The 62,876-nt window shown below is 40.4% G+C and overlaps 3 protein-coding genes across 5 annotated transcripts; all 3 read left to right on the forward strand.

The window, feature by feature from the left end:
* The first annotated feature begins 10,431 nt into the window (after positions 1 to 10,431).
* On the forward strand, positions 10,432 to 47,086 carry zmym4 (zinc finger, MYM-type 4). 3 transcript variants are annotated; one of them, XM_017693206.2, is made up of 28 exons: positions 10,432 to 10,717; positions 15,677 to 16,870; positions 17,596 to 17,703; positions 19,836 to 19,891; positions 20,026 to 20,193; positions 21,965 to 22,040; positions 28,570 to 28,822; positions 31,447 to 31,624; positions 31,750 to 31,962; positions 32,393 to 32,543; positions 32,807 to 32,922; positions 33,089 to 33,307; positions 33,891 to 34,041; positions 34,161 to 34,336; positions 36,680 to 36,890; positions 36,991 to 37,155; positions 37,265 to 37,299; positions 38,054 to 38,198; positions 38,283 to 38,395; positions 38,939 to 39,116; positions 41,402 to 41,653; positions 41,771 to 41,874; positions 42,264 to 42,411; positions 42,598 to 42,749; positions 42,843 to 42,957; positions 44,220 to 44,453; positions 45,447 to 45,591; positions 45,892 to 47,086. In XM_017693206.2, the coding sequence occupies exons 2-28, from the start codon at positions 15,688 to 15,690 to the stop codon at positions 46,103 to 46,105; spliced, it is 5,259 nt and encodes a 1,752-aa protein (XP_017548695.1). In that variant the 5' UTR covers positions 10,432 to 10,717; positions 15,677 to 15,687; the 3' UTR covers positions 46,106 to 47,086. The 3 variants fall into 3 exon arrangements, with proteins under 3 accessions (XP_017548695.1, XP_017548705.1, XP_037391304.1); XM_017693216.2 differs by having other exon boundaries at positions 41,441 to 41,653; XM_037535407.1 differs by lacking the exon at positions 10,432 to 10,717 and adding an exon at positions 12,704 to 12,843.
* A 1,286-nt stretch (positions 47,087 to 48,372) lies between these two features.
* otud6b (OTU deubiquitinase 6B) lies at positions 48,373 to 53,018 on the forward strand. Its single transcript, XM_017692555.2, has 7 exons — positions 48,373 to 48,618; positions 49,834 to 49,985; positions 50,105 to 50,203; positions 50,385 to 50,697; positions 50,923 to 50,984; positions 52,439 to 52,545; positions 52,635 to 53,018. The coding sequence occupies exons 1-7, from the start codon at positions 48,549 to 48,551 to the stop codon at positions 52,717 to 52,719; spliced, it is 888 nt and encodes a 295-aa protein (XP_017548044.1). The 5' UTR covers positions 48,373 to 48,548; the 3' UTR covers positions 52,720 to 53,018.
* A 122-nt stretch (positions 53,019 to 53,140) lies between these two features.
* lrrc69 (leucine rich repeat containing 69) lies at positions 53,141 to 60,149 on the forward strand. Its single transcript, XM_017692566.2, has 8 exons — positions 53,141 to 53,359; positions 56,180 to 56,306; positions 56,554 to 56,626; positions 56,753 to 56,948; positions 57,146 to 57,217; positions 58,053 to 58,154; positions 58,647 to 58,826; positions 60,029 to 60,149. The coding sequence occupies exons 1-8, from the start codon at positions 53,183 to 53,185 to the stop codon at positions 60,134 to 60,136; spliced, it is 1,035 nt and encodes a 344-aa protein (XP_017548055.1). The 5' UTR covers positions 53,141 to 53,182; the 3' UTR covers positions 60,137 to 60,149.
* Positions 60,150 to 62,876: the final 2,727 nt, after the last annotated feature.

Below are 62,876 nucleotides of genomic sequence, written 5' to 3' on the forward strand. Positions count from 1 at the left end.
GGAAGCGAGGCCAGGAACATTGGAGGTGGATTCAAAGAGAAATGGAGTATGGATAATCCTAAAGGAACAGCTTGTGAAAAGTGTTCTGGATGTAAAGAGAGTGTCAGACAGGATCATGAGCCTGAAGTTGGAGGTTGATGGTGTAATTTTGAATGTGGTCAGTTCATATGCACCACAGGTTGGTTGTCAGTTAGAGGAGAAAGAGGGATTTTGGAGTAAGATGGATGAAGTGGTAGATGGTGTCCCTAGAGAGGAGAGATTAGTGATTGGTGCAGACTTCAATGGACATGTTGGTGAAGGGAACAGAGGGGATGAAGAGGTGCTGGGTATGTATGGTGTGAAAGGTCAGATGGTTGTAGATTTTGCAAAGAGAATGGAAATGGCTGTGGTGAACACATATTTTCAGAAGAGGGAAGAACACAGGGTGACATACAAGAGTGGAGGGAGGTGCACACAGGTGGATTATATCCTTAGCAGGAGATGCCACCTAAAGGAAATTGGAGATTGTAAAGTGGTACCAGGGGAAAGTGTAGCAAGGCAGCATAGGGTGGTTGTCTGTAGAATGAGATTAGAAACAAAGAAGAGGAAGAGAGTGAAGACAGAGCCAAAGATTAGATGGTGGAAGCTGAAGGAGGAGGATGGTTGCAGGCAGTTCAGGGAAAAATTGCAACAGGCCCTTGGGGGCAGTGAGGAGCTACTTGAGGACTGGGAAAATACAGCTAAGGTGGTGAGAGAAACTGGCAAGAATGTGTTTTCACTGTGTATTCAGAAGAAGAAGGCAGCTAAGAAAAAGTGGGATAACCAGAGAGATGAAGGAAATAGGCAGGAGTTCTGTGAGGCTAGTCGCATAGCGAAAAGGATGGTGGCAAAGGCAAAGGCTCAGGCCTATGATGAGCTGTATGAGAGGCTGGACAGTAAAGAAGGAGTAAAGGACTTGTATCGTTTGGCTAACAGAGAGATAGAGCTGGAAAGGATGTACAGCAGGTTAGGCTGATAAAGGATAGAGAGGGAAATGTACTAGTGAGTGAACAGAGAGTGTTGAATAGATGGAAGGAGTACTTTGAAGAACTAATGAATGAGGAAAATGAGAGAGAGAGGAGGACAACGGGGGGAGAGATAGTGGATCAGGAAGTGCAGAGAATTAGTAAGCTGGAAGTGAGGGCAGCTTTAAAAAGGATGAAGAATGGAAAGGCAGTTGGTCCAGATGACATACCTGTGGAGGTATGGAGATGTATAGGAGAGAAGGCAGTGGACTTTTTAACCAGGTTGTTTATCAAAATCCTGGAGAGTAGAGGATGCCTGATGAGTGGAGAAGCAGTGTACTGGTCCCCATTTTTAAGAACAAGGGTCATGTACAGAGCTGTAGTAACTACAGAGGTAAGTTTATGAGCCACACCATGAAGGTGTGGGAAAGAGTTGTTGAAGCAAGGCTAAGGCGAGAGGTTCAGATCACTGAGCAGCAGTTTGGTTTCATGCCCAGAAAGAGTACCACAGATGCAATTTTTGCATTGAGAGTGTTGGTAGAGAAGTACAGAGAAGGTCAGAAGGAGCTACATTGTGTCTTTGTGGATCTAGAGAAGGCAGATGATAGGGTGCAAAGACAGGAACTGTGGTACTGTATGAGGAAGTCAGGTGTAGCTGAAAAGTATGTTAGGATGGTGCAGAACATGTATGAGGATAGTGAGACAGTGGTGAGGTGTGCAGTTGGAGTGACAAATGGTTTCAAGGTGAAGGTGGGGTTACATCAGGGATCAGCTTTGTGCCCCTTCTTGTTTGCAATGGTGATGGAAAGGTTGACAGATGAGGTCAGGCAGGAGGCTCCATGGACCATTATGTTTGCAGATGACATTGTAATCTGTGGTGAGAGTAGAGAGCAGGTGGAAGAGAATCTGGAGAGGTGGAGGTTTGCACTGGAGAGGAGAGGAATGAAGGTCAGTAGAGACAAGACGGAATACATGTGTGTGAATGAGAGGGAAGCAGGTGGAAAGGTGAAGATGCAAGGAGTAGAGGTCGTAAAGGTGGATGACTTCAAATATCTTGGGTCAACCATCCAGAGCAATGGACAGTGTAGAAAAGAGGTGAAGAAGAGGGTGCAGGCACGATGGAGTGGGTGGAGACGGGTGTCAGGGCTGATGTGTGACAGAAGGATAGCAGCAAGAGTGAAAGGGAAGGTCTACAAGACAGCAGTGCGTCCTGCTATGATGTTTGGTTTGGAGACTGTGGTTCTGTCTAAAAGACAGGATGCTGAAGTGGAGGTGGCGGAGATGAAGATGCTGAGATTTTCGTTGGGAGTGACAAGGATGGACAAGATTAGAAATGAGCAGATCAGAGGGACAGTGAAGGTGGAGCAGTTTGGAGATAAAGCCAGAGAGGCCAGGTTAAGATGGTTTGGACATGTGTTGAGGAGGAATAGTGGATATATTGGTCAAAGAATGTTGGAGATGGAGCTGCCGGGTAGAAGGAGAAGAGGTAGACCTCAGAGAAGGTTTAAGGATGTAGTGATGGTGGACATGGAGATGATTGGTGTAAAAGTAGAGGAGGCAGTGGATAGGGCAAGATGGAGGCAGATGATCCACTGTGGCGACCCCTAAAGGGAGCAGCCGAAAGAAGAAGAAGAAGAAGAAGAAGAAGAAGAAGAAGAAGAAGAAGAAGAAGAAGAAGAGGACTATTCTCAGTCTAGCAGTGATGCTGAGATGTTTAAAAACCCCAGCAGCACTGCTGTGTCTGATCCACTCAGACCAGCGCAACACACACTAACATGCCACCACCACATCAGTGTTACTGCAGTGCTGAGAATGATCCACCACCCAAATAGTACCAGCTCTGTGAGGGTCCATGGGGGTCCTGACAACTGAAGAAACAGCTAAAAAAGGGCTACCAAAATAAGTCTGTAATTGTAGAACTACAAAGTGCACCTATATGATAAGTGGAGCTGATCAAATCGATAATGGATGTAGATACAAGGAGGTGATTCTGTTATGGATGTTATGGCAGGTCGGTGTATTACTTTTTTTAACATTCCCAGTATTTCTCTAAACTATTTCATCTGCTCCAGGGCGAAAACGAGCAAGGGCACTGCCATTTTTATACATTTCTTTGTATTTCTGTATACATCATCTCTGAGATGGACACAGTCATTTAGAGTGGAGTGACTCGAAAGCGTTCATTGTACAGAAAGTTATCAGCTCAGATTTCTTTACAGTGGTGGTGATAGGAACCAGGAATAGCAATGTCTACAACACTAATGGACCATTTTATTTACTAGTTTTATCAAAAACCAACAGTGATCCTACATGTGTCATGAGTTTTTATATGTAAAGTTGATGACGGTAAAATAGTGGTAAATCTGAAAAAATAAGTTTTAAGTTTCATCTGACCCAAAATCTTTTCAAACAAGCATAGAGCAACATCTCAGGCAGCAGGCAGTATGACTGTAACCATTTAATATAATACAATGCTTTCTTTGAGGGAGTTTTCAGTGGCATTAATATCTTCAGACGTCTGGTTCCTATCTCCCCCACTGTAAACAAGTCTGACACTCTCCCATTTCTTATTTTTACCCCTACTCCTTTTTTTTGAGTGTCATCTTGCCCCTTGGAAATGAGTTACAAGTGGTAGTGGTTGAAATGTTCCCTTACAAAATGGGACCAACATCAAATAAAAAAAAATATATTTTACTTCATTAACAGGCTGCTAGCGGTGCTCTGTACGTGATCTGCAGTGACAGCAGAGGACAGTAAAGTTCAGTGACCTCGCTGCTGGGCTTTAGCTCAATTAGTGCATCATATGCTCTGATTCTCACCCTTAGGTGTGAATGCACAAAACAGAGGGCTAAGGGGTAGGGGCGAGGGGTGAAATGGGATTGGGCCTAAGTTGCTTGAGAATGCCGCACTTCACACCAAACCACATCTTAGCACTTTAATTATCAGTGGTGGACAGTAACTAAGTAAGTGTAATTAGTTTCTGTACTTAAGTAGTTTTTTCGTGTACTTTACTTAAGTTTTTCCATTTTGGGCGACTTTTTAATTTCACTCTGCTACATTTCAGAGTCTAATATCCGACTTTTTCCTCCTACATTTTGAGAAATCTGTCATTCCTTTTGGTTTCTGTGTGTATAAAAACGTAACATGTCAAAACAAAAGAAGCGCAAAGCCAGAACAACAATCAGGGCACAGCAGTCACTTTGTTCTGAGCTTGTTTTGACCTGTTGGACATACCGACCCAGTGCAGCAGCGTAAAAATACATACGTCTACCTAAATGATGAACTAACCTAACTCTGTGTAAATAGACCACAATATAGAAATATGTCCACTGGCATGTTTCTTTTTTTCTGAATTCATACAAACACTTTCATTTTATAGTAAATTAGTTTCAGTTAGTTTATGTTTATGAACAGACGCCTACAGATCAACATAGTAAAGGAGCTCATCTGTGATCCTGAGTTTAAAGCCAGTTTTTATTCAACTTAAACTTGGAACTAAGTTGTAAATAAATCTGAAACTGAAACTTTGCTTGTGTGTAAAAAGTGATTTCAGAGCCACTCGGTTCTCCCTGATGGAAACTGTTTACCTTCAGTGTTTTGTGCTTCTGATCATTTTAATAGACGTCAGCGTCACTAATTAACGACGTTCTATTAAAAGACTGGTTTACCAAGAGAGACACTGGAGGTCTTTCACCTGAAATGAGTTCATGAAGCCAGTCTGGTTATAAAAATGATAACAGGACATCAGAGCCAGAATTACTCTTTTAGTACTTTTACTTTTAATACTTAAGTACATTTGAAGGAAAATACTTTAGTACTTTTACTCAAGTTGAGGTCTAGAGTAAGGACTTCTACTTTTACTGTAATATTTTACCTTATGTATCTCTACTTTAACTCAAGCACATGATTTGTGTACTTTGTCCACCTCTGTGAATTATGCATACATTTTCAAAAATGGGTAGAATTCTCCCTTTAATGTCTGTGGTTTTATCTGAGTCTTCTGTTTTCCTCTTTTAATATCCTAATGTCCCCAGCATCAGTGAGCCCTCCCTGTTTGTCCCAGTCCAGCAAGTGGCATTTGAGGGGTTTCCTCGAAATTGCCGGCCCTCTCCTCGGAAACACACCCCATCTCTGTCCCTTTGCAAGTCTTGTGACAAAACAAGTGGACCACCACAGAACTGCCAACCTGCATACACTCACTTTTCTCACCCTATAAGACCTATTTCCAAACTGAATCAGCCCGTCACCCAGGCTCGGAGGCTCACTGCTGGCCAGTGTGGACTGCGACCTTTGGTGAAGCAGTACCGGCAGACTCCACACAACGAGACTTTATCCATCAGGGGGACGCCGTGTCTTCCCAGCCGGCCTTCACCCACTACAGCTGCTACCACATCCCGAACACAGCTCCACATTTTCCTCCCAGTTGAAGGAGCTGGAGAAGAAGCAGACAAAGACAGTGAATCTGTTGATGAGGGTTTCATGGATGAGGTGGAGAACAAAGTCTCCATTCTTCAGCACCAACAAGGAGACGCAAAAACACTTACACAACTGGATAACGCAGCATCACTGAAAGCTGATTTGGTCCAATTAACGACCTGAGTCTGTTATACCATGACTTAGTCACATAAGTACCATAGTATTTATCAAAGTCAGCAGCTTCATAACTGAATCCTAATCACAGAAAAATCAATCTGCACGCTTAACCAGGTGAAACACTTTGATTAGTTTCTTCTAGACTGAACTGCAGCTGTTAAACCATGTTGTAAGTTAAGCTAATGTGTGTGTATATCACTTATTTTGGTATATCAGAGAAACTACATACTAGAACAAGACAACGCTCCTGTGCTTCATTCTGATTTCTCCAAGACTCATCTTGGAGAAATGAGACTACTTAATTAAATAATAATAAGTTTTGTTTATTCTGACTCCTCTTTTCATCATCTAGTTGCTGCCTATGACCAAAAACAGCCATAATACATTTTTCATGATCATTTCACAACCACTCTTTATCCCTTAGAATGAATCAGGCTGTTTTTGTTACTCTGCCTTTAAGATTTATAAGATAAATAGCTCTGCCATGGTTGGCTGCTCTGCTTTGCACCTCATTCAAAGTGCAAACTGGGTCAAAACACTCCTTATAACTTCAACATGAATGGGTGGAGCTAATGTGCTGTTAGCTGGATGTATGCAAATGAATTCATATTTCTGACATCACAAAAACAGTGAATCCAAAATAGGCTGTGTTTGCATTTAAAATTTTATATAGATTTGAAGGATTGTGGGAGTGAATGGTACGTTTTAAAACTTTAACGAAGTTTATATTCTACAACCAACTTTTATTTGGAATGAAAAGCAAGTGAAATTCCGTTTTCTATCATATGAGCCTTTAAGACAATGATCAAAGATGTCGTTTCATGTTGTGTTGCATACCTTGTTATTAATTGGTGAGATATTTTCATATTTTCTGGAAACTTTATTAAAATTCATACTGGACATCAGATTGTTAAATATTCATTCAATATTCAGTATTAATTTAAATATTGATGACTTAATAAAGGCGAGTGTTGATTTAGTGTTATTTTATTATATGTGCTTTAAAAGTGCAAGGGCACTTGTGTGAATGTGCTGATAAGTTCAATGCCTAGTTGCTTTTTTTTTGAAAGACAGTAAATTTTGACTGGTTTCTGAATGGTTTCCATCCATATCAGATGTAAAGCCTTTGCTCCCAAAGTGCTGAAATTTTTGTTGCTTGCTTGAACAAAATATTAGAGCAGGGATTCCAAACAAATCCTGAAGGATCATTCGCACAGCAATGTTACTGGGATTGTTAAAGAGCTGGACTGAGAACAGTCCCCCAACCAAAGATATTCAGCCAAGGGTCTTGTGGCCAGCGTCCTGTGACCACTGACGAAGGACAAGAGGATGACCAACATAAAATCCGCAGCAAGAGGTGAGCTACTATCTCTGACTTTACATCCACAAAGTGGACCAACAATGTGGGTGTGTCAAATAGAGTGAACAGTGAGTGGACACAGTGTTTAAAAACTCCAGCAGCACCGCTGTGTCTGATCTAATACTAATACATTACTACCAAGTCAGCGTGTGACTGCAGTGCTGAGAATAATCCACCACCCAATTAATACCTGCTCAGTGGTGGTTCTGTGGGGGTCCTGACCCCTGATTAAAAAAAAAAAGGGAGGGGGGGTTCTTACTGAGCACTATAAGAATCTTGAGAAAAATTGTGTTACTGCAAATCTTAGAAACAAGATTCTTATACTTTATTATATTTTTACATATTAGGCTGTTTTTGTTTACATGCCTTTAAGACTGGAATATGTAAATTACCTCTGTTCATATTGGCCGCATTACATTATGCTTCATTCAATAAGCAGTCCATACTGAAAACTTCAGTGTGAGTGGGGCTAAACTGACATAGGCTGAATAAGTACATATATGTAAATGTATTGGTTTTTGTGACATCACAAAACCTGTGAAGAAAAGGCTGTTCTTACAGCTGGGTTTCTATATATGGACTCTAAGGACTATGGAGTAAACATGGTTGAAAACAGTGTTTACATGCTACATCCAACTCTTTGTAAAATAAAATCCATGAAAGATTTGGTTTTCCATGGATTGGGCCTTTTAAGGGGAAGGGTAAACTCTGCAAGGCAGTGTTCCTGCAGAACCACAGTCGAAAACCCTTTTTCAGGGAATGTTTTAGGGCCACACTTAGACCAATAAACCTTGGGCTTTCAGATTTATCACTATTTTACCATCAGCATTACACATAAAAACAGCAGATGAGAAGGTTCACTGGTGGCTTTGGAGGGTAAATAAAATGGCTATACTTTGCGTTATAGACATCATGACCTCTGGTTCTTATCACCACCACTATGAAGAAGTCTGAGTCAGTAGGTTTCTCTACAATCAAAGCGCTCTGGGTGACTTTCTTTATTTTTAATCGCTGAATTATGCAGACTTAAAAAAAAAGAAGAATTCCTTTTAGAAATGAATAGAAAAAGACGCAGCTGTTGCTTTTCAAAAAGAAATACATTTTGTGCTTCATATATTTTACCCAGCATACTCCTTACATAGTAAATATCAAGCAGAGGAAAGTGTTTGTAATTTATGTAGGAAAAACGAGGAAACTTTTTTTTTCTGTATTTTCTCCGGAACATTTTGGAAAAACTTTATCTTAAATCTACTGACTACTCAATTTTAGAAACTTTGCTTGATCTCACAAAAATAAAAATGTCATGAAAAAATAAAGAAAGAATTTTGAAAGAATAAGCTATTAGCTGTATTTTTTTCTTCAACAACAAAGACATCAGTCATCAAACTACTCTGATACAAGCTTGGATCAAAGCATGTCATAGAACTCCAAATAAAAGACAGCCAGGGCAGAGAAGGAGGAAAAACAAACAAATAAACAAACACACATACACATCGTCTAAGCCGCTTCTCCTTCTGGGTCGCGGGGGGTGCTGGAGCCCATCCCAGCTGTCATCGGGCAGAAGGCAGGATACACCCTGGACAGGTCACCAGTCCATCGCATGGCAGACAGACAGACATACACACTAATAAACAAAAACAGTAAACAGAAACCAACACAAAGGAATGGATGAAAAAAAGATGGATTTTTTCTGAGGTCGTTTAGTCTGATACCTTTTCTCTGAGGCCATTTGGTCACCAGATCCGAGACATGTCAGTGTTTTTTGTCGGATGACTGGAGATGTCCTATGATCACTTCAACAACTACCCACGGCAGGTGTGGAGGGGCATTCAGCACCTCACCAACCACAAGACCAGAAGCTGCACAACAGTTAAGGGTGACGCCTCACTGGCAGAGGAGCTTAACTGTTTCTTTGCTCGCTATGAGGTGAAAGCAGCGGAGACAAACACAAGATCTCCACCAGTCTCCCACAACCACATCCTCACTGTGCAGGAGATTGAGGTGAGACATGTGCTCAGGGCACTGAACCCCGAAAAGCTGCTGGTCCTGATGGTGTGACAGGAAGGGTGCTGAAGGTATGTGCAGACCAGCTCTCACCCTTAAACTCAGCACCAGAGCACCACAAGGGTGCGTGCTTAGCCCGCTTCTCTATGCTCTGTTTACCTATGACTGTGTCCCCACCCACTCCTCCAACACCATAGTAAGGTTTGCAGATGACATGACAGCGGTGGGACTTATCTCTGGAGGAGATGAGACCGCCTACAGGGATGAAGTCCAGGGACTGACTGAGTGGTGTTCAGGAAATAACCTCACCCTGAGCTCCTCAAAAATAAAAGAACCCATTATAGACTTCCGGTGGAAAGGAGCAGTCCCCACACCACTGTACATCAATGGGGGCTGTGTGGAAAGAGTCCTTTCCTTCAGATTTCTGGGCACGCACATCTCTGAAGAAAAACAACCTTCAGGAGAAGCTGCTGGTGTCCTACTACTGGCTCCACCACTGAGAGTGTGCTAACATACTGCATCTCAATGTGGTACAGCAGCTGCTCAGTGGCAGAGAGGAGAGCACTGCAGGGAGTCATAAATACGGCCCAGAAGATCATCGGCTGCCCACTGCCATGCCCGGAGGACCTGTTCAGCTCCTGCTGCCTCAGCAGGGCAGCCAGTATCCTGAAGGACACATTTCACCCAGGACATCATCTGTTCAACCTGCTGCCCTCTGGTCTGCTTTAGGTCTATCCCACCCTGGACAAACAGACTTAAAAACAGTTTTTACCCCAGAGCCGTACGGGAACTGGACACTTCCAAACACACACACTGACTTCCTAGGACACTGTACACTGTTCCAGTGTTCCACTCCACCTCTGTTCTATTTATTATTCATTTGTTCTCAAGTGTGCAATATATATTCTTTCTGTGCAATAATTCTTAAGATGTGAAATATTATATAACTCTATAAGCGATTCAAGGCACGTCCAATAACTGCTACCTTACTTGTCTTGTCTGTTTGGAATATATAGTTTTATAGTAATTTTTCTTTATATTTAAGATGTTTATACTATTTTCCTTAAATCTGCACTTTATATATTTTAGCCTTATGTTTAATTATTTTGTGTATAGAAAGTGCCGTTGGATTGCTGCTCAATTTCATTGTACACTGTGCAATGACAATAAAGACATCTTTTCATTTCACGAAGAAAAGCAAAAGCCAAAGTGAAGCTTGTGTTTTCTTTTCTCTATTAGCTTTATCATCTTAGATTTGGCCAAGAAACACCAGAATAAATAAATAAAATGAAATGACAAATAGCTGTTTTCAACTCATTTTTATTTTTATGCTCATGTGAAAAATGAAATTGCAAATGTAGGCATTTCATTTTCAACTTTGGCAGGATATTTGCGCAGATGTTTGGAAAAAGAAATGGCAAAAAGAGGCCTGCATTTACATTTTATTGTTTTAATTTTCATGTCTTTTTTGGCTGAATTTGCCTTTGCCAGTAAATAAACCTTGGGGTCCCGAAAGCTGCTTGGCGGAATGAGCGCGTTGGCCGCTGGAGGTCGCTGCTGCAGCAGCCCGCAGCGCTGTTTTGTGCAGGGGGAGTGGAGCTCCAGCAGCAGCGTGCGGAAGGGATTTAGCGGGAGTGAGAGTTAGCTGCGGTCTGGCCAGCCCTCGCTCTTTACTTCTTCATTTCTGCGCTCTGGTGGACGATAATCACCCGCAGGAGTCGTGCATGGAGCGTGCTGTGTGAGCGGCCGCCTCACTGCAGTGTCCGTTCGCTCCGAGGTCAGTAATGCGCGGCCGGACTGACTGTGTGGCCCGCGTGGTGTTTGCAGGCTGCAGCTCCGCTAACACGAACTCCAACTAACTGCTCTGTCGGAGCGGCTGAAATGAGTCGAGCAGAGATGCGGCGAGCAGAGCGGGTCACTTATCTCGGCTGCTCTGCTAGAGTGGCAGAGAGGGTCACTCGACTGTAGACGGTCAGTCAGACGCGCTGAAACGACATGAACTGCAGGAGCGTCTCGGTTCAGCTGCTGTAGAGAGCGACTCGGTCAGCTCCAGCTGTTTTACGGTCTCTTGCTCAGCTCATGTTAACGCTAACTAGTTGTTGTGGAAAAATGCAGCGCCTTAAAGGGCAATTCCACCAAATTTTCTAAATGTTTGTACAAATCCGTCGTTGTGATGTAAACAAAGTCGTTCGGAGTGGTTTGCGCTGCAGAGAAACTTGCAGACTCCCGATTTCTTTAGCTACAGTGGTGGTGAAAGGAAACGGGGGTCGCCATGTCTACAGCACACCCATTTTATTTCACCCAAAACCACCAGTGAACCCACGCGTGTCTTCGGGGTGTTGCTGTGTTTTGTTGATGATGGTAAATTAGTGGAAACTCAAGGAGGGGAAGCGGGGGCGGGGTGGGGGGTTTATGGGGGGCTATTTTGCCATACAACGAGCTACACGTGTCGTATCGTCCTGTGAAGGAGCTTTTAGAGGCATTCAACTCTTCAGACGTCTGGTTCCCATCACCACCACTGGGAACAGCGCCGACTCTTAAATTTCTCTAGAACTGGATATTTCACACCAACCCACTCTGAATGGCGATGTGTTTACATCTAAACCATAAATTGCGTAGACTCTGTGAAAATGTGTGGAGTTCCCCTTTAACTCCAACATGGAGCAACAAAGGGGATTTTTTTCGGGATTCCTGCATAATTCAGTGCTTGGGATATAAACAGTCGTGCAGGGTGGTTTGGTGTGAAATGTAGAGAAATGTAAGAGCTCAGATTTCCTAACAGTGTTGGTGAGAGGGACCAGCCAGAGAAGTCTGTCCTGTGAATATGGCCATTTTATTTACTACCAAAAACGACCCCTGGACCCACACACATCACCTGAGTATATGTAATGGTGAAATAGTGGTGAAAGATGTATAACAGATTTATAACGGTGTTTTTATTATTAACTGGCCTTATAACACCCTGCGCACACCTTTTCACCATAAATTGAACCTATAAAAAATATAAGCCAAAACCTTGTCTTAAAACCGTCATAAAATGTCTCGCCCATCAGTGTTTATGACTACTTCATGTAACGGATTTCTGTGAGGGAGCTTTTAGAGGCAATAATAATAATAACAATAATAATAATCATAATAATTTTATTTAAATAGCACTTTTCATGCCGGTGGCAGCTCAAAGTGCTTTACAGACAGGTGATAAAGCTTAACATTAATACAATAAATAAAAAACGAGACGCAGAGTTTAAATCAAACGCTAAAAGTTAAAGAGAGGCGTTTTTAGATGCTTCTTAAAAGTGAGCATTGAGCTCGACTGTCTAATAAAAGGTGGAAACGAGCTCCACAGTTTAGAAGCAGGGTGACTGAACGACGCCTGTCCGTGTTTTCTGTGTTTTCTGAAGGTTTTTTTGTTTATGTTTTTTTCAGAAGGCCCGCGTTTAGCGCTTTAGACATCTGGCTCCTTTCACCACCGCTGTAAACGCTTCGGACTACACCAGATTGTTGCTCATCAAACCACTATGAATGACCGTATTTACATCTTAACAGCTTGAATCGTGAAAGATCTGCGGAACCCCCGGCTGCTCCACCACACGCTGCACTATTTAAGGTGGAACGGGAGATTCTAACAAGCGGCTTCAGCTGTTTGGCTACAGGCAGCGCTGTTTTAGCGGTTTCGGCTAGCGGTAGTTCACTCTAACCGCTCTGTAAGATGGCTCAGCTTGCTAACTGTAGTTGTTTTGCTAAAATATGGCTCAGTGCCTGCATTTCAGCTGCTAACGGCGTAGTTCTGCTGAGTTTTTAGCGTCTCGCCGCTGGCCTGGTGATGCGACAGCTCCGTCTGTGATCATTCACTGCCGCGCCGACACGCGTGTCTGTCTGTAGCTACATGTGAGACACAGCCAGGTAAACGGCGTTACAGCGAGTTTGTGATGAGCGCTGCGAAACTCCGCCTAATCAAACCGAAGTGGCCTTATATTATGTGTGAAAATGCATTTTCGTGTTCGTGTTGTTTAGTAGCCGGTATGTATGTATTGTTTCTGCCCGGAAAGCCGCCTTTGCTGCCACCAAAACACCTTACGAGCGAAGTTTTCAGCAGGCTAACGGACTAGCCTAGCTAGCGAGCTCGCTGCTGTGTTTATTAGCAGCCTAGCCTGTTAGCTGCTGTTAACTTTTGCTGTGCAGGAGTGAAGGGCGGTTTAAAGGGTCCCTGTCATGAGAAACAAAACTGTCTTCACTTTTTCTGAAACAGGCGTTAGTCTCTACATGCGAGTTTCAAAACGGTTACACTCAAAAACGGGTTTCAAAGGTTCTTTACTAAAGAAAATGGTTCTGTTTAGAAGTCATGGTTCTTTGCATGGCGAAATGATTCAGACTGATGGAGAATTGTGTTGAATATGGGTCTATCTAGAAACACCAAAAGAACCATGGTTCTTCTGTGGGTACAAGTTTGACATTGTTTATAGACCCATTTTAAAAAGGTTCTGTATAGAACCGTGTACAACACGTACTCCATCAATTTGAAAAACCATTTCCGTGCTTAATGGTTCTTTGGAGGGTAAATGGTTCTTCTATATGTGGAAATGAAGCTGCAAAAAAAACCCTGTTTTCAGTTCTTTGTTTTTGTGATGTCATGAAAACAATACATTTGCATATACACTGCACTTTAGCCCCGCCCACTCACACTGGAGTTATTAGAAATAACTGAACTCAGTAAGAAAGCTGGCATAATTAATGGGTTAATTCTAAGTGTTAAGGAGAGGTTTGATAGTAGGTGTAAAATGAAGTACATATGCTCAGAAAATGCCTTTTCAGAACGTTTTAGGGATGCACAACAATATCAGAATCAGATCTGTATTGACAGATATTTGCTTGAAAACCTCTGGCTGTGGACAGATGTTTAGATTTCACAGATATTTGAAATACATTTTTGACCATTTATTTGTTTGTGTTTTGGAATAGTAGAAAATTTGGTGAAGCAGCCTTATGTATAGGGAATTATGTATTTAGTTTGTTTCTAGCAAGCAGGTACTGAGACATTTAGCCAGCCTGTTAAATAATGAATGGCCACAATTATATATGTTGGACTGATGCAGCATTAAAATACATTACACAGCAGTTCATTCCTTTAGTTTGTTTTCAGATACAAATAAATGTTTAATTCTCTGTAATGCTAATCCGGGTGGATCTAGTCCCAATTTCTGCATTTTCTGAATGTTTCTGTATCGACATCAGCACTGACAGATATGTACATGTAAAGCATTGAATATTGGCTGTGGCCCACAATTCCCATATTGTTGCATCCTTACTCTCAATTGAGCTCCTTTTCATTGTTGTCCATAAAGCACCACACACTGTGACTGAAAGCCCTCCCGTAGCCCTCGCATTGCGCTTTGCATTTTTAAACCATGAATTTTAAGTTAAAAACCATCCACTTTTATGCTGAGTGCCCATGAAAGAGTACCACATTCTATGCCCAGCGACCAGTCAATATCAAGGATGCCTTCTGTATAGTCCCTCATACAACACTGAAGAAAAGCTACTTTGGGCTGGTTTCAAACACCTGTAGCTGGGGGTGCATCAGATCACAAAACTCATGGTTCAGATTGCATCTTTTTGAGTCACAGATCTGAAAATTGATCAGTGGAAAAATGGGGAGACAGATATTACTTTGCTTTCCATTTATTACTTGAAACACTTAAAGAGCACTTAAAGCAGACACTTTTGCCCATGGCCTTAAATGAAAATGTTGTTTTGCCTTTTACCTCAGGGATGGGGGAAAATAAGGAGAAGATGTGCAGTGTTTAAATAAAATAGGCAACTTACTGGGATGCGCATGGTCACATCTGCCACAAAGTACCAGTAAACAGGCCGTGACATTCTCAGTATGAACGGCCAACAGCTCCTTCACGTATTGGTCAAATACAAAATACACTCCCACCATGTTTCTCCCTCCCAGTGTTCTGCTTCACCAGCGGTGTTGCTGCTACTATGTAAAAGTGACACACACTCCTGAACAAGGGTCAGATTTTGCTGCTTCTCTCGAGCAGTTTGTTGCGTGGAGTTATATACAGAATACACTCGATTATGGTGCACGTTTTTGCAAGTGTAAAATGTCTCACGAGAGTGGTTTATTTTTTTTTTGTGTACATATTTCTAGTAGCACACTGCTCGAGACAACATACAAAGCATGCTGCCGCTGCCCAAAAACAATGGTGAACATGTGTAGGACAGTAAAATACTGCAGGTCTGAATGACACATGATTTTTCCTTTTACTTCTCTGTGCTGATGAAGATCTGGATGATGTGATATACAACACTTGATTGCGATCTTTGTTGAAAGTCAACGTGTAGTACCGGCTGGGACGCTGCAGGATCTTGTTGTGCACACACTGTTTATAGTGTTCAGCAACATCTTGTGCAAATGGACAGTTCACATAGTTCACATGCATGCCGAACTGTTGGGGGATCCATACGGATCAACTATAGTCCAATACACCGCTACCTGAAACTGCACATCATTCAACTACCACAATCTTCATATGAAAAGTTTTCTACTTATCATTATACATTTACCAGTTTTTTTATTAATTTATTAAAGTAATATGGAGGGGGAAATAAAACAAGGTTAATATGACTAAGTACTGTAGTTTTTTTTCTTTCTTTGAGTCTCTGTCTCAGAGATATGTGCTGAATTGCTGTGTTAAATCTTAAATGCATGGTATATGTTGTCTTTCAGACTTCTGAGAGATGTCTGACTCCCCTAAATATCCCAAAGAAGAAGGTACGCTGATGGAGGGCACAGCGCAGGTTGGAGAGGACTCAACTGGACGTCACAGTGGAGATGATGTCAGTTGCACCGATGGCAAAATAAATGTACAAGTTTCTCCTGTTCTGGAGAAGTCAGACTGTCAGAGCCAGAGCTCCTCTCAGTTTGCAGTAGAAGAACCTGTTTCCCAAGAGAACCTGATGGAAGGGAGTCAGAAGGAGGAAGAGGGTAATGTCAAGTTTGCAAGAGAAAACATTCAGGAGGTGATGATCCAAGAAGACACAAACAACAAGCAGGAAGAGGACCAACAGATGGAGCATGAACAGGAGGCAGTAGAGGAAAACGGAAAATCTGAAAACATGGAACAGAAGAAACATCAAATTAGCCAAGAAGAGGAAGAGCCTGATGGTCTAGGCATCAGACAAGAGGTGGAGATACAGTCTTTGAATGAGGAGAGCAGGCAGGAACAGCCAGAGTCAAAAGACAGGAAACTTGGCGATGAGAACATGGCAGAGGAGAAGCGTAATATTGATCAGGAGGAGGAAGGGGAGAAGCAGCTGGAGGAAATAAGACCTAAAGATCAGGAGGCAGACAGAGATTTGGATGGAGGGAATGCTGGGCAGCATCAGGGGAAGCAACAAGAAGAAGACCGAAATCCAAAAGAGAAGAATATGGAAGAGGAAGAGAGACATGGTCAACAAGATGAAGAGCAGGAGAAAGCAGAGACAGACAGAGATGTGAAGGGAGATGACTCTGGGCAGTGTGAAGGAAAGACTGTAGAAGAAGAGGAGAAGATCATGGATGAGACAAAGGTGGAAAAGAATGCACAGGAGCATAAAGAGCCAACAGAGATGGCCACACAATCTGAGGAGAACACGATGGAAAGGAAGACTGAACTGGAACAGGTGGAGCAGGAGGGATCAAAAGAAAATGAGGTGATGCAGAAAAACAAAAAACACAGTGGAACTGAGGAAATGGCACAGGAGAGGTTAGAGGAAGATGAGGAGCCGAGAGCCGGATCTGTCGTACAAGAAGCAAATGAAGAAAATTGGACAGTTAGGACAATAGAGGGTGACTCTGCTGAAGCCCCAATGGATATTGATGACACGGGAGAGAAGATGCAAGTCAGTGTCCTGGAAGATTCGGAAACCTGTTTGAACACTGGTGAGGGTGAACAGCTTAATTTGGGAGTGTTTGTATCTGTAGCCTGGTACGTGGGAACAGTGTCGTTCTCTTTTCCAAAGGTGATCTGTCTTTACAATGAATTTGGAGATACTGTTTATTGGAGTATTAAAGAAGAGTACAGTCTTCCAGGTATCACAAGATACTCACATTATTTTTACCCAGGGTGAGGTTTTGTTAAAATATTTTCAGTGTTAAAACCAATACAGATACCTTAATTCTAACACTGATTCCTGAATGCTACTTTTTTTTCAATACCTTCTTTTCAAGTACAGACTTCAGGTTTGCTGTTTAACTGAAAGTAGGTATGATTTAAAGTAGGAATGAGTCTGAGGAAGCTGGGAGTAGGTGTATTTACTGACAGTAATGTATTGCAGAGTAATCAAGAGGTGCTTATATTAATAGTATGTTTACAATGCAAACAAGACAACAATCAGCAGTCTAGATTTTGGGTTGAAGATGCCTGTTGGCTCATGGATGCTAAAACTGACTTAAGTAGTGAATAGCACAGGATGTTTTAATACTCTAGTGTTAGAGTAATACTGTTGGTACCATAAAAGTATAGAGTTCAAGACCCAGTCCTGCTTTTACCACTAGATCCTTACTGAAGTGCTTTTAGAAAAATGGTTTGTGTCTTCAGGAGGGTAGTTTTCCCCTGTAACCTGAAATAGAGTGTGAATTTTCTTTTCTTTCTTTTAAAACCAAAGACCATGCTGAAAGCCCCTCTGAAGAAGTACAGCCTGAATTGCAGCCCTCTGACAGTCAGGCTCTGATTTCTGAAGTCTCATCCGAAGACATGTCGTCTAACAAATCAGGTAAAACAAGTAAGGACAGTATAATAACACCAAGGTCATTTTCATGCATTGGCCCCAAAAAGTATTTGAAAACTTTTACCTTTTGACCATGGGTCAATTCCTGAAGGTCTTTGTCACTTCATATGTTTTAGCACAACATAAAACAAGCCTTTATGTGGAGAAAGCCTGTAGACAAACTCCAACCAGGCTCCATAGAGAAGACAAAGTCCGACTCTGTTTTTCTACAGTGTGGTTTGAGAGATTGTGTTTATTAATGGGATCATGAAGTGTACAAAGCATTTGGAAGAATCCTGCAGACATCTGAAGAAACTGCTCAAAGGATAACAATCTGAGACTCGCCAGATGCCTTTTCAAAGACTACTTTGCTGGAAAGACAGTTACAGTCTTGGATAGGTCTCTTTAAAAGAAATCAGTACTTTTTGGGGCCAGTGTGGATAATTTTGTGTACTTTTAAAGCATGCACTTTCAAACGAACAAGAGAGTAAAAGTATATATATATAAAAAATTAGTATTAAAAAGTAAAGTAGTATTAAAAAAGTAGTAGGTGAAGTAGCATTGTTAAAGGAATTAAAGGAAAACTGATTTTCCTCACTTTTTTAAACAGTTGTGATGTAGTATGTAAACATTGCTCACTAACCCTTCAGCAAACAGTCCTTAATTTGAAAACTAAGCTGCAAAACAGCCTAATTTAAGTTCAGCTATTTAGCGTGCAACAGTTTAGACACACTGTTTTGCAGAAGACACAGTTTATACACACTCTTTTGTGTGTTTCAGCCTGTGCTGCGTTTTGAATGAGGCCCAATACAGGGTAGCAAGTCAGAACAGAGCTTCTGTACATGTATAGGGTGAAAATATAATTGCGATTTTTTTTGTGTGTCCAATATTTCGATTGCAATTTACATACAATAATTTTCTATAAATTATCTTTCAGCCCTGTGTTTTGGCTAAGAAGACCAGAATATACTTTTTAATTTTTAAAAATTTTACTTTTATACTTTTTAAACATACTTTTTTTTTGCTTCCTGGCAAGCTTGTGCAGTGACTGTCAGTTGTGATGGTTATGATGCCACATATACAGAAACATTGGTGTTGTGTAGCTTCTGATTGGTCGAATTCATCTACAGGCATTTCACAACCTCTGTTATGTTACATTTTCTCCATTTAAATCTTAAGGCAACATTGCTGAGAACTGAGCTAATTGAAATTGTGACTTACATATAAACACGATTAAACGCTCCACTAACATATCTGATATATCTGTCTGAAATGCACAGTAACAAGAACAGCCTGTTTAATTTGAAGGGATGGACAGAAATTGAAGTATGACTATGTAAAACTTAATGATGACCACATACACACACACACATACATACATACACACACACACATACATACATACATACATACATACATACATATATAAAGTGGGCTACAAGGGAAAGCAGTGACAATAAAAAATTAATATTATGGAGACTTTAAAGTAAATCACCAACCATAGACATCTATGTTTTGGAAGTGAACTCACTTTCAAAAGTGTTAGAACAAATCTGGTTCAGATCTTATGTCTGCTTATTTAGTTGGATTAGACTTTAGATTTGGAGCTGAATTCTGCAGAAAGGTAAATCTTCATGAACAGGATTGGTGAAGACTGTAAAACACCATGAAGAAGAGGATTTTGCAAGTAGAACTGAGACAAGGTTCTCGCGATAAAATTCGGATAACTGGAGAAAACCACTTTAGGATCTTTATGAAACAAAAGATTTTTGTTAGTTACCAAGAATATCTACATCGTAAGGAAGATCAAAAACTAGTGTTTAGAATGTTACTGACCATGTTAGACGATGCCAGAGAGCCACAGCCTCTGTTGTGCATAGCATTATATGTGTTGTGTATAGCATTAGAGCCAACCGTTTAATACATTATTGCAAATACAAAATTATAATTAACTTAAATAAGTAACAAACAAAGCAAAGATGATGTGGCATTTTTGCCAGTCTTGTCTGAAGATCTCAAGGGTAGCAAGAATTGTCCTCAAAGCCTTCAGGCTTGGTAAAAATAACGTGCGTGTTGTTGCTGTGTAATGTCAGATTTTCCTTGTACTTTATTTCAAAACATTTGACCTTCTCCACCAGAAAACCAGACAGTTCAGGAGTTGAAGGATGAGATGATGGAGTCTTCTATACAGACAGTGAGTATATTGTCAGCATTTACTTATAAGTGAATTAGATCCAACAGGAGTGTGTGTGTGTGCGTGCGTGTGTGTGTGTGTGTGCGCATGCAGGTATACACAGCTTATTCAAGACATTTCTTATTTCTCCCCAGCCAGTGCATTCTGTTTGGCCTGTGGAGGAAGAGGAGAGCATGGATCTTGACAGTTCCACTGTCCTGTCTGTGAAGGTTAAAGATGAGCCTATGGATGAGGAATATGATCAAGCTCTTGTACCTCAGGATCCAACAGGAAAGGTCAAGGATGAACCTGACATGAGTGAAGTGAGTTTGTATTTCACACTGTTTCAGCTGAGAACTGTGCATAAGGTTGAGTTCAGGCCTGATAGTTTTCAGGCGTACCGACGTGTCTGCGAGGGAAAAAAAAAAAGGTTCGCCTAGTGCAGGGGTCGGCAACCTTTTTGACTCAGAGAGCCATAAAAGCAAAATAATTGGAAATTTATTTCAGTGAGAGCCACATAATATATTAAAACGACGCCGACATGTCAGTCAAGCGAACCGAAACTAAATACCGGACGTTTGTGATTTTCCGCCCGAACATTTTTTTAAGTCTCAAAAATAATATACGTTAATTAAATTAATTATTTTCAAAAGCTGAGGCGCGTGCGGTTCCAGAGCCGCGGGTTGCCGACCCCTGGCCTCGTGATCTGACCATAGGATCTGACACTTCTCTTGATCTGACATGAGCAGGTTTCACTGTAACCAACACCAAGGCCTAGCCTACTAGCCAATAAGCCAGTCAGAAACAGGGGGGGCGGGACTTGCTTTGACCAAACAAATTGATAGATTCAGTAGGAAATCCCGGGAAATACACGTGCGAACTTTTTTCCACCGTCAACGCGAAACGTATAAAGTCAGCCATGGAACACAACTATATTAAGCCTGGGGAACTGGAACTGAATAGTAATTTTAGGGCTGTAGTATTATTTATGAGTTTGTTGCACTGTAACTGTTTCAAAATATTTAAAATAAATGGTGCATAGTTTGCTATTATATTTTTAAAAGAAATGAATGTGTCCTTGTTTATGTCACTTAGTCAATGGTTAGGCTACTAATCAATTCCTAGTTTACTTTGGAGTATTGGAGTATTGTTATTGCCACCTGCTGACCGTTCTTGGTATGGCTGTAGTATCTGTAGTCTCCTGTGCTATAGAAGCAATAAGGTATGTGACTAGTTAAAAACAGGTATGGATTCCTGAGCAGGCCTGCTAGTCCCAACAGTTCTGGTAATCTGCACACGCTTCTGAAATATAGGCTTATATTGGGTTTGTTTATCTCATGTCTGAATGTTGTTCATGTATTTCAACAAAATTCAACACAATCTATCATTGAAGGGACGAATTCAAAAGCAAAAACTCTTTGACAGTAATGAAGATCAGGGTTATACATAGACATATATCTGCGCCCAGGGGCCAACAAGTTATGTGTTAAGTGTGTCGCATACATAGCACCCCCACCCTGCTCACCTGCTGAGCAGAGAAAAAAAGTTCAGGCTCAGGGATTTTTCCCACTATCACCCCTGTGAGTTGTACCTGCATGGTGGCTTTGTTTGTTGTGTGCTATACAGCACAAGGAGAGGAGCACACTGCAAAATATGATATCTTGGCAAGTGAAATGATCTTAAATATAATAAATATATCTATTATCTCATTTTAAGATTTGTAAGTTGTAGACATTTTCTTTTTCTTTTGTTAATTAAGTGAAAATGTTTTACTGTGTTGATAATTTTGCTTATTTTAAGAAAATGCTTGAAACAAGCATTTGCTGTCAATATAGTGGATATTTTCGTTTGATAAACTACTGAATGTAAGTAATGTGTCAACAGAACATCTTCAAGATATTTACTTCAGTTCATTCAGATGCTCCACTACTGCTACTTCACTGATATGTAGTTGACGTGTTATTAGAACACTGTTAAGAGTTTATTAATCATCTACGAAGGACCCCTCCAAATTAAGTGTTAATTCAAAGCTTCACTGCATTTATTTCGATCATTCTTTTGACATTCTTTGTGATGTATTTGTCGTAACTACAGGAATGTGGCCAGAGATCAGAAGATGAATTCAAGATCAGCGCAGTGTTCAGTGTTGGGAGAAATTCTGCACCTATAGGTATGAAAATGAGAAGTTGTCGTCCAATGTTAAATACAGACTTCTGCAGTGAGCTATTTCTTAAGATTTTGAACTAATCTTGGAAATGTGTCATTGTAGCATCACTTTATAAAAGCATGCCAAGTTTTGTCCATTTTTAAAATGATGGATGATTATTATTATTATTATCTAAAGTTATGCTTGCGCAAATGTTTGTCTTTTATTATCAAAGTAGGGCTGACTGGAACGGCATTTTAGTCTAAAAAAAGTCACCCTTTAAAACAACAATAAAGCATTTAGTTGTCTATCTTACAGACTAGACATGCTTCCACTTTAGTCGGTGTTTCCACACAGTCTGCCTTACACTGTCAGGGGGTTCTATGCAGGTACATTTTTTGCTCATCAAGGTACAAACAATGTAAATGTACCCTCAATGGTACAACAATGATTTTAGGGTCCAGCTCTGTACCTAAAAAAAAAAAAAAAAAAAAAAAAAAAAATATATATATATATATATATATATATATATATATATATATATATATCTGTGTATATATACACACACACACATACAGGGGTTGCACAATGAAACTGAAACATCTGTCATTTTAGTGTGGGAGGCTAAATTGTGTGTCATGGCTAAATTGGACCAGCCTGGTGGCCAATCTTCATTAATTGCACATTGCACCAGTAAGCGTGTGAAGGTTCAATTAGCAGGGTAAGAGCACAGTTTTGCTCAAAATATTGCAATGCACACAACATTATGGGTGACATACCAGAGTTCAAAAGAGGACAAAGTGTTGGTGCACGTCTTGCTGTCGTATCTGTTACCAAGACAACAAGTCCTTGTGATGTATCAAGAGCCACGGTATCCAGGGTAATGTCAGCATACCACCAAGAAGGACGAACCACATCCATCAGGATTAACTGGAAGCTGGAAGAGGAATCTGTCTGAAAGGGATGTCCGGGTGCTAACCGGGATTATATCCAAAAAACATAAAACCACGGCTGCCCAAATCACGGCAGAATTAAATGTGCACCTCAGCTATCCTGTTTCCACCAAAACTGTCCGTCGGGAGCTCCACAGGGTCAATATACACGGACGGGCTGCTATAGCCAAACCTTTGGTCACTCGTGCCAATACTAAACGTTGGTTTCAATGGTGCAAGGAGCACAAATCTTGGGCTGTGGACAATGTGAAACATGTATTGTTCTCTGATGAGTCCAGCTTTACTGTTTTCCCCACATCTGGGAGAGTTACGGTGTGGAGAAGCCCCAAAGAAGCGTACCACCCAGACTGTTGCATGCCCAGAGTGAAGCATGGGGGTGGATCAGTGATGGTTTGGGCTGCCATATCATGGCATTCCCTTGGCCCAATACTTGTGCTAGATGGGCGCGTCACTGCCAAGGACTACCGAACCATTCTGGAGGACCATGTGCATCCAATGGTTCAAACGTTGTATCCTGAAGGCGGTGCCGTGTATCAGGATGACGATGCACCAATACACACAGCAAGACTGGTGAAAGATTGGTTTGATGAACATGAAAGTGAAGTTGAACATCTCCCATGGCCTGCACAGTCACCAGATCTAAATATTATTGAGCCACTTTGGGGTGTTTTGGAGGAGCGAGTCAGGAAACGTTTTCCTCCACCAGCATCACGTAGTGACCTGGCCACTATCCTGCAAGAAGAATGGCTTAAAATCCCTCTGACCACTGCAGGATATGTGTATATATGTGTGTATATGTCATTCCCAAGACGAATTGACGCTGTATTGGCCGCAAAAGGAGGCCCTATACCATACTAATAAATTATTGTGGTCTAAAACCAGGTGTTTCAGTTTCATTGTCCAACCCCTGTGTGTGTGTGTGTGTGTGTGTGTATATATATATATATATATATATATATATATATATATATATATATCCTCGTAGGACCTGCCATCCACATGCGTGGACATCACATTTTGGGTTGTCTAGACCGCAACACAAAATTTTGCTCTACAAGGGCCTGGTGTCCTCTTACGAGGACGTTATACTGCTACCTAGTGGTGGCTGAAGAGTTTAACACATTACAGTTTTGATTCAAGATGGCTGACAACACACCCAGAAGTTTGGATGGGAACTCCCAATACAAACGTCGACCAGGTAAAGAAATTGATCAGATTTTGTGTCTGATTCTTTTTCAGATATGTATAAAAGCGTTCAACGTTTGTTATGAATGTCAGATTTTACAAAACTTAGCAACTCTAACGATTTACCATTTCTCTAAACATGATGTACACATATGTGGACTTGCGGACTTAGTTTAGTTAGTTTAGTTGACAGGGTGTCATATATGCTAACAACATAATGTGAGAATGACATTGTATTTTGGGATGTTTTAGGTAGAAAAATAGTTTACTACAGTACAAGCAGATATAGCATGTTTTATAAATAAATCTACATATTTTTTTATTAGATTTTTTCTCATGATGTTTTATTTTTTCCAGAGCGTTATTCTCCATCACAAGCACTGGAGTTACTGGAGTTAATTAGTGGAGACAACTCAGAGGTGGAAGATTTGTCAGACACTGATGATCTCGTGGGGGATACTGAATATCAACCCCCACAACAAGAGCTAAGCAGCAGTGAGGAGGACAGTAGTGGGTGTGATGACCCCATTCCACAGCCCTCTCAGCTTATCAGGGGACGTAAACGTCACCGTGATGAATATGAAGGATATTGTTCAGATCGTGACATTGCCAGATCACGCACTCCTAGACGTCGAACACAGCAAGAGCAGGCTGATATCTCAAACAATGTCCCTGAAGAGACAACACCAGGACCAAGCCATCAAGAACAGTCCAAGGAAGGGCGTGGGATGCGATGGAGGGCCTCTCCACTAACACCAAATCAAGCCCAGTTTGAGCATGAGGAGGAAACTGTGCAGAACAGAGAGAACTGGACCCCACTGGACTACATAGAACAGTATATTGATAAAGATTTAATGAAAATGGTAGCAGATTGTTCTAATGCTACATCACTGGCTAGAAATGGGGCCCCACTCAACACATCAACTGATGAAATGTATCATTTTTTTGGTGCTTGTATTTTGATGTCTTGCGTACCTTATCCAGCAATCAGGATGTACTGGTCTAAAACCTTAAAATTCCCTGCTATCACTGAAAAGTTCACACGTGACAGATTCTTCAGACTGAGGCAATCACTCAAAGTGCTCATTGATGATGATGTTCCAGAGGATCTCAGAGAATGTGATAAATTCTGGAAGGTGAGGCCATTTCTGAACCGCATTCTGAAAGGCTGCAAATCTCAGGATCGACCACAATGCATTTCCATTGATGAGCAGATGATTGCATTCACAGGAGCTTGTCCATGGCGACAATATCTGCCAATGAAACCAAATCCAGTTGGCATGAAAAATTTTCTTTGTGCAACAGCAGACGGTATTGTGCTGGACTTTGAAATTTATCAAGGTGCAGATGCACTCCTTGAGCAGGTTGAACAACCAGGGGATCTGGGTTTGGGAGGCTTGGTGATAGAGCGTCTGTCTCAAACTCTGCATCCTAATACAAACATTTACTGTGATCGGTTCTTCACATCTGTCAAAGTTATGGAACACATGCTGAAGAAGCAGATGTATGTAACTGGTACAGTTATGAAGAATCGGGTCGCTGCAGCAGTACAGAAGCTACCAACTGACAAAAGAATGAAAAAGGATGGAAGAGGTACCTCAGCACAAGTTACCACTGAGGATGGAAAGATTTGTGTGGTGAAATGGTATGACAATAAACCAGTGTTGATGATGTCTTCTGTTCATGCTAGAGAGCCAGAAGACAACTGTCAGAGATGGGACAAAAAGCTGAAACAATATGTGACCATCTCGCGACCAAATATCATCCGTGAATACAACTCCAAGATGGGTGGAGTTGACCTTGCCGATAGAATGATTAGTTACTATCGCATGAGTGGCCGTACAAAGAAATGGACACTGCGGATGCTAATGCACTTTACAGATTTGGCTTTAGCCAACAGCTGGCTACTGTACCACAAAGACCTGACTGCATGTGGCACGCCAAAGAAGAACATCATGCAGTTCCTTGAATTTCGAATGGAAGTGGCCATGACCTTCTTGGCTCAGCATGCCAATGACAGCTCTGACGTTTCAGAACAGGATGACCCAGACGTGTTAGTCCAAGGGAAAAAACGTCCAGTGAAGGCGGTGCCCCATGTCTCATTCCGTAGGAGGGCCAATGCACATCTGCCAGAGATGGTAAACATGAAGAATGCAGCGCGCTGCAGAGCAAAAGGCTGTTCAGGGAAAACTCGAGTGCGGTGTGTTACATGCAAGGTGTTCCTGTGCTTACAGGGAGATCGCAACTGTTACACAGCATTTCACACATAGGGGGAAAAAAAACGTTTGAAGTAGCAGTTTTGGAATGTAAATGAAATGCAATGTTCATGCAATTGTTCAGAAATTTATAAGAACAGTAAATACAAAAATGTATGTTTTTTACTTTGTCTTCTTGTTGAAGCAGCACTACATATGAGCCTTATAGCTCAAATGGACACAATTGTTGTTTGTACTTTTGTTTTGCACTCAAAAAATGCTGCTGTGTTCAGGCACAAAATAAATGTTTTGCACATCATTACTAATTGCAACTTCATTTTGTTCTATCGAAATATAAAACTAAACTCATATGTGGACATCATTTTTCTCAGAAACTACATCATGTAAAAAGATAATTCTTTGTTTTTACTCTAATGAGGTGCCAGTTAGCCCAAATAACAAAGAGAAATAAAAAATGCAAGAGCAAGCCATGCAAGAGTTCGGGTCCTAGGAGGTTTTTTTATATATATATATGTATATGTGTATAATCTCTCAGGGGAAGGTACATATTTATACCTTTTCATAATCTAATGTTTTAAAACGGAGCAATAAAATAAAAAGCCTGCCAAGACTGTAACTGCAATGGAATGTGTTGTAATTATGCTCGCTAAGTAAAGGTACTGACTTCTGTATGATGCTGTGAGCTTCTACTCCAATGTCTAGCGACTGTATCACTCTGAAAAGATCAGAGATTGTTTGCAGAGAGGGCAATTTTTTTTATGACAGACTGATAAAACCCACTTCATGAAAGTGCAAACACAAAAACATACAAATGACTAATCAGAGTGAAACATGACAAAATCCCAACAGATGTGGAAACCTGTTGGTTTTTTTTTAAATACTTGAGCGCAAGTTAAACGTAAACTTTATAAAGATCCATTCAGATCTCACATTTTCTGTAGTGTTCTAAATTACACAGATGAGCCAAAACATTATGCCTAATATGCTGTTGGACCTCTGTGCCACTAAAACAGTTCACTGCCCTGTGGTTACTGGTTCCAAGGCATTAGCAACAGATCCTTTAAGTGAGGTGGAACTGTCACACATCGCACTGTTTGTTTCAACACGTCCCGCAAATCTTCGATTGATTTGTGATCTAGGAATTTGAGGGTCAGGGAAACACCCTGAAGCCTTCCTCCTGTTTCTCAAGTCATTCTTGAACAGTGTGTGTAGTGTGGCAGGGTGCATTATCCTGCTGAAAGAGGCCACTGCCATCAGTGAATACCATTGCCATGAAGTGGTGTACCTGGTCTGCGCAGTGTTTATGTGGTGTCAGATTGACATCAACCTGATTACCCAGATCCAGCGTTTCCCAGCAGAACATTGTTCAGAGCATCACACTCCCTCCACTGGCTTGTCGTCTTCCCATGGTGCAACCTGGTGCCATCGCTTTCCCAGGTAAACAAAATGCACTTACCTAGCTGTAAACGTGATATAAATGGAAGCAGGTCTGCCTTAATCTCCCATGGGATGGCTTCCATAATCATCATTAAATATTTCTGTGATTTGTGCCAGAATAGCCCTTCTGTTGGTTCAGACCAAATGGGATAGCTTCCAACACATCAAGAATTATTCGTTAACCGACATATGTATCCCTGACCTTGACATGCGCTGCTGTTTTAATAAAACTGCTGTAAAACTGTTTAAGTAGAAAATAAATGAGAAAATGGAGCTAACTGAGTTCGAGACGCTGTATATTGGACAGTACTCTGATAAGGATCATTACGCTTTTTTCATATTTGAGATGATTCATGAAACTACAAAGTCTTATTTCCAATTTTGCAGAGTGCATTTAAGTGCTCCCACATGTGGTTTCTTTCAGAAGCATTTCCTTTTTTAGCTTCATTGGCAAACTGCAAAGCATTTCAGTGTATTGCGCTCTGAGGCAAGTTGACATCTGGTATGAATTCATGATACATTCAACTAAACCAGCTCAAATATATTTATTTCTAAGTATTTTCCATGTATTAACAATCACTGTTCTATGTAAAGGCCCTTGCTGCAGTTTTTTGTGGTTTTAAAAAGTTTTTGAATACTAAATAGAGAAACAAATACCAGCATAACAAATGCATGCTTGAGTGTTCATATTATTCAGGCCAGTCCTATCAAAAAGTATTTGTCAATGTTGACAAGCTGTATTGTGCATTGTGTCTTCTACAGGGTCTAGCACAGGCTCTCAAGCTGTGAGCACCTCAGCAAAGGCGTCATCCAACTCATCTGCTTCTGGCCTGACTCCTGCCAGCTCCTTGTGCGTAGTGTGTTCGGGCTGTAAGAAAGTTCTCCTTAAGGGCCAAACAGCATTCCAGCGTAAGGGCTCTCCCCAGCTCTTCTGCTCGCCACAGTGTCTCTGCAGTACAGCAACCGACCTGGTAGTCAAGCCTGCCCTTAAAAAAAGTTGCCATTACTGCCTCAAGTGAGTCTCCTCTATTGCTCTATTTCTTGTATTCTGCTCTGTAGAACAAAGTGCTAAATAACACTTTCTTTGTGCAAAATCAGTTACATCACTGGGTTACTGTATATAACTGGAGTTCTAAAAATGATTAAAAGATACAGAGAAAATATGACTCCCCTGGTAGACCACCAAAACTGAAAAATCCCCAGGTGTTTCTGTCTGTTCTTCCACTGTGAGAAAACAACACAAAGCTGTGGGTCTGAAATGACCTCTGCCTGTTAAGAAGCCATTACGGAGAAAGGAAATAGACGAAAAAGAAGAAAAAATTGCAAATCATACAAAGAAGCAACTGATGTCCTCAGAACACTGGACACACAACCACAGAGTCCAGATCCTGATCACTGAATGTGGATTACTTGGATCAAAGCAGAAGCAGAAAATGTAACCAATTTCTAAGACTGAATTTTGAAAATGTCTCTGCAGATTTCTTTGAAAAAAAAACTGAAAGCAAGTCTCCTGAAAAGAAGGCAAAGGTTGGACACTAAAATAGGAAACGTTACAGCATTTCAGTTTTTAAATGGGTTTTAGAAACAAAACCACATGTTAAAATTAGCTGGTTTTGTCTGTTGCACTAGTCAAGCACACTGCCATTTTGGTTCATCATGACAGTGATCTTGAGGGATGTAAAGATGGCTCAGATGAAGACCCCGAAGATCCTGATTACACTCCCAGAGGCAAAGACTCAGACAGTAGTGAATCAAATGATGTAGATATACCGAAACCAAACATGAGCCTCCGTCTGCAAAAATAACTTTCCTGGTGAGAAACCTTTTGAAACCCCTGAGTGCACATTCAAAGGAAGACTGCACCCCTAGACAATCTTTATACTCCACTGGAGTATTTCAGAAAGTTCATAATAGCAGAAATGCTTGAGTTACTGATGGAATGAACAAATTTGTACAGTGTACAAAAATCTGAATGTCACAGAAATGTTAACACCCCTGCTAAAGAGCTGGAAATATTGATTGGCCTTTACCTGCGCACGGCTCTTTGCCAAATGCTGCTGGGAAATGGTATGTACTGGGAAAATGACGAGGTGTCCCATGGTGGCTGACGGCACGTCACGCAACCATTCAGACCCTGCTGTCATGTCTACATTTCACTGAAAACACTGATTTGTTTAACAGACAAGAAGAGGATAAGTGTTGGAAGTTCTGTCCATAGCTTGATATATTTCACAAATAATGCCTAGATATCACCCAAGAAGAGCACAAGTCTATTGATGAACAAATGGTGCCCTTTTTTAGGGACACTCAGTCCAGCAAGGCAATATGTGAAGATAAAGCCCCACCCTTTGGAGAAATTTGGGGCCGCTGCTCTTCTTTGGGAGTCCTCTGTCATTGTGTGGTCTGTCAAGGTGGCACTGGGAAGAAAACCTAACTTGGCGTTGGAGGTGATGTTGCGCTCCAGCTGTGTGAAACACTCAACAAAGCAAAACTATAAAGTATTTTCTGATAGTGTTTTTTTCTGCTCAAGCTTCTTCAGCAATAGATGTACTTTGTAGGATCACTCCATGGCAGTTGCTTGGCCGGTTGTCAGCTTGAAGAGAAGTCTTGCTAAAAGAAGCAGAGGATCCATCGTTGCCAGGGTGGAGAAAGAAGAAAGCATTGCCTTTGTCAAGTGGTCAAACAACAAACCTGTTAAACTGATCTCATCCTACTGTGCAATTGTGCCAAGACCAAGTGTGACGCTGGAGCAAATCAGACAAAGTAAGCGTGGAGGTCAACAGGCCATACATCATGAAGGAGTACAACACATTCATGGGGCACTACAAGTACTACGTGCAGTCACAGTACCTCTGCCTGTTCTGGCAAACCATCTCGTTAGGCCCTGTTAATGCACGCTTGATCTACTGCCGTGACCGCAGACTACTTGATGTTCAGAAGCTTCCGAAACAAAGGAGCTTCCAAGCAGAGGTTGCCAATAGCCTCTTTCTTGTGCATTTACTAAGGGGTCACCCATCACTTATTGCAACACCACCACCCAGCAAGTTTGTGTTGGAGTTCAGATAATGTTTGCTCATACCAAGTTGCACATTGACCTGTGAAATTGCCGTTGTAAAGTCTGCAAGTCAGTGCAACCACCACCCTCTGTGAGAAATGTGATGTGTGTCTTTGCTTCACTGAAGAAAAGAATTGTTGCCAAAAACTGAAATTGCCAAAAATGTTTACCAGACATAAGGACTGATCATGGATGGTTCAAACATAGAGCTGATAAAACAAATGTTTTGATTCCCTTCAGAGTTTCTCGCTAATTAATTGTGCATTTGCAGCACTACAAAAATAATTTCTCTGTAATACTATTGCTGGTTGATCCAGTCCCAGTTAAGAATTATTTTAGAAATGTTTATCTATTGATTTTGCCATTGTCTGCATCAGCCCACAATTCCATGTTAGTCCCTAATAAAATGGTACATATTTCCCATCTGAGAAATTGTGATAGGTGTGCAAGATACCTTCTGAAACGTTTTCTTGATGTATGTTGTGTAAAGGCCTTTAGCACTGAGGTTGGTTTAAGTCTGAACCAAAGTTATTGCATCATTTAGAGCAAAATAAAATGTCTTCACTGTGTTCTCCATTTTTCAGGGAGATTCCCAACCCAAAAGATGTCATCATTGCCCCAGTGGACTCAGCAGGGGCCATGAAGGACTTCTGCAGTCAGAAATGCCTCAGCGCCTTTAACTATAAGAGGGACAGTGCAAACTCTGCTCTCAGTGCTGACCATAACGGCACAAAATGCAGCATATGCCAAAAAGCATGCCCTGTAAGTAGGAAAGCACCTAATGCCCTTTTGTGATGCTCTGAATGATGGCTTGCTTTAAAAATCTCTGTGTTGAAGAAAGGAATGGCTGTCTTGTGTAACAGCTTTTATTTTTTCTCCTCTGGTAGACTCGACATGAGGTTAACTACTTGGGCAGTGTCCATAAACTGTGCAGTGATGCCTGCTTCAATCAGTTTCGAGCCTCCAATAAGCTGACCATGAACTGCTGTGTCCACTGTGGAGGCTACTGTTATGGCGGAGATGGCCAGTGTCCCACTCTGGTTATAGACGGCGCTGTTAAAAAGTTTTGCAGCCAGAACTGCGTCACTGCCTTCAAAAAGGTAATATTTATCGTTCTGTGATAAATGATTGTCACAATTTTTAATTGTGGGCGGGCAAATAAGACAAATGCAGTAAATCACAGTTAACTACATAATGCCTCATTCTACAGGTGGCAGGTTATATAAAAAAATTGATGTGCATTATGATGACATTGATTTGGTTATTATTATCATAACATACAATCAAATACGTGTTATTTTTGGTCAAACTAAAATCTTAGTTTTCATTATCTACTTTGAGAATAGTTCATCAAGACATTTGTGTTTTTTGTTCTTTTTTTGTTTGTTTTTATTTTTGTAATTTTCTAAAGAATCGTAATCAAATGATAATAATGTCAGAGGTTTACACACTCAGACTATTTATGTATTTGGAGGTTTATACTTTCTGTCTGTCTGTCTGTTTCTATGTATCTGTCTTTTTCATATGTAGAAGTATGGAAAGCCTGTCCCCTGCACAGTGTGTCGAGGTTATCATGCCATGGTAGACATGGTGGAGAGCCCAAACTCAGAGGGCAGCAGAGAGCTGTTCTGCTCCTCTGCATGTGTGACTGCATACAAAGTGCAGACGGTCAGCTCATCAGGTAATGTAGCTGTGTGGATTCTCTGGCTGTGTTGTTTCAGTCTTGTTCTTGTTGTTGAGCTGTCCTCATACTTTTATCATAACCTTAGGAAATTGAACAGTTGAATAGGATGATTCATGATGTGGCACATTTTTTTAAAGCATCTTGGACAAAGTTATTATCTGTAACACTGCATCTCAAACTGTATGTAGATTGTTTGCAGCCTCTTAGTCTTCATTGATTTTTTTATTGATTCTAATTTTTCCCTTTTCCTCTGCATTAAGGTGTTGCAGTGGAATGCAACAACTGTAAGCTCATTCAAGTGCCTCAGTACCACCTCGCCATGTCGGATGGTACTATCCGCAACTTCTGCTCCTTCAGTTGTGTGGTATCTTTTCAGGTACTGTTCACATTTGTCCAGAACGTTCTGAATTGACTTGACTTTGTTGTCTGATTTCCAGTCGTTTGTGCTAATTAAACTTCTCTTTCTGTTTTACAGTTGTTTTACAGTTTTTATAGATCATCTTCCTCATTTTATTCTTTGTTTTATTTTTCATTTCTGTTAGGACTCCTTTAATAAGACAAACTCTCAAAACCAGCTGAATGTTGCATCACCATCCCTGAGCACCACTCTCTCCCAGTCTGCCTCAAAGCCTGCCTCCACCAAACCTTTCTCCGCAGAGCCCAGCTCCTCTGGAGCTCTTCAGATTCCAGCAGTGACCAAAATTCCCTGTGCCCAGTGTCAGCGCGCTTTCTTCCGCAAGCCTGAACTGCTGGACTTTAAGGTACTACCCTGTTGGACAAAAGTAGACAAGGTGACACAATTTGTTAATGAGATGTAGAATTTAAAGGGGAAAGCCACCAATATTTGAAAGTGCCTCAGTTCTCAATTTAAAAAAAGGAATTCAGATTTGTGTAACATTAAAAAAAAAAAACCTGATGAACATAGCCTGAATTCATGAATTATAAACTATTCAAATATTTGGAATAATATTTGACAGAATATTCAATAATTAAAATATGTTTGGCTACATTTATCAAAAAAGTGAAATCATGTCCGCTCGCATACATCAGGCAAAACAGGCTGTTTTAAATGGCCTCTGGGCATTTGGCTATAAAGAAAAAAGCATCAGGCTATGATAAGCAGAATCAGACAGTAAAGACTGTGACATTCAGAATTATACATGTGAATAACAGTGCTTTAATTCTGCTGTTTTAATTCATGAAGATACACTTTTAACACGCTCACAATTAAAAAAATGATTACTGTTTTCCTATACATGTATTTGATGTATAAATGTTTACCTGAACAGAGGACAGTCTCCTGGTTCTAACTCTGCTGGGTTTGAATTGTGTTTGATTTTCCAGGGAAAGATGTATGCATTCTGTGATAAGGGTTGTATTGACGAGTTCAGGAGGACCAACTACATTATGGCACAGTGTGTTTACTGCAAAATCGACAAGGTGGTGAAGGAGATAAAGAGGATTAACAACATTGACTGCTCTTTCTGTAGTGAAGGTAAAGCCATGCACATGCTACTTTTGCTGTTCTACGGTTCCATATTTGAAGTTCACCAATGTAGATCTGAAATGTTGGAGTTTGTGTGGCAGGAAGTAAATGTACCTGTGCTTTCGCAGGGTGCAAGCTACTCTACAAGCATGACCTTGCCAAACGCTGGGGGAAGAAACACTGTCGAAACTGCCTCTACTGCAACAGCACCTCTCAGACGTTGGTGGTCGGTTTATTTTCTGGGAAACAGGAGGAGTTCTGTGGAAATGAGTGTTTGTCTCAGTACACTCTGCTGTTCTGTCAGGTAATATCTGCAAAGTGCTTTAAAGGAAAAACCTGCATAAGTAGTTGTTTCTCTTGCTCAGAGAACAGTACACAATACATATTAATGACTTAATTTTCATATGCATTTGTTCATTTTGGGAACCTTTTTTTTTTGTTAAGATTTGACACTGGAATAAACAGCAGGCAATGAGTATCTGAGTACCTCACATTAAGGGTACAGATGAGAACATGGATTAATCTGAAATGTGTATGCGTACATATGCAGCCAGTTGGCCTAATGCTGCACAAATGCCAACATGGGTTCAGCTTATTGCAGTTAAGACCCTGTGGGGCAGTTGAATAGGCCCTGTGGTCTACACCTTGTGTTGTCTTTCTTCTTCTTCTTCTTCTTCTTTTTCTTCTTTTTCTTCTTCTTCTTCTTCTTCTTCTTCTTCTTCTTCTTTGGTCCATCTCCCATACTGTTCACTCCCCAGTCCATATATAGCAATTTAGGCTTTATTTCAAGTCCTTGTTTTTGTGATGCCACAAAAACCAACACATGTACTTATCTGCCTATTTAGACCTGTATATTTACACTGAAATGTTTTAGCCTCATACTGCTTGTTGAATGTAGGTCATTTACATATAGCAGTCTTAAAGTAACAAAAACAGCCTAATTAATTGTAAGGGATAACGAGAGGTTCGATAATGATCACCTAAAAATGAATTATGACTGCATTAGGTACATCAGGGGTGTCCAGTCTTATCCACGAAGGGCTGGTGTGGCTGCAGGTTTTCACTCAAATCAAGCTGGAGCACACCTGATTCCGCTTGTTTAATTAGCTGGTTTTAGTCTTCAAACTGCTGATCAGGTGAAAAGCTGCGGCCACACTGGCCCTTTGTGGATAAGATTGGACACTCCAGAGGTACATAAAATCACATCTGTCATAATTGGACCTCAGTGAAAAAAATAAACTACAAGAAAAATGCAGCTCTCACTTCCTCAGCAAAGTATTGATTATTCTTCCTTAATTATGATGACATACCATTACATTTAATTTGGTCAGAGAGAGTATCATCTAACTGTGCTATTCAGACACTCTAAATGCGTATTTGAATGTCAGCATGGGGGGGGGGGGGTGCACTACAAGCCTGTGAACACTTTGCATTCAATTCTTACCAATTTGCTGCTCAGGAATAGTCAAGAGAGTCTTTGCTGGGCTGTTTTTCTTTGTAATGGGTTGTAATTAGGCAAATATTGCCTCTAGAACAGCTTTTAAGGTGAAAAATTTAAATAAGCAAATTTCAGCCTCATAGTTAGGTTCTCTATCTCTGTGAAGGTGGTTTACCAGGCTTTCTGAAGGAAATAGTGTTTACTTGATCCAGCATGTAAAGTAGGTAGCCCTTTTTTATACAGTCCCTTAAGTTCTAGGCATTTGACCATGTAAGTGTGAATTACAAACTAACTACTAGGTAGTTGTTTTGGGTAACAAGATTGTAAGTACAGTTTACATTAGGGAAGAGTAAAAAAGCTTTAAGAACAAAGTAAAATCATAATCTATACCATTTCCTTTTACAACACTTACCTGGTAAAATTTAATATTGTATTTGAAGTTCCAGGTAACTCCATTATAAGACATAGTGTATCTATGTAATAGTGACAATGTAGTTTGAAGCTGTAACAATTGTTGTTAAACCATTAAATCAGTAGTTTTCAGTTTTCTAATTTGAATAGAATGTTTTACATTGGTGTAACTGTAGCACCAGTGGAATTAACTCTGCTTTCAGAAGCTGTGCAACACAATATTGTACAATAATTTTTATTTGCAGGCTAAATCAGGGATAAGCACCATGTAATAGGAAAAAATGGTAATATCTTTGTATTTCGTCCTAACTATATATATATATATATATATATATATATATATATATAGTTATATACTGTATAATTACCGCATATTACTGTGCAGTACTTTGAGATTTTCTGCTTAAACGGATCATTTTATTGTGAAATGATGTGCATGTTTGTAATTACCACCTTTTTACTCTGAATTGTTATGCATTTCTCAGGTGTTTTACCATGTTCCATTTAAACTTAATACCAAGACCCTGATGGATACCCATCATGACACCAAAGTTTGTACCTCACACTTACCTGGTTAATACCTAGAACCTAGAGGACTGAAAAAGAAAAAGTTACTGTGTATATCAAAAATTTAGAAACACTTAGCCACCACGCCCCTCAGGTCTCTGCGAAGTATGGGGTCACATGCCATCCTAAAAGAATAGTTTACAGTACAGCACAGTACAGACTTTGTTTGATAAGAAATAATGGAAATAGCCTAGTGTGATTTACTTTCTTTCTCCTTAAAACTCTGCACAGGTGGCTAAGTGCAGCACGTGTAAGCGAGCCAAGAAGATGGTGGAGTCTGTAAAGTGGCTAGGAGAGATGAAGCACTTCTGTAGCCTGCAGTGTCTGATGTACTTCTGTAGTCTGCAGGGTAACCCGACAGCCACTGTTCAAGCTATCAAGCCTGCAGTTGCGCAGCCTGTGGTCGCACAGCCTGCAGTTGCCCAGCCTGCGGTCGCACAGGGTAAGACCCAGCAAAACATTAATCACAGCTTTTTCCTCTCTCAGCAGCCACTATGTGTCTGTGCACGGTTTCTCATTTTTCATTGTCCTCATCTGTGCAGGTCCAATCTCCATAGGACCCGTGTTCCAACCTGGAGGACCCAACACTATGACAACGCAGACATCACTGGTTACAAAAGAGGCCACACCTGTTATTGCCAATGTTATATCATTATCTAACACTACCAGCGGGCAGCCAAATGTCCTAGGAAGTACTGCCCTGCAAGGTAATTTTCCTCCCTTTATCTCTGTCTGCTTCCACCAGAAGCTGTATTAGTTGATGCTATTAAGTCTCTCTGTTTTTATCTCTCCTCACGTTTTACTTTTGTGTTTCAGGTACTGTTCCTACTTGTGTGAAGCTGATGGGACATGTAAGTGTGCATAGAGACAGCATCTGAATGTTTTTTTCTCTTGTTTGGATGTGTGATAGGGCTGTTATTATTAATCAGTAAAACTTGATTACTAGATTAGAAAAAAATAATAATTAAGGGATGCACAATGGAATGTGTCTGTATTGACCAATATTTGCTTAAGTAAATATTGGCATTGGACCAATATTTGGTGACCTGTTTATTAAACTCTGGAAGAGCAGAATGTTCGGCCATGCTGGGCTAAAATATCAGCTTTACTGTGTTACTGTGTTAGTAACTCTGCAGAAATTAATGTTATATTCGTCCATAATGCTAATCCAGGTGGACCTACTTGGAATTTCTACATGGTATAAATGTTTATATTTTATGAAAATATTGACTATTGTCATCACCCCACAATTTCATATGTGTCCCTTAAAAAAGAAATCACAAATAATTAAAATATACCTTCTCGATGATTACTTGACCATTTGCATGATAATGCATATGTAAGTCTCCTACTGCCCACTGTAACAGTAAGACACAAACGCTTTGTCCATTTTTTTTAAAGTCAGGATTTGTTATTCGGTGGTCCCCCCGAATATATATATATATATATATATAATATTTTAAATAATATGATTTTTAAAAAATAATAATATAAATTAAAGATTGAATAAAGGATCTTTCCTTTTGGACCATTAAGACCAGCATATCCACATTTTTTTTGGCTTGAAACTTGAACTTGAGTGGGTGTGCAACATGTACTTTTTAGGCTAGCACACAGACGGATGGTGTGAAACAAGCTGCTGCTCCACCACCCAGAATCCTGAAGAACAAAGCTTTGCTGTGTAAACCCATGAGCCTGAACAAGGGCACATCCTGCAAACCCAATACATGTGATGTGAACATCCAGACAGGTACTCATCATAATTGTCTTTCAATACAAAACACTCTCAGGACGCTTATTGTACTTTGAGTACTTACACACTTTTTTCCTGTAGATAAAACCCTGCCTGAAGTGGTAGTGTTACCTTTGCCAGTGCCAGTGTATGTTCCTGTACCTATGCACCTCTACACACAGTATACAGCGCATGCTGTAGGACTTCCTCTACCGGTGAGCTGCTTATAATGTCGTAGATATTACTCTGTGCTATTTTAATGTGCACAAACAGTTATCTTTTTCATAATCATTACATTTTACTTTTTGTTCATGGTATATAGCTATTAAAGTACGCACCTAAAGTGGCCAAATGAACTGATTCACTATCTTGCTTTATAGCTGTTAATACCTCTTAGGTCCCAACTAATTTTAGAAACACCATGGGCTCAAAAAAACTTCACTCACTGCTACAATGTGGAGGTGTTATAGCACCAATCAAGATTCAGAACTTTTATTTACATGTATTTGCCTCAGTCCAACTAAGAAATTGCTCCCAGTTCACAATGTTTGTTGTGACCGAAACACATATTGTGAAAGCTAACAACTGTGGAACATCATTGCAATTGGCTTAAATAATTGTGATTGACTTGATTAAGTAATAACTGTGACAGGCCTACAAATGGTATTTCTACTCCACATTAATCAGTTCATTATCTCCCCTTCAGATCTCCTAGTGCATGTGAGACATCAATGGCCTGCTTTTCTCTGTCTCTATAGGTGCCGGTGCCCATGTTTCTGCCCACAACTCTGGACAGTGCTGAGCGAATAGTGGAAACTATTCAGAAGATCAAAGAGAAAATCCCAGACAACCCACTAGAAGCAGACCTAATCATGATGGCTGAGATGGTGGCAGAAGACAGTGAAAACAAAACTGCCTCCCAAGGAGGTGAACAAAGTGAGGAGCCTTACGTTGCATATGTAATGATATCTGATGTGCACTATATTGCCATAAGTATTTGCTCATCTGCCTTCACATGCATATGAAATTGAGTGACATCCCAATCTTAATCCATAGGGTTTACCCACCCTTTGCAGCTATAACAGCTTCAGTTCTTTCCACAAGGGTTAGGAGTGTGTTTATGGGAAATTTTGACCATTCTTCCAGAAGCACATTTGTGAGGCCAGACACTGATATTGGACAAGAAGGCCTGGCTTGCAGTCTCCACTCTAATTCATCTCAAAGATGTTCTGTCAGGTTCCACCCCAAACTCGCTCATCCATGTCTTTATGAGCCTTGCTTTGTGCACTGGTGTGCAGTCATGTTGGAACAGGAAGGGGCCATCCCCAAACTGTTCCCACTAAGTTGGTAGCATCCAAAATCTCTTTGCTGAAGCGTTAGAGTTCCTTTAACTGGAACTAAGGGGCCGAGTCCAACTCTTGAAAAACAACTCCACATTATAATCCCACCCCTCCACCAAACTTTACGCTTGGCACAATGCAATCAGACAAGTACTGTTTTCCTGGCAACCGCCAAACCCAGACTCATCGATCGGATTGCCAGATGGAGAAACGTGATTCATCACTCTAGAGAAAGTCTCCACTGCTCCACGTTTTGCATTACGCTTGGTGATATAAGGCTTGGATGCAGCTGCACAGCCTTGGAAACCCATTTCATGAAGCTTTCTACACTGTTATTGAGCTGATCTGAAGGCCACATGAAGTTTGGAGGTCTGTAGAGATTGACTCTGCAGAAAGTTGGCGCCCTCTGCGCACCATGCGCCTCAGCATCCGCTGACCCCGCTCTGTCATTTTACGTGGCGGACCACTTCGTGGCTGAGTTGCTGTCATTTCCAAACACTTCCACTTTGTTATAATGCCACTGACGGTTGGCTGTGGAATATTTAGTAGTGAGGAAATTTCACGACTGGACTTGTTGCACAGGTGGCATCCTGTCGTGGTACCCCGCTGGAATTCACTGAGCTCCTGGGAGCGACCCATTCTTTCACAAATGTTTGTAGAAGCAGTCTGCAGGCCTAGCTGCTTGTTCTTATACACCTGTGGCCATAGAAGTGATTGGAACACCTCAGTTCAATGATTTGGATGGGTGAGTGAATACTTTTGGAAATATAGTGTATGTGTGATATAAGGCCAGGCCTTATGAAGGGGATCATTTCAAAGATTCTTAAAGGAATGGTTCACAGAAAAATTACATTTACAGAGTTTTCTCCCGTACCCCAAATGTAGTTAATCAGCCAAGGCAAGTTTGCTTTTGTTTTAGTTTTGCACTGGAACTGCGAGCCTAATGTAAAAGAAGTCTACAGTATTGTACAAAAGTCATAGAACATCCTTAAGCATTAAACACAGTTATTTGGTTTTTCAGAGACAGGGAACACACAAAACATATATTTAACAGAGAATTACCCAGATGTCTCAACAAATTGTATATATATATAATAATATATAATATATATATATTTTTTGTATTTAGTGTGTTCACTCTTTTTTTTTTTTTCTTTTTTTTTTCACAGCTTCCATTCATTTCTGGAAACTTGATTTCAGTTTTTTAAAGAATTCTGCAGGGATATTTTTCCACACCTCCAAAACTTCCTTATTAGAAGTTTGTTGAAGTTTCATGATCCTGGTAGTCCCAGACACCTTCAGTAATGTCGATGTCATTACATTGTTCGGAGAACGCCAGCAGCTGCTTTGATTGATTGCAAATTTACTGCTTTTTGTCCATTTCCTTTTCTCAGAAAAGCTGGCAGTGTATTTCAAACAAAAACATCTTGAAACAAAATGGCATCATCTTGATCAAAACAGCAGTGTATTATGCAGCATGTGCTGCTTTCTGAACAGAACTCCTACTCACTGCATTGTTTGTGATGTCACTTCCCCTGATTGCGATCGTCTTAATCACTGCATGATTCATTCTGATACCTCCCATTAACCAGAAATTAAATCAGTGAAGGGGGCACAGTTCTGTATGTCATCCAAAAATGTAGACGTCCATTAATTTTTAGCTGCATTAGCCTTGTAGTTTGACTATAAAACTAAAAGAAGCAAACTTCAGACACCAAACATGTCTTACATCATCAAATGTTTTGGGGAGAGAGGAGAAAACTCTAAATCAGACTTTTCTGAGAGTCATTCATTTAAGTTTAGTTGCTCAAGTATCTTGACAGTATCATATTCTGGAATCTCTACCGAGATTCATGCATGGCTTGTGTCTTTGTCACTCAGACCAGGAAGATAACTTCATTGAAGATTTTGATTTTGAAGCTCTGTCCAGCAATCTGAGCTGGGAAGAGGACAGTGTCTCCAGTGCCTCTCGATGGGGTCGACACTCAGAGCCTGAGAAAGCACCTCCACCTCCTCCTCCTCCCCCACCTAAACAAACTCCACGGTCATCCAGCCCCACCCCCACATCTACCCCCACACCCAACCCCACCCAACAAGAGCCACAGATGGACCTGGAGGCAGACTTCCCAGCTGGTGAGAGCTGAAACAAGTGTCAGTTTCAGATAAGTCCCATGAAAGAAATGCTGACATAGAACTACAAAAATTACCTTAACTTTTAATGATGTGCTCATTTCTGTTCTTATGTTTTAGAGTGTTTTGAGCTTTTGGAACAGCGTACACAAAAGGAAAAGACCTCAACTTCCAGACAGAGACCTCGCAGGAGAGGTCGGGATGGCTTCCCTCAGAAAAAACGAGTATGAACATAACAGTATAACCTCTTATATATCATTGATTAGTATACAGTATATATAATGCATTAGTTCAGTACACAGTACAGTTGTATGCAGAAGTTTTAAAACCTCCGTTTAAATGTTATTTTGATTTTTCTAAATCTAAGTTTAAGATAGTGGAAAAGTAAAGCATAAAATAACTTGCACAGGCAATGTTTTATGTTTTTTTTTTCCTTTCTTGCTAATTTGTTAAATTCAGCAACTAAACTCTAATTGTGCTTTTATAATGTGCAGAAATCAACAAAACTTTTTCCATACGACTGTAGCAGCTAACACCAGTAGCATCATCTGTGCAAGTAGATTTTATTTATTTATCCTGACTTATTTGAATGGTCTGTTGTATGTATCTGCAGCCTCGTAAGCGTAACAGTGGTTCTCCACTGTCACCATCTGGTCTATCAAACATCACCAAACTGCACCATGAGTACGGCGTCCAAGCATGGAAGAGCTGGATACGCTGGAGAAATGCACAGCCCAACCTGGAGACACCAAAGATTGGCTGTAAGTCTCTGTTTCAGAATCTGGAGCCTTTCTTCATAAAAGCATTTACCATTCATTTGTTTTTCACAACATAAGATTATATCTTGAACGACTTCTGCAGTTGGATAAAAACTGAGATGGAAAAGAGCTGGAGTTTATCACACTTTACTGTGTTAAGCTTTTCTTTCCTCTGTCTCACTGAACCAGCTCGTAACATGATGTTAAAGGAGGACCTGTTGCAGTGTAGCACAGCTGAGCTAAGCTACGGCCTCTGCAAGTTCATCAGTGAAGTACGTCGACCTAATGGAGAAATGTACAGTCCAGACAGTATCCATTACCTCTGCTTAGGCATCCAGCAGGTGGGAAACTCACACACTGCTTTTCATTTGTAGTGTTTGTGTAATGTTATGCTTCTGCACCCTTTTTTCAAGCACTGTCATTTCCTTTTACAGCACCTCTTTGAAAATGGCCGAATGGAGAACATCTTTGCTGACTTGTTCTACACTAAGTTCAGTCAAAGTATAACCAACATCCTCAAAGACTGGTCACCAACCATACTGCCCAGTGGTGAGCAATTCAGTAATAATAATGGTTGATTGATTGTCACAAAGAATCTTTCACACAGACTCACATACATGCTAGCAGTTTATGCACACACATATTAGTAACCACCTCTGATACCTTAGCAACAGCCTAGAAAGACCTTAGCAACCACTTGGGATACTATACCAACAGCCTATTAACACATTGGAAACCACCTAGCATACCACAGCAGCAGCTTTGCAGCACCTTAGCAACCATTTCTGATACCACAGCAACAGCCTAGCAACACATTAGTAACCACCTGAGATACCATAGCAATGGCCTAGCAACACCTTAGCAACCACCTGGGATTTTATAGCACAGGCTTTGTCATGCCATATTAAAGTTCATTCACATACTTTCCTCTTACAGTTAATTCTTTGCTGTTTGTTCATTCATTTTAGTTTTGTCAATATGGTGCCTTTCTGATACTGGCAATTTAATACAGGTATCAGGCCATTTGGATATTGGCAGTAATGAACGCAAGAGGGTTGCATGTGCTCCGGTAGATGGAGCTTAATTGAAGCAAGCATCATGTCGGTGAGGGATTATTTCATGCTTGAAACAAGCAAAACTAGTTCATTGCTTTATATACGGAGGCAAGACCAGCTAGGATTTCAATGCATTCACTTTAATTAACCATTTAAAGAGAAACCATGCCAAACAGCACAGTGAATCCATTCAAATGTGCAATTGTAAACCCAAATAAAATGCTTAAAAGGGATTCATAAGCACCTACCTAGTAGCTGGATTAGAGTAAGTGTCAATATAGTGCTCTGTAGTGGCAGATACTTGAGGATGATCTGGGACATAATGTGGCCTGTCCGAAAGTTATTAGTTTTAGTTTTTATATATGTTGAACTTAGCTAACAAATGGATATAGTGCACTGAGATTTGCAGCAAAATGGCATATTTAAGTTTGTTTCACATAGAGAATGTACAAACTTATTTTCAAAATCCACAAAACATCAATTTGAGCAAGGGTATTTTGCATACGATCTGTAGAGCACTTTGCATACTAACTAAAATTGCTCTACCTTTATATAACTAATATAGAACTGTCATCTTTTAACAAGAGCTGCTAAAATATTTCTTGGGGTTTTAATTTTTTCATATGAATGTTGACAAAAGTAAGTACAATTTCCGACCTGTTTAGATCTCAATTCTTGTATTGTTGTTTGATTCAGCAGAAACATGATTTTGGTAATACTACTCATGCTGCATCCCCGTGTCCGTTTTGTGTGCAGGTTATGTGCACTCTCGAGTGGAAGAGGAGTACCTGTGGGAGTGTAAGCAGCTGGGGGCGTTTTCTCCCAGCGTGCTCCTCAACACCCTGCTCTATTTCTGCACTAAGTTCTTTAACTTTAAGACTGTGGCTCAGCACCGCCGTCTCTCGTTCGCCCATGTCATGCGCTGCACTCGCTCGCACAACAGCGGCAAAGTGGCCTGCCTCCGCTTCTACCCCCCTGTACCCAAAGAAAGTAAGAATCAGTGCTGGAATAGTAATTAAAATGTAATTCATTACAAATTACTAATTACTTTTCTCACACTGTGACAAGATTACTTTTTCCAATAATCAGTAAAGTAATCTCATTAGTTTATTTTTGTGTTACTCTCAAAACTCATCTGTACCAGCTGGGAAGTATGTGGGAAAACTCAGTAAGCATCATTTTTAAAGGCATGTCGGAATCCCTGCTTTTTGCTCTGAATAACACATTCCGGCTATGCTGATTAAAATGATGAACGACTGGTGTTATTTGAAAACACAGAAACCAATAGAAGCAATTCAAAAACAGGTGCCTCAAAATAATGTTTATGAATAAGTGTAATTGCAGGGATCACAGGGATCACAGGGATCTTTATCCATCAGTCATATACAAAAGTTTGTGTGCCAACAGTCAATTTACATGTTTTGTTGATTTGAATTACTATTTATTTACTAATTTAAGATACTGAAAAAAAACACAAAATATGTCCCATACAGAAGTTATGAGTGTACATTTTGTTTACATTTTTGTCCAATATGTTAAACTTTTGCACTAAAGTTTACAGGAACATGTACTTAAATGTGTCCTCTGTAGAAGGAAATCAACAAAACAATTTGACAAAGGTTGTTCTTACTGTTTTGACTGTGTGAGCATGATTTAGAAGCTTCGACAGATTAGTTTTAGTTTTTGCAATGGTGGTAGGTGTAAACGTTACCTAGAAACCTTTAGAATAGGAAGCCAGTGTTTCTTTATTTAGAGCCGATTAGGAGACAGTAAGGAAGTTACATTATAATGGTCACCTAAAATAAAATGTTAACATTTGATGTATTTAGAACCTTTTCTTTTAAAAATGTGCTTTTAGTTTTCAGCGTACTTTCCAAAGAGACTGACGGCAAGACAAAAAAAAGAGGGAAATTATGAGAGTAAAAGTAAAATATGGTGTAATTTAGCAACATATGATGGCAATCTTTAACTTGCGTTTAACAGGCAGTTCAAATGCAGATGGAGTCCCTGCCAAGAGAAAAAGAGAGGACGACGATGATGATGAAGGTGTGGTGATGGAAATGCAAGAGAATGCTGAGAACCCCCTCCGCTGTCCCGTCAGGCTCTATGAGTTCTACCTCTCCAAATGGTGGGGCAGTGTCTTTGTTATTCATCTGTAATAACCACTATGCCATCTGTATTTCTACTTAGGTTGGATTGATTGATTTAGTGAGGTGGGCTTTTGTATATAATGGAAGGTATTTCACAGCATTTTGCATTAAACTATATAAGTTTTTATTCAGCAAAAGTGTCCCGTAGCTCTTCTCCGACTGAACAGACTTCTTATGGGTTCAAAAGATCTAACTGAGGAATCCTGTTCTGATGATTTGTTTTTTGATTATCTGCATGGCTTAAAATATTTTTCTTGTTTGTTTCTTAATTCTTCCAGCTCCTCTTCAGTGAAGCAGCGCACAAATGTTTTTTACCTGCGCCCTGAGCGCTCCTGTGTCCCCAACAGCCCACTGTGGTTCTCCTCCATGGCACTGGACGATGAGGAGCTGGAGACCATGCTCACTCGCATCCTTACTGTCCGAGAGCTCTACCTGGAGAGAGAAAAGCCCACGAGCGTATCCGATTCGGACGTCGCAAGCGATTCTGACTGAAATGCTCACGTATACACCGGTACTATTTCAATACACTTATATAAACTTTACATTAGTGGAGCAACTTAACTGTGATCGATCAGCAGGAGATACAGTACGGAGTGTTACTCCGTATTGTACACAGCCATAAGTCTGAGAAGATCTGTCCAACATTGTAAAATGGCTCATTACGAAGACAAATGAGAAAGTGGGGTGTACCAGCACTCGGGAGAATGTAATTGGACTGAAAATACACAGGCGCACAACTCTTTATTAAACGGTCCTGTACTGTAAGTCAATCTATTGTGCTTATTGCTCAGTTTTCCTTTTATATCCTTTTGTTTATACCTGTAACATTTCATGTTTAAAATGGTTCCGGTTTGTGTGAAGAAAAGGAAAACAACTCACAGTAACTACAGAATTCAAGCAGCTTAGACGCATTCGAAGAGGCCATGTAGTTTATCGACTATATTCAGACAGAGCATGATGCTGACTGTTGTATAATGCTGTCCATTACACGTTTGTGTAAGCCGTTATCATTGTGATTCGTTCATTTTCCATTTTATTCTGCAACACTAAGGAAAGAGGCCTGCCTGTTTCAAACTTCTGCCCATTTTAGTGTGGATTGTATGTTTGAAATGACGTTTTTATTTGAGAAAAACCAATGTTTTGGTTCATGCCTGTAAACTCTCAAAAGAGCATTTCATGTTATGTTTTTTTTTTTATGGATAAAAAGTTTTTGTGATCACAAAGAAATGAACCTGTGTATGATTTTAATCAAATTGTTTGCGAAAAAAAGCTGTCACCTTTATTTCTCTGCAAGTTCAATACAAGTATTAAAATAGTTGAGAAACAGCACTGATCAGAAAGAAGGAATTAAACAGATACTAATGAGGTTTTCTTCAGTATTACATCAGAATACATTACTCAGTTTGCTGTGATTTGGTCATGTAACCACATACAAAGTTATGTTCTGCTTTTTGTAGTTTATGCATAAAGACGCCTTGTTTCATGTTTGATTTTGAGATTTGGTTTCACATATCCTTCGTGTGGTTTGGCACATTTACACTATATGGACAAAAGTATTGGGACATCTACACATTACACCAACAGGAATTTTAATGACATCTCATTCTAAATCCATAAGCATTAATACGGAGTTTGCAGCTATAACAGCTTCCACTCATCTGGGAAGCTTCCTACAAGATTTTGGAGTCTGTTGGAATAGAAAAGCATTTGTTAGGTCCGACACTGATGTTGGACGAGAGGGCCTGGATCACAATCTGTTCATCCCAAAGGTGTTTGAAGAGGTCGGGCTCAGAGCTCTGTGCAGGCTAGACAAGTTCTTCCAGACCAAACTCCCCCAGCCATGCCTTTATGGGCCTTGCTCTGTGCACTCTGGCTCAGTCATGCTGGAACAGAAAAGGTTCTTCCCCAAACTTGTTCCCTCAAAGTTGGAAGCATGGAATTGTCCAAAATGCCTTGGTCTGCTGAAGCATTAAGATTTCCCTTCACTGGCACTAAGGGGTCTAGGCTGATCCCTAAGACAACCTCATAGCTTTATCCCTGCTCGTTAAGAACAAGGAGGAACCTGCATAATCTTCATCAAATAAGTTGCCAGATTAATATTATTCCAGGTTGGAGTGCGATGTTTTTCATATTTCTGATTGAGCCACATAACTTTTCAAAGTTCAGGACTGTCCAAAAGGAATGTTCCTCAGCTTTCCGATCTACAGGCTTAACTTCAGTTACTTATAGTTAAGTTATCTAGCTAAACTGAGAAATCCTGCTTTGTGATATACCCCCTGACCCGTATAATGGAGCTAGACTTATGTCCAAGTAACTTTGGGCCATTTCTTTTGGTCCAATCATCATGAAATTTACACACAAAGCAGCAAAATAGATACAAGGTTTTAACTCATTGTTATTTGAAAGCAAACAGCCAAACATAAGTCGAAAATATAACAACTTTCCATAGACGTACCAATGATAGCCGACGATGAACTGGCCTATTTCAATTATTCATCAGCAACAACGATGACGCTGCAGGCTGAAATCATCCACACATGGCAACACAGATATAATGAACATACACAGACTCTTTTTGAAGGCGGCAATACTCTCCAAAATTCAGCATTTGCGATGAATTCGTTTTATTCAGACATGCTGAATCAGACCCGAACACTGAAACGGTCGTCTGAAAAGACTTTTAATTTGAATCAACACTGTAAGAGGAATGATCATTTTGAATCCGAGTTGGACTTTTAATTTGAAAAAGTCGCGACATCTCACAGTGTAAGAGCTCACGCCGATCCATTTCTCAGCATGGCGCGGTTCTGATTGTCATTCGTTACAACTGTGGGCTTTTTCACTGCTTTAGCTCGCCATGACAGGCTCTACAGCAGCGCAGTAACAGGAGGAGTGCAGTGCAGCCTTGTGTGAACAGCGCCAGGCCGGGTCGACCATGGAGGAGGCAGAGACGGCGGAGGAGCTGGTAGCCAAACAGCATCGCAAGGAAAAGAAAGAGCTGCAAGGTTTGGACACTGACGCTGCATCTTCACGGGCTTCCATGGACCTGTTAGCTCTGTAATATGAAACGCGTCATCGCCGCCTGTCCTGTCCATTTTAGGTGGTCTGCCAGCTGGCTGCTGAGACTGTACTCTGGCCCATGTCCTATACAGTTAATTTACTCTATTATGAATTTGAAGTCATCCAGCTTCTTGTTCCTGCTTTCACGTTCCACCTTAAACGGTGCAGCAGTCACATTCTGGTGCCTGAGATGGATCAGGAAGACCTGTTCTTTAAGGCTACTTAAAGGTTACTTTTTTAAAGGACCATGATGGTTCAGTCACACGGTATCATATCGAACACTTTTTATTAAGAGTGACTTGATGACATTCGTGTTGTTTTTTCAGTTTTTTTTTCTATGAAAAAAAAAATCGTACTTTTTTTCCATTTTTTTTCAGTCTCTTCTCTTACAGTGAAACAGGCAGTTTTTTTTTTACTGTGCCTTTTAAAGTTGATATATGTAAATAATCAATAGGGCAGTCGTGGGCTGGAGGTTAGGAAACTGGCCCTGTGACCGTCAGGTCGCCGGTTTGATCCCCAGAGCTGACAGTCCATGACTGAGGTGTCCTTGAGCAAGACACCTAATCCCCAACTGCTCCCCAGGCGCCATGGATAGGGCTGCCCCCCACTCCGGGCAAGTGTGCTTGCTGCCCCCTAGTGTGTGTATTCACTAGAGTGTATGTGGTGTTTCACTTCACAGATGGGTTAAATGCGGAGATGGAATCTCCCTGTATTGGGACTAATAAGGGTCTCTTAACTTAATCTATATTCTAAGGTGCTGTCCTATATTGCATTTGATTTGAAGGCTGCTTCTGTGTATATACAAACTGCTAGTTTGTGCTGTTGTTCATAATAAATGTACTATGAACAGTACATTTTGAAACTTGAAAAGTGTTTACATACTACAGAAAAGTCCCCCCCAAAACAATGCGGAAAATTCAGTTTTTCATGATATCACACACCCTATGGCCAAATTAGCTAATACGGTGGTCCCAGTTCTGTTTCTGCGATCGCACTGCTTTGTACAGTTTTAAGGTTTTCTCTGTTTAAAATACTCTAAATTCAACTCCGCATGGACTTAATGATCTGATGAGACAACACTAAAATATACAGGATAGTGGAAAGGATCGTGAACCACTGACCTAATGACCTAGTTAAAGACTTGTTTCCTCTCTCTCTAGCTAAAATACAGAGTATGAAGAATGCCGTGCCTAAAAATGACAAGAAAAGGAGGAAGCAGCTGACTGAAGACGTTGCCAGATTAGAGGCTGAGCTGAGTCAAAAACATGAGAATGAGCTCAAACAGCTACAGAACTCTAACCCTGCAGAGAAGGTGATTTATGAGAACTTTTATGGGGTTGATTTTTGTAGTTTGATTTTGTTATTTTTGGGCTGTGTTTGATTTGATTGCTTTGGTGATAAAACAAAATCAATTTCATTAAATATGTCAAGGTTGACGAGGTTGTGGATGCTGTTGATTCCATAAATCTGGCTTGCGGAGAGCAAGCAGACAATAAGCAGGCGCGAGTGTCTAAGGCTCAGAAGAGACGGGTGAGTTGAATGTTTTGTGGTTTTTGAGTTCTACTGTTACACATGTTCTCCTGCGCTGTTTACCTTTTACTGCATATTGGCATTTACCAATAACCTCAAAAAACAGAGTCTCTGATCTTTCTAGGTTTGGTCTGCTGATATAGCTTGACCTCTAGCTGTCATATTGTGTGATTTTTCCCAGGACAAGAAGGCTGCTCAAGAGAAAGAGAGAGAGAATCGCATTGCTGAGGCAGAGGAGGAGAACCTGTTAGGATCTAGACACCAAGAGGGTCTGAAACTGAGGCAGAAGCTGGCAGAGAAGCAGCTGCAGATCAAGGAGATGTCTTCCGATGGTCACTGCATGTACCGTGCTGTAGAAGACCAGCTGGTAGAGCGTGGACGAGCCCTCGGGATCAAGGAACTCCGTGCTCAAACGGCCCAGTATATGAGGAGCCACTCGGATGATTTCCTGCCTTTCCTCACTAACCCAAACACTGGGGACATGTACACTGCAGGTTAGCGATTAAATAATTGTGTTGGATAGACTACATGCACTAAACACAGCTAAAGTGCTAGCGTGATGTCATTGAGCTTCTGAGTGTAAGAAACACTTTTATTAACAGATTATTGAGTCAGTATGACATCATACTGATGTAAAACATAAAATAATTAAGATTAGTTAAAAAATAGTCTGACTTAACCTGGATTAATTTGTAAAACCTTTGCTTTCTTACACACAGATGAATTTGAGAAGTACTGCAGTGATGTTGCAGAAACAGCAGCTTGGGGTGGACAGTTAGAGGTTGGTACAGCTGCATCTTGAACAACTCCAGATACACACTTTAGACCAGCATTTAGTTCTGGCCATGGAGGGCAGGTGTCAAGCGCAATCATGCCCACTAAACATGGCAATAAAAATGAGTTGAACCAGATGTGTTTAAGCAGGGAAATCACCAAACTGCTAGACAGCAGACCTTCAGGACTGGAACTGAAGCCCCCTGCTGTAGATCCTCAGATACAAGTATTTGAACTAGGACTACAGTCACTACATCCCTTTATATACTTGCATTGATTGGCATATGACAACTAAACATAGAGTAACACACTCTTAGACGCCTTGTAGTGGTGATTGTATTCTAGTTAACGTGATTATTTTGTTCAGGTTCATGTGAGCCCTGCATGTAAATGATGAAAAAGTTATTGAATTATTAATAGTAATGAATACTTTCTGATGAAGCTGATTATGACCACTCATATAGCTATGACAACAGAAGAAAGTATTTCTTTAGGGTTCAATTAAAGCAAATAAGATAAATACGATTAATAGCAAATAGTTACATTGTTTAAAAATAACAAGTAATGTTTATGTGGATGACATTTGTTGACTTGATTCAGCGGTTCAATGGTTTTACCTTATCTTTTTTGTTGAATATCACATGAAATTGAGTTCACTACATGTGCAAAAGTATCCAGGTGCTCTTTGTATTTAGTGAATTCGGTTACTTTAAGGTGCACCCATCGCTGACAGCGATGTTCAGTTGCACACAGCAGCTTACATTATTTCCAGTAGAATGTGATGCTCTGGATTAGGAGCACAAGCCGAATGCCAAGTGTTGACTTGAGGGGTATAAAGCCCGTCAGCATTGGGCTATGGAACGGAGAACCTGCATTCTGTGGAGTGATGGAGCTCCATCCAATACCTTTGTGATAAGTTAGTGATCCAGCATCATACCTGACCTCATTAATGCCATGTGGCTGAATGGAATAAATTCTTCAGCAATGTTCCAGTAACTAGTGTAAAGCCTTCTTAGAATAGTAGAGACAGTTACCGCAGTTAAGGGGGACAAACTCTCTAATGATTCAGAAGATTTAAGAACAAACACTGGATGAGCAGGTATCTACAAACTTTTGGACATATAGTGTATATAGTCCTCAGTTTAACACGTTGGTGATGTTCTAACTTGCTGTTTCCAAAATGTCAGGGAAGAATGTTAGCGTCATTAGACCATCCCCCAAAGATATGATACATATCCACACTCTCACAGCCCTAACAAGTGCTTAAACACTTTTTATAAAATCCCTCACATCCATGTACAGTAGGTGTACAGAAGGCATTTCAAAAATGTCTTGGCTTAAAAGGGAAAGCGGAGATTCTGTAAATGAGATTTTTGGTGAACCAGTCTTAATTTGTTGGTGTCAGTTGATTCTTTTGATACAGATTTGTTCTCATCGTCTCCTTGTTTCCTTCCATCACAGTTAAGGGCCCTGACACAAGTCCTCCAGTTACCAGTAGAGGTTATTCAAGCGGATTCTCCTGCAATAGTCATTGGTGAAGAATATGACAAACCGCCAGTCACTCTGATGTAAATACATAAAAAAATCTTTCTTTATTTTCTTTTTTTTTTTTTGCGGTAGAAGCGTGCATTCGTTCACTCTGTTCTTTCCTTTTCAGTTACATGAGACATGCATATGGGCTGGGGGAGCACTACAACTCTGTGGAGCCGCTGAAAGATGCAGCAAGTGAGGAGCAAGAATGAATAGATCATAGATTACTGTAGGACAGAGCACCTGTGCTGGACCTTGCATCAGTTTGGACAGAGGTCAAAACTAAAACCTGGCTTCCTTCACTTCCAGTACTGACCAACTAGATACTGAATCTACAAGAGGAGACGACTTTCAAGGCAACAAAGGTTCCAAGAAAATCAATGAAAACATGGCAGTTATTCACAGTAATCACTCAGTACTCTGTAATAGCTGCATATAAGGCGAGAAGCTTGGAGCGGAAACAGGCCACGTGTTAAAGCTGTCTTGAAATAAAAAAATAATTTTCAATAGATGTTTTAGTCTTCAGGTTTCTTTGTTGTGAGAAGCTCATGATGTACTTTGTTTTAGGGACGCTAGAGGTCAGTAGTGAGTCACTTGTGTTGAAAATCAGTGATGTTTCTATGGAAACGCTGATCCGCGGTCTGTTCAGGGTTTTGAGTCGGGTTTAAGACATTAATGGCAAACGATTTGGTTATCAGGGCCTTGAAAGGGAACGCTAAATCTGTTCACCTGAGCTCTAGAAATATAAGAACTCTTTCTAAAGCGTTTGGGAAGTTAACCTGCCTGCTGGCACTACATTTAAACAACAACCGCCTCGCCAGTCTGCCTACCGAATTACAGTCACTGCAGCAGGTGAGGGTCATCCGTTAGCTAAGCTGTATCTAATGCAGTATTAGCCGCACATAACGCTCCTTTAGTCAATGGCAATAATGAGACGTTTCACTTTGAAAGGCCGCGAACAATTAGAATGATATTTTAGCATTATTGTGTTGCTATAACGTTACTAGTGGAAATCCCTTTGAGGATTTCGCTACACAAATGTGTGTGTAATGACGAATATACCTCAGGAAGTTAGAGAAGGCTGCTAGCACTGCTGTCAGGGCAGGGAAGTCGAAGGGACACCCGACCAAAATGAAACTAACCATCTCCACATCTGTAGTAAACACTCTCTCCCTACAGCTGTGAAAACCTCTTTCAGCCACTGGAGAAAAATATAGGCCTGTAGCCTTTTAGTAAGGCATAATAATGAGCTTTCCATAATGTCTCATAATAATTATTAATAGCTCGATAATTTGTGCATAATTATAGATTTTTCGTATCTATAGTCATATATATATAGAGTCATAATTTGACAGTCATTATGATATACGCTATATTGCCAAATGTATTCACTCACCCATGCAAATCACTGAATTCAGGTGTTCCGATCACTTCCATGGCCACAGGTGTATAAAGCCGAGCCCCTAGGCCTGCAGACTGCTTCTACAGACATTAGTGAAAGAATGGGTCGCTCTCAGGAGCTCAGTGAATTCCAGCGTGGTACTGTGTTTGGATGCCACCTGTGCAGCAAGTCCAGTCGTGAAATTTCCTCACTGCTAAATATTCCACAGTCAACTGTCAGTGGGATTATAACAAAGTGGAAGCGGTTGGGAACGACAGCAACTCGGCCATGAAGTGGTCGGCCACGTAAATGACAGAGCAGGGTCATCGGATGCTGAGGCGCATGGTTCACAGAGGTCGCTAACTTTCTGCAACAAACCTCCAATCTTCATGTGGCCTTCAGATCAGCTCAAGAACAGTGTAGAGAGCTTCATGAAATGGGTTTCCATGGCCGAGCAGCTGCATCCAAGCCTCACATCACCAAGCGTAATGCAAAACGTGGAGCAGTGGAGACGTGTTCTCTGGAGTGATGAATCACTTTTCTCCATCTGGTAATCCGATGGATGACTCTGGGCTTGGCGGTTGCCGGGATAACGGTAATTGTCTGACTGGAGTGTGCCAAGTGTAAAGTTTGGTGGAGGGGGGATTATGGTGTGGGGTTGCTTTTCAGGAGTTGGGCTTGTTCCCTTAATTCCAATAAAAGGAACTCTTAATGCTTCAGCAGACCAAGAGATTTTGGACAATTTCACACTTCCAACATTGTGGGCGCAGTTTGGGGACGGCCCCTTCCTGTTCCAACATGATTGTGCACCAGTGCACAAAGCAAGGTGCATAAAAACATGGATGAGCCAGTTTGGTGTGGAAGAACATGACTGGCCTGCACAGAGTCCTGACCTCAACCTGATAGAACACCTCTGGGATGAATTACAGTGGAGACTGTGAGCCAGGTCTTCTCGTCCAACATCAGTGTCTGACCTCACAAATGCGCTTCTGGAAGAATGGTCAAAAATTCCCGTAAAACACACTCCTAAACCTTGTGGAAAGCCTTCCCAGAAGAGTTGAAGCTGTTATCGCTGCAAAGGGTGGGCCAACATCATATTAAACCCTATGGATTACGAATGGGCTGTGACTCAAGTTCATACGCGTTTGAAGGCAGACGAGCAAATACTTTTGCCAATATAGTGTATTAAGTCATAGTTATAAGCACCTAAGTCATAATTATGAACAAGCAAGTCATAATTGTAATAAGCTAAGTGAGTAATAATAACACTAATATACTAGTAATAATGAGATACCAAGTCATAATTATGAGTCATTATTGTGAGATACTAAGTCAATTGTGAGATAGCATCTCCTTATGATGAGATGGCAAGTCAAAATTGAGAGACTGAGATTCCAAGTCATAATTGTGAGATAATAATACATAATTATGAGACGCTAAGTCACAATCATGAGATAGAACCTTTTTATCATGAGATAACTAGCATGTCATTATGAGATGCTATGTGATAATTATGAGATACTAGGTCGTAGTTATGGAAAAAAATGGCTATATATTGTTTTCCAGTGATGGAAATGGGCTTCCATATATGCTGTAATCTCTACAATGTGACTTTTCAGTTTAAAGACTAGGAAACCCCCCCTATGATGATGTATCCTGAAGTTGTGATGAACTTTTGGAAAAATACAACAGCTATGGGCTAAAATTTTGGGGGTGGGCTGTGAGCCACTGCTAGGAAGGTCATTGTAGCCCTATAACTATAGTCTTCAAATAATCATTACAAAGAAGAGAAAGAATAACAGCAATCATAGGAAGGACTCTTCAGATAAGGAGAAGGACCTGCTATAACGTAATCTGGAGGGTATCTACCTAACATTAACTATTTGGGTTCCTTTATTTTGCTGTAAGAGTAAAAACTTGTCTCCAGTGTCCGTTTTGTGCTGAGAATTATTGTTTTGATTATGATTGTGTTTGACAGACAAGGGAAAAGTTACATTAGTGCTAGCCGTACTTTTTAGCATGTAAGTGAATGTCTAAGCTAGCGGTCAGGATCGACACCACAGGGATTCCCACTTTGGGTTATGCATGCTGGGTAATGTGGTTAAAGGATGTTGATAAATGAGCATATGAACACGGTATATGTCAGATAATCCAGTGAGACAGAATACTGCAACAGACAACAAATAACACCAAACTTTGAGGAGGGGAAACCCCTTCAATGTGTATTGGTTACATTTTCAGTACTGTTGATATGTCCAGTGTCGATCCAAATGTGGCTCTTCTGGCTTTAGTTAACAGAACTTAATCTGGGGAATAACGTTTTTGAGGAGATCCCACCTGTGCTGAAGCATCTGAGCAGTCTAAAAAAACTCTACTTGTTTGGAAACAGACTTTCCACATTACATCCAGAGGTTTTAGGTGAGTTACAGAATTATTTAAGATTAATTACAGATTATTTAAGATTCATTTCTCATTAAATAGCGAATTGATTCACTTGATTAACATTACTTTTATCTCACACTGAAGTACGGTGTCCTCACTGTATGTATGTGTTTATTGATTATTTCTGGACCCGCTTGCTTGTTTGTGCATGATAATTATTATTTAATAATTATGATAATTATTCAAATGAATGTTTACTTTTTATCATTTATTATTTTTTCAGAAGGCCTTCCAAACCTTACAGTTCTCAATCTGAATCACAACAGCATCAGGCTCATTCCTCCAGCCATACAGAGGTGAACTGTCTGCTCTGTTTTGATGTAGTGATGTTGAGTGTGATGTTGATTTAGAGCTGCGACAAACTCACAAATGGCCACTGCGACTTCTCTGATAGAGTTCACATTTATTTATTTATTTTACAGACTTTCTAATCTGGAAGTCATTAGTCTTGTGGGCAATCAGCTTGAAGAGATTCCTGCTGAACTGGGACTGCTGAGGAATTTGACTGAGATTAATGTGGCCAATAACAAGCTGGCTGAAATTCCACGGCAGCTTTATAATTTAAGACGTTTAAGGAAAGTGAGCTTGGCGAGGAACAGTCTGACAGACTTACCTGAGGTCGGTTACAGGTGGCTTTCGATCGAAGTTGTTTAACACAATAAATATTTAAATTAAAGCTTATCCTCTTTCTGATCTGCAACAATGTCTATCACCTATGTTCAGTCATTGTTTCACATCCCATGTTTGAGTAAGCACTGAAGAGAATGAACTGCTGGACGTAGGAATAAATAAGAATATTTCATGTTTTTTCAAAGGGTATCCTCGGCTGGGAAAACTTGAAGATCTTAGATGTCGCTGGTAATCGCTTGTCTATGTTTCCATTTGAAGTAAGTCACTTTGGCCCTGTTCACATCTGGCAATAACATCGGTCTTTGGTGATCCAGTCATAAGAGGACAGTGCTAAGTGCAGATGTGAACAGGATCTAATGCTTATGTGATCTGTTCACTCAAAGCATTTTCAGAGCTGGTTCAGGAACACATATGACCACATAGTAGCTGTGTCATAAAAACCAGGCTGCAGTCTAGGTGAGCTGAAGTTCTAGGCCATTACCCTGATGTGTTTTGACAACAGTGAAGGACCACCTGATAGTGGTCATAACTGGAAAGGCAATAATTGGCTGGACACGGCAGTAGTCATGAAATCTAGTCAAAGTCAATTACTAAAAGGGCCCCATTTTCAAAAGTCTCAGCAAATCTGTGGACCATCTGTGTTTTTATTATATTTTAACATTTTGCCATGACCCAACTGGCCATTGTTTATTGAAAATATGCCAAAACTACAATGGCAGAAAATTGTAGTTTTAAATAATAAAATTGTAGTGTAGAGAGGTTTTCTAAAACTGCCCATTCACTTGAACTAAACACCTGGCATCTTTTTTTTGTGGTGCTGTCCCATAGATCCTTGTTGGGCAAAGGGTGAGAGCATACATTACATTGCAGTGCATGCTGAGAACTGTAGTGCAGCTAATATTAATAGAAAATTAAAATCATTTTGTGGGCTGAATAGATTGTGCCACAGGCCTGACGTTTGACACATGGACTGTTGATGAATTATAATATACAGTGTGTACAAGATCTAAATAGGTCCGTCAAAATGATTTTGTGGTTTGTTAAATAATAATAACAGCAGCACTGCAGTTTAACTTTTGTACTGTCTCTCAGTTTCAGTTTCTTGCGCTGGAAGAGTTGTTTTTTGAGGGAAACAACTTAGTGAAGCTTGAGCTGTTCGAGTCGACTCAAGAGAAGGAAGTCTTTTCACTGAAGGTACTTTAACAATGCTTCTCGCATAGTTCAGGCTAAATCTGATTTCCGTTATTGTTTTGTTTTCTTCTTATGAAAAAGTGCAATATTGGAGGTTATTGTCAACGTTAGCCTTTGAAATACTGATATAGCAGAGCACTGCAGTATGCAAATGAGCCCTCTAACCTGTCATGATGTGTGCTGTTTGCATCTTCACCAGTCACAGTTCCAGATGAGAGTTTCTGTGGCTCTTATGATGAATCAAGAAGAGCAACAGAAACCGCTCCATATTAAAAGTTCAAATTCTCAATGATAAATTGTTTTGGGGTTTCATATTTGGGTCAAAATAATGGCAGGTCAAAATAATACATGCCAGTCTTTAAATGTCACATCATTGACTGGCCTGTGCAGGTTTTATATATTTTGCAAGGCTTATTGCAGTTTTGATATATAGATAAGTATGATACTAGTATTTGTTCCATATCATGCAGGCTTGCTAACAGTGTTGTGTTTCAGGAGCTTGCCGCCAGGCTTATTCTGAAAGAAGACTTGAATAAGTCGTCTGTGGTGTCCAGAGCTCTGCGGTTTTTGCCCGATCTGCAAACCATGCTGTCTCGCTGGGGCAGGTGTGCTGTGTGCTTCCAGCCCTTTCATACCACCTGGCTGGAGTGTGTGCAGTTCATCAACCTCCGAAAGGTACATGCCTGACTGTCAGTCTCCCTGACCTCTGACTCGGCCATCTGCCACTGACTGTTTTTACTGCGCTACGTTCAGTGAATGTTTACCTGTTTCAGCATTGTGCAGTAATAGCACACAGAAGGAGTAACCCAACCCCCATAGAATGTCCTGAGAGCCTTTGTTTTCGAGAAATGTGTTTTTGTGGGTTGTAAATTCATGTGCATGTAAATCCAAATGTTGCAGTGTAGACTTTTCTGTAACACTTTTTAAACACATCTCAGTATGTGGTGGAGCTGTTCACTAACAATAGTAGAATGTTATTTAAATGCATCTTTCAAGTCATACATTTAAAAGACCTTCAACAGCATAAAATCCAACTGAAAAAGTAAAGTGATAAATAAATAAGTAAATAAAAATAGTGAAAAAGCAACATATAGAGAGAATACTATATTTAAGTTGTATAAGTGAAGCGTATTTCAGAAAAAATTGGGGAAATCTTGACTGTGTCATCACATAAACAAGGGGAATTCCACTGATTTTCTCAGAATTTCTGCATAGTTCATTCATTGAAATGTAAACAAAGCCATCCAGAGTGAACTGATATGAAACGGCTCATTGTAGTGGAGCTTCCCAGCTCAGATTTCTTTGCAGTTGTGGTGATAGGAACCAGATGTTGAATTGCATAATAAAGACATAATGCAAATTTCACAGTAGCTATTTTATTTGTTATCCAAAAAAACACTGAACACTCTTCTGAGTTTTTATGTTGATAATTGCAAAACAGTAGTAAATCAAAAATAATTAGGAAATATTTTGGCTTCCTGCCATGTATGTATTTAAAAAAATAGACAAAAACTTTCTTAGAATTTGTGTGAAACTGTGTAAGCATCAAGCAACGCATTCATGACCATTTTTGCAGTAGCTTTTTCTGATGGAGCTTCAAACACCTCAGATGTCAGAATCCTTTCAGCATCATACAGTATCTTAATTATTTAATTAGGCAGAAAAGCGAACAGATTTACAGAAATAATCTTATTGCATTTAGGCTTTAAACACTGCTTATTTGATATTACAGTCAAGCTTTCATTAGTCTATTCACAAATATGGGGACATTGCAACGGAGTACTGTGACATTTTTAACAGAAATGAGTTTAAACCCTAAAATATCGGATTTACAATGTAACATAAATGATTACATTGTTCTATTCTGTCTTTTCTAGGACATGAAGATGAAAAATTCACAGAATATTCCAGTGAGAGTCCTGCTGTGCTCATACTCCTGCTTCAACAAGAGTGGACACTCCTACTATGGGGTTGCTAGAGTATAATCATCCATAAAAGGTGCTCTATCACTCTTATTGTCGTTTTTTTTGTCATACCGTCTTATCGTTTGTAGTTACTTTGTCAGTGTACCACCAGATGGCAGTGTTTGATCAATGACTGGCTGTGCATGCTGAAGCAATGTAGTGTGTGCCAGTGAAAATCACTCATATTACAGCAGATAATACATCCTTTGCTGAAATTCACAGATAACTCACATAAGAGGATCCTTGTTTCACAGAGCAATATATGGAAATTTTATACCTCTCAAATTAAAATTCCCTGCTTAAGTCTTTAGCAAGTTTAAATGACATTGTCATTTGGGAAAGTGTGCTAATTTGGCAGCTTTGATCAGTGATGCATAATTTTGCTCATCTTGGAAAATGACAATGTAGAAAAATGTTTAGGAAGTTTTTTTAAAACAGTGGTGAGGAAATGTATGATGTGGAGACCATTGAACCATTAATAAAATACAAAATTGACCGCATGGCTGGAAAGTTCTCAGACGCTATATTACTTTTTTCCTTCAGTCTTCATCAAAGGTGCAGTAATTTTTGACCCGTGGCTGCGTGTTTGATGAATGTATGAACTTTTTTTTTTGGCTGATGTCACTAATTAAATGCAGCTTATATTATAGTGATACCTGCTGAAATTGCGTTTCATTAATTATGTATTACCTCAGTCCATGTTTCACATTAAAAGTGCACCTTTAGTACCGAAGCCTTTTTAAATCAGAGCTACAGCTGCTGGTGCGTTTTATTACCTGTCTGCAGTTGGGCTTTACGCTCCCCTCATTCTGTCGAGCACAGTGCTCTCTGTCCTTACCCTCAGCTCTGGCCAATGGCATCTGTTGAAACCTGAGAGAAAACTTCATTTCTCCGAGTTAATTTCCCATGCAGGCCTTCTAAGCTCAGAGCACAATCTACAGAGCAGGGCCTGATGAATAATGCAGCAGGTTTAATTGCAAAGCCAGAAACTAATGACTTTGGACTGGTTAACAGCAGGGGAACCATACATCTCTGCAAACTGAATGAAAAATCAGGTTAGAAAAAAAAGAGAAGGAAAAAAATGCTAATTGATGAATAATTAAAGCTTGAGCTACAGGGCATAATTGTGACATTTTGTTTCAATCAATTTAGAAGTACAGGGAAAAGTGCACTTAGGAAACTAATGGCAGCTGTGAGGATGTCCAGTGGAAAAAAGCCATAAGGTCCAGTTCTTTATTACACAGCCTTCAGTCACAATCAGCTACTGTTCTGAAACATGGTCATACGGACGTGCCAAAGAAAGAAGCTGTTGTAGAAATGCTCTGTTGTGTTAATCTCTTTTAGTGTTGTGATTAAAATACTGTTTTTTTTTTGTTTATTAATCTTCGGTGAGATTGAGTCTTACTGTATTAAAATGTTTTTACTTTACTAACTACCCTTTTTAACTCAGAATAGAAAAGGTTGAACTGTGAAATGCATTCATGCTTTACAGAAATGTATTCCTGCTTGCAGTAAGTGGTGCTCTGGTTGGTATTCCGTGTTAAGGTGCTCTGGCTTGTTGTGCCTGAGGAAGCTCTAAAGTCTTGAGGTCTCTGGCCTTGCGATCTTTGGCCTGATATGTGTGGGCAGGTCATTGCTTAATCACATTTGCAGTTACGTCTCTTCCTCTCTCTGTGTACAGTCGTATGCAGAAGTTGTATGTCATTACCATTTGGGAACCAGCTTAAATTTGACCATTTTTTAAAATGTTTATGTAAATTTTCTACTTATTTTTTGAGTTTACATATTGTGAAAAAAATATAAAAGATAAAATGTGCCAGAACTTTTGTACAGGTCACATTTGAAATTTTCTTTTCTAATATGTTAAATTCAGTAGATAAACAGTAATTATGCAGTAAATTGTGTGTGTTGTCTGTAGAGGATGTGTAACTTATTTTCCGTTAGAAAGTCAACAAAACATACAGTTTGACCAGGGGCTTACAAACTTCAGCATATGACTGCATCTCTCTTTCTTCACTTCTCTCTCTCTCTCTCTCTCTCTCTCTCTCCCCCTCCCTCCTCTCACTCTCTCTCTCCTCTCTCTCTCTCTCTCTCCCTCTCCCTCCTCTCTCTCTCTCGCTCTCTCTCTCTCCTCTCTCGCTCTCCCCCTCCCTCCCCCTCTCACTCTCTCTCTCTCTCACTCCCTCTCTCTCTATCCCCCTCTCTCTCTCTCTCTCTCTCTCTCTCTCTCCCCCTATATCTCTCGCTCTCTCTCTCTCTCTCTCTCTCTCTCTCCCTCTTCTCACTCTCTCTCCTCTCTCTCTCCCTCCTCTCTCTCTCTCTCGCTCTCTCTCTCTCTCCTCTCTCTCTCTCGCTCGCTCGCTCTCTCTCTCTCTCCTCTCTCTCTCTCTCGCTCTCTCTCTCTCTCCTCTCTCTCTCTCTCTCCCTCCTCTCTCTCTCTCTCGCTCGCTCGCTCTCTCTCTCCCTCTCCCTCCTCTCACTCTCTCTCTGTCTGTCTGTCTGACTCTTTCTTCCTTTCCTTTTGTTTGCTTTTCTCATATATCAGTCTCATGTGTATATACACTACAAGTCAAAAGTTTGGACACATTTGATCATATGTTTTTCAGTCTAAGACAAATGCAAATATTCAAATATTCTGATGCTTATGTATAAATTCTATGTGAAAAAAATTAACAATTTGATTCACTATTTTTGAATCAAGCAGTTTTCATATAGGACTTTAGTGAAATGTAGTGTTGGACCCACAATCATTATGTCGTCC

Source organism: Pygocentrus nattereri, chromosome 27 (genome assembly GCF_015220715.1).
Source record: "Pygocentrus nattereri isolate fPygNat1 chromosome 27, fPygNat1.pri, whole genome shotgun sequence".
NCBI classification, from domain to species: Eukaryota; Metazoa; Chordata; class Actinopteri; order Characiformes; family Serrasalmidae; genus Pygocentrus; species Pygocentrus nattereri.

Bases quoted from the DNA above. Each gene is read 5' to 3' on its own strand.
- zmym4 (XM_017693206.2), top strand. From the start codon at position 15,688: ATGTCTGACTCCCCTAAATATCCCAAAGAAGAAGGTACGCTGATGGAG. The intron at 20,194-21,964 runs GTGAGTTTGTAT...TCGTAACTACAG, and splicing joins ATGAACCTGACATGAGTGAA to GAATGTGGCCAGAGATCAGA. The intron at 39,117-41,401 runs GTGAGGAGCCTT...TTTGTCACTCAG, and splicing joins CTCCCAAGGAGGTGAACAAA to ACCAGGAAGATAACTTCATT.
- otud6b (XM_017692555.2), top strand. From the start codon at position 48,549: ATGGAGGAGGCAGAGACGGCGGAGGAGCTGGTAGCCAAACAGCATCGC. The intron at 50,698-50,922 runs GTTAGCGATTAA...TCTTACACACAG, and splicing joins TGGGGACATGTACACTGCAG to ATGAATTTGAGAAGTACTGC. The intron at 50,985-52,438 runs GTTGGTACAGCT...CTTCCATCACAG, and splicing joins CTTGGGGTGGACAGTTAGAG to TTAAGGGCCCTGACACAAGT.
- lrrc69 (XM_017692566.2), top strand. From the start codon at position 53,183: ATGGCAAACGATTTGGTTATCAGGGCCTTGAAAGGGAACGCTAAATCT. The intron at 53,360-56,179 runs GTGAGGGTCATC...TTCTGGCTTTAG, and splicing joins AATTACAGTCACTGCAGCAG to TTAACAGAACTTAATCTGGG. The intron at 56,627-56,752 runs GTGAACTGTCTG...TTTATTTTACAG, and splicing joins ATTCCTCCAGCCATACAGAG to ACTTTCTAATCTGGAAGTCA.